The sequence below is a fragment of the Gossypium hirsutum genome, chromosome D04, assembly GCF_007990345.1.
Source record: "Gossypium hirsutum isolate 1008001.06 chromosome D04, Gossypium_hirsutum_v2.1, whole genome shotgun sequence".
Classification (NCBI taxonomy): domain Eukaryota; kingdom Viridiplantae; phylum Streptophyta; class Magnoliopsida; order Malvales; family Malvaceae; genus Gossypium; species Gossypium hirsutum.
In genome coordinates, this window is record NC_053440.1 from 32,598,039 (window position 1) to 32,670,127 (window position 72,089).

Below are 72,089 nucleotides of genomic sequence, written 5' to 3' on the forward strand. Positions count from 1 at the left end.
GAGAAATGGAGGCCTCCAAAATTCAAAGTATCATTCCATTGGAGATTGTATTATGAAAATGATAGGTAATATAATGTGATTATGAGATAGAATATTTATATCTACATGATTTGCTGCTGGGTTTTGTACGTATATCTTTTAGTCATTTTCTAATACTAGTTAGAGTTGATCATTCCAATTATATACTCGGTCAACAAACAGTTTTGAAGATATTATATATTCAAGCAGAAAACAGAATGATTTTGAATCGATTTAATTAATGTTTAATCTTTGAAATTAGAGATACTACTCTAATTTCCCTTTATTTATTAAGGCATAATCTTGTTAGTCCAACAACTTGATGGACTATTGCTGCAATTTTTGTCTTATGCTTGGTTACTTTATTTACCCATTATCCTTTCTTTCCTTCTTTTTCTAAGGTTGTCTTTGAGAGGAGGTTCGCTTATCCATTATTTTGTAAAAGAAATCACAGTTATAGATGATAGAATTTGGATGCCACCTGTTAAGGATAATTTGTAGAGTTAATTTTAATCATTTGAAGTGTTGATCTTAGTTGAATTCTGCTTTTGATGAGCTGACATCAAAGCTTTGAGCACCTTCATCAAGAATGTTGATGGTAACACTTTTGCTCCAAATAATTCAGTATAATTTTCGTCGTCCATTTCATGAAATACTTGATTCACACCCAAATTGACTAAAATTTTAATGTCATTATTCCCAAAGAAACTAATTTGATGATATCGATCCATCTAAACCAATCCCCAAAACTTAGAAAATTAATATACAATCCTCTCAAATATATATGGTGAGATCCTGAAATGTTTGAAGGACTCAAATTGCGCTATGCAAAGTATAAAGCCTATACTAGGAGAAATTTCTTCTTTACACTATACCATGCATTTCCCTTGTTCCCTAATGGATAGAAATGAAAATAGTGAAAGATATATATGTTTGTCTGGTTCGAATCACGTTCTTCAGGCGACGAAGTCCGGTAATAATTGGGCTACAAACCTTTTTCTGTTATGAAGGTTGATGCTCTCATACGCAGCCGAAGAGTGAGGTGTGGGAAGGTTTATGGCACCAAACTCATTTGGTTCATCAATGTCTAGCCTTCTCCCCATTTGCATTGTTTGGTTTGGGATCAAATTCTGATGGGATCCAGATAAGGAAAGGTTTTCACAGTGCGGAAGACCGAGTGTGAGGGAAACACCATTACCAGGAAACCTTGGAGCGAACTGTTCTGCATCGAACCGTCCGATTTCTCCGATAGGATACTGCCCGAAACCTCCCATGAAATCGGTGTTGGTCCCCATGAATGAGTACCCATCTTTGCTGAACTTCATGGAAACCTCATTGCTTGCCTCACTTTGATTCATGTCCATGTTCATGGATGGGACACTAGTTGGGGACTGCAACAGTTCATTGCTCCTTGGTTTCTTTGGACTTCCTTGGGTGATCCCTTCTAATTCGGATGATCCAATGAGGGAGAAACGCGACTGCTGGTGTGCATTTCCTGCAAGGGGAGACGTTGAAGCAGTCGAAATGGACATTGATGAAACTTTCTGGTTCTCCCCAGGATTTTGGCAGCTTGGAGCTGTGGATTTGGATGCTGAATCTTCATGGTTTTCGGTCTTGCTTGTTTTGTCATCTGAAGTACCATTCTGTTCTTGCTCCTTGGTTTCCTCTAAATACATCTCTTCCACCATTGGCTTCCATAGCCGAACTCGGGCATTTATGAACCAGTTAGACACCTGAATTATCACCAAAACAAACAAAATCCCTGAATTACATGTGCCACAATCGGGACAAGAGTCGCCAGACAAGGCCCATACCTGACTCCTAGTGAGCCCTGTTTGTTTTGCAAGCATGTGTTTGTCTGAATCTTTAGGATACCTGAAATGGGGATTAAGAAATTCGGATTGAAACTTTAAGGATGTTTCAAATGCAGTATTGAGAAAATTTCAGAGATTACATACGGGTGAAGGAAGTGTTCGAAGAGCCAAGCTCGAAGAACAGAAACTGATCTTTCAGGCAATCCTCTCTGGGGTCTCCAAGCATTGTGCTGGATCATTCCCAACTGCTGAAGTGCTCTTTGCTGTCGAAGATGATGATCCACGAACTTAAGTCTGGATCCCTCGATTTTGGCTGCTTCGCCTACACCATCTTCTTCTTCCCCTAAACTCTTGTTGGCTGCTCGGATTTGGTCAGTTATTGCATCTTTCAAACACCGAAATTGCTTTGAAATGGTCTTTAATGCAAGAGCTGTGTATGTTTTTGCTGACCCAATTCCAGCTGCTTGCTCAAATGAGGATGTTACAATCTGCATCTGGTGATGGTATTGCCTATACCTTTGTTCCACCTGCCAAATAAAAAATAAAAAAGACAACCATTTGATATCAATATGTTGTGCCTAAACAATAAGCTTACGTTGGATGTCTAGAAGAAGTTTGGAATTCAAGAACCTGACTGACGTACTCCAATTGGTAAATTTCATGGATTTGAGGTCTAATAACAAACTAGAGCTTTCAATTAATTAAACAAAGAATCTTCAAGGATTGAAATCTAAAGAAAGACCTTAAAATAGTAGAGTTACAACTTATGAACTTGCTTCTATCCCAGTTTTTTCCATATATATATATGATCTAATTTCCATACCTCATCAAGCATGTTAATTAGCTTAGCTTTCTTCATCTGAATTTCCTGTTTCTCAGCCGTGGTCAGCTCTGCGACGTGTTTCTCACCTGCCTCCCCACCACCAGAGCCATCCCCGGCCACCACCGACGACTCTCCCATAGCCTTACTACTGCTATTGCTATGATTATTTCCACCACCACCCTTCTTAGCCAATAATTCACTCTTTGTAATCCCAGTAGTGTTAACATTAACAACCTCATCAAGAAGCTCTTGAGCAGCCTTCAAGTATTTAGAGCTCAAAAACACACTTTGCACACCCGACACCCTATCGTGCACGCCTGAACCCGAAGAAGCCGACCCGCCTGAAACTGCTTGAGCCTGGGATCCATAACCCGGCTGCTGCTGGGAAGAAAGGGTCAAAGAGAGTCCTTGTTGAGCGCGAGGAGTTTCACGCGCCGATCCGGAAGGGTCAATAGGGTTGTACATGTTGTAATGGACGCGCTGGACGAGGCCATGCAAGGGGGAGATATCGTGTGAGGTAGGGCCTTGATTGGCAGCTGAGGTAGCGGGGAGGGGGATGCCGACGAGTTGCTGAGTTTGGGGCGGAGAGAGGGAGTTAGGGTTGAAGAAAAGGAGGTTGCTGGCCGGGGGTGGTGGAGGGGTATCGGAATACTGAACATAGGCAGGGTTCATAAGTACAAGGGTTTGAAGGCCGTCAGTACTTGCTTGGATTTCAGGGTTCCCATGAAAGTACGTCGCCATCGTATGTTGTTTTCTTTGCTTAATTCTAATATTGTTTTCTACTTTTTCTCTTCACTGAAAAGATCAAAGAAACACCAAATTTATTATTATTATTATTATTATTATTATACTACTTTCATAATCACAAGCACTAGAAAAAGAAAAAAAATTCATCCATAACATCAATAAAGTCTAAACATGTTTTACCTTATTCTCCAGAATAAATCCCCAGACTTTAAATCAACCCATTCCAGAACTTTCTGGGAAAAATGGGGTATTGATGATCTTGGGATGATCAAGTGGATCCTGAGAATTCAGTGGAAAGGAAAGGAGTGATAATCCTCCACAATTAATATATGTATATAAGTAAATATGATTGGCTGGCTCGTCAAGGTTTGGGAACAAGTCTAGAGCTTGAAGACATGGGAATAATAGGAGGAGAAGATGAAGAAAAGGATGAGGGTGAGGGAAGGAAAAAAAGGGAGTATAGGGGAGAAAGTTTTAGTGTTTATATAAAGATAAGAGAGAGAAGGCTGAAATACAGAGATTGAAACAGAGAGAGAGAGAGGGAGAGAATTGATTATAGTAACAGTTAATAAGATTTGTACCTGGTGTGATGGTAATTTGAGTATACACGTGCTTCATCATCATCTTCACTGCAAAATAGAACTTTAAAAAATAATTAAAATTTTGACAAGTAAAAGCTAATATAGTTATAGCTAAAATACCATATAATTTAAATAAACAGAAAGAGATATGATGTATCTATCTGTGGAATTTATGATTTTTTTTTAATGATCTATCAGTAAGTTAGTCCTTTATTGTCAGACTCAATATCTCTGCAACTCCCCCCCCCAATTGAAACCGGAAAAAGTAAAAGTATCAGAGAGATTAATGGGTGACCTTCAATTACTCTTTAATGGGTTTTTAATTAGGTGAAGTACCTGCAAATACAACAAAACAAAGGGAACTTGTGTGATTTGACCCTCCCTTTTCATAAACTATACAAACCAACCACTCTTTTCTTTTTTCTTCTTCTGTGAAAGAAAAAAAAGGAGTGGAGATATGATATGTGTATATATCAAGCTGTTTTCATAAATAATAATTGACACAAGATTTGAAAAAATGTCTCCTTTCACACTGTAAGCTTAATTAAAATAAAAATAAAAAAGAAAATTATGGTAATCATAATAATAATACAAGAAAAAAGAAGAGAAGATGATGAGAGAGGGTAGAAGAGGGTCCTACTCCTCAATTCATACATTAAATATCTCTTTGTCTTTTTTCGTTTTTCACTTTATTTTTTTTTCTCTCTTTTTACATAATTTTGGGGCTAATATTTTTGTGGTTGGATGCCAGTGTTTGAAGATAAAGCAATTAAATTGCCAAGGAACACAGAACCAACCGCCATAACACCTACTTTAATGCTTCAAAAAATGAAATAAATACTAGTAGAGTACATGTATACACTTCATAATTTAATTTCTATTTTTTTCACAAATTTAATTTAATTTCTATCTTTTTTACAAATTTAAAGAATACCCATTGTTTATCTGCATGAGAATTTTGAATTTAATACATATATATATATGAAACCTACCAAAAAGTAAACTGTTTTGATCTGTGAAACAAAACAAAAAACAGTGGGGTCCTAATCAAATGCATGAATGTGTGAATTTGAATCAAGTGCTCCCTAACTGTGTAGGGCCAAATTGAGTTTCTCTCATACCATCCCTAACCCTTCACCAAAACTGTACTACAAAATTACATAAAACAAGAAATCTACTACTAAATTTACACTTTCTGACTTCAAACTTCTTTATTTCTCTCCCAAAATTTGAAATTTTTTAATATATTCCTAAAAACCAAATAAACTTAAAAAAAAATCAAGGTGACTGACAGACAGTAATTGGTATATATAATTAAAAGGAAAAGAATAGTTTGACCAGAGAAAAATGGTGAAGTGCAACAAGACATTGGATACTCATACATAAATTTAGCTTTTTAACATTTATTTTTTATGGGTTATTTTGATCTTTTATTTTTGAAATTTAGTTAAATTATTCGTTTTTTATTAAAAAAATTACTGAATTATTAAAATATTAATGGTATTGATGTGACAATTTATTTAAAATTTTATCTATAAAATGGATAAAATTTTAAAAAATTTACAAACTTTTTTAAATTTTGTTAATTTTTAAATATTTTTATTTTTTAAAATTTTTATGATTTATAAGATGGATTGACATATTAGTGGTCATATTAATACCATTAAAATTTTAACAGTTCAGTAATTTTTTTTTGTCCAAAAATAAATAAGTTAACTAAATTTTAAAAATTGAAGGTTAAAATGATAAAAGAAAAAAAAAGAATAATAGTTCGTATTTAAACTTTTATATTAATTATATAATATTGAATTAATTAACTCTTTGAACAAGAGAAGAGACATTGCAATCACCATCACGGTAACACATTCTCTGATCAAATTAAAGTCATCTTAATTATTAATAATAAGCTAGAGTTCCTAGGATTCTCGCCCCCAATGAAAAGCTTTTCACTTTTAATTGTCAGCTCAGGTAGTGAAAGATCATTAACTTTAACATTCACTGCCATAAAAAGTAAGCTCATCAATTGAAAACTCACCTGAAAGAGAACCCATATCTCTCATGTCGTCAGTCAACTATAAAACTACTTACCCTCAATTTTCTCATTGGCTTAAAAGAGTTGCAACTTTCTATACTTTGTTTTTTCAAAAAAAGAAAATACAGTATAAAATTCATGTTTTTTTTTTACTGCCCGCTGTACTTAAACGAGAAATTCATGCAGTACAATTTTGAGAAGTCTCCTTTCATCCAATTCTGGGCGTAAGTGTACAATCACGTTCTTGCCTTTAGAACAACGTCAAATTTAGTGCATGTGAAATTAAATACTGGTTCAGAGTTGGAATTCAGGAGTTGTATTATCAATTCTTTCACCATTCCATTGTGGTTCATTTTGACCTAATTAAATTACTTTTATCATTGAAAGTTTATGCATTCTGCCGCTTTTTTTTTTCTTCTATTGTTTTTAAGTAAGATCTACTTATCACCTCAAAACTAAACTTATTTTGAGTGAAATTTTTTATGGTACCTTCCAAAAAGTGAAATTTGCTGTTTTTCGCGGTTCAAAAATAGTTAAAAGATCACTAACTGTCTCATTTATTTAATTTTCTTTAATTATCAATTAAGGATATATGATAATTTTTTTAACTTTGTTTCTAAAATTTTTAAAAAAAATCTCGGCAATATATCAAATAATTATTGTTAAGGAATTGTTAAATCACTTTTTTTTTATAATTGAGGGAGGGGAATATAGTTGCTTAGAATCGAAACCAAACTCTCATGCCTACAACATATTACTCTTGCCACTAAACCAAAAGATTATTGTCTTAAATCACTTTTTAAAAAGTCATGTTCCAACATATTTAAAATTCAAATAACTACATTTGCAACTCATTCTCTATTAAAAATCTCATTATTCTCAAAAGTCTCAAAACTTAACTAGAACTTTAATCATTTAACTTATTTTCAAGCACCGCTACCTGCTCAAGCTCAAAGTTTTAATTAAATTTTGAGAGGATTTAAATAAAATATTAGACTCGTTTAAAATATAATTTAATTTGTGCTCCAATATTTGGGCCCAACTCATTTTGAAATATGATATTATAGTATATTATTTTTATATATTATGCATTTATGTCATATAAAAATTATATTTTTAATAATATAATATATAATACTATAATGTAAATATTAAAAAAATATTAAATTATTTATATTTAAAATTTAATGAAAGAGAAAATATTAAAATATTAAATATTAAATTAAAAATACGACGCGGGTGAATTAATCATCTATAAATGAGTGGTGAATTATACTAATATCATAAATTATATAATATATATAAATATATAAGCCAGTCTGCCCTGGCCTATGTTGACCCAATTTTCTTTTAATTTCCTGACAGATTTTTTTGGTTGTTATTTTCCATCTTCTTCAACTTATTCTTTTAAAAAAAAGTTTGCTAGCACTTCAAAGTTAAGTCGCTATTAGCTCCATTTATATAAATATACTTAATTAAATAAATTATTTAATTGAGTTGGGTTTGACTATCAGAGTACATCGTCGTACGGATGAGCTTCCTTGATGGAATCTATGGGACTGCAAACACATGACAGTGGTGTACATCACATCACATCAAACTAACCTCCATTCTTTTTTGGTTAAAAACGTTTTATCAATATATTTTTCTATGATGATGCAAAGCTTACATGAGAGGCATGAAATTCAAATGGTTGTCTTTTTATTATAGTTTACATATATAATTTTATTCTGTTAAAGTTATACGATTCAAATTCTTATTAAATAATATAAGAGATTGTTTGTAAGTTAAATTAAATAAAATATATTTTCTTTCTAGAATATTTAGTATTTATTAGTATAATATATTTATCATTTATTAGCACAATTTATTTAACTTACGAATTTAACCTATAAACAGATACTTTTACAACATTAAAAAACACATCAATCAAAAGATTAAAACTCATAACACTTTTAAAGAATTTTGTTTACGTTTTGAGGATTCTTTGTTTTTGGGTTTCGGGTTTTAATTTTTATCTCCATCTTTTGTACTCTTCGTTCTTTTGTCATTATAGTAAAATTATCATTGCACATGATTTTTTTATCATCTTTGGAGAGATTTTTTCATGTTAAATTTGTTTGTTCAATTTCTTAATTTTTTCTGCTATTTTTTACTTATTTGTTGCTTAATCGAGTCGATCCCCAACAAATGGTATCGGAGCTAGTTTAATTTTTTGTAGATCAGCCCGTTTAGAGATGGCAGCAACAAAGTTTGACATTAAGAAGTTTGATGGTGTCACAAATTTCAATTTGTGACAAGTTTTGATGATGACAATTCTAGTTCAAACCAACTTGAGAAAGGTCGCTACCGAGAAAAAGCCTGAAATTCTAGATCAGATAGAATGAGAAGAGCTTGATGAAAATGCACTGTCTGCAATCCAGTTGTGCCTCGCGAATAGGGTATTGTAGGAGGTATTGATGGAGAAAACCTCATCCGCCTTGTGGAAAAGGTTAGAAACTCTTTATGCGACTAAGTCTCTGGCTAACTGTTAAGTGTTGAAACAACGTCTATATTTACATTTCGTATAAACAAAGGTGAGCTTCTTACATAAAAGTCAATTTATTACTTTTTTGAATGATTTAAAGAATGTTGAGGTTAAGATTGACGATGAAGATCAAGCTATGCTATTATTGTGCTCTTTACCCTCTTCATACAAGTCTTTTAGTGAGACTCTAATTAATGGTAGAAACAAACTCTTGTTCAAGGATGTGAAATGTCATTTTTTGAGTAAAGACAAACTCGACAATGAGTTTGGTTCGGATAGCAAGGCAGATAGCCAAGCTTTTGTGGTAGCATCAAAGAAGTGAAATAAAATGTGTCGCTATTGTAAGAAGTTCGGTCACGTCAAAGCAGATTGTTATAAACTAAGAAATAAAAGGGTTGCTGAGAGTAATAAGGAAGATGTAGCTGGTGCTAATTTGGCCAATGAAAGTGGGGAAGATTTCTTGTTAGTGTCAATGAGTGATAGCTTTGAGCTTACGTCTGACTGAATCCTAGATTCGGGATGTTCTTTCCACATGTGTCCAAACAAAAAGTGCTTCTCCACATACAGTTCGGTTGAATGTGGAGTTGTGTGCATGGGAAACGATTCATCCAATAAGGTAATCGGTACTGGTACTATTAAAATTAGGATGCATGATGAGACGATTAGGACCCTCTCAGATGTCATGTATGTACCTAATTTACGTAAGAATCTCATCTCCTTGAGTATGTTAGAGTTAAAAGGTTGCAGAATCAACATTGAGTCAAGCTGCATTAAGTTGTCTCGTGGGATCTAGTTTTGTTAAAAGGTAAAAAGACAGACAATCTTTATATTCTGAAAGGTTCTACAGTGACCAATGAAACCGAACGTCCCTTGTCCATTACGGAGTCGAAGTCAACTCGTTTGGAGTATAGGCAACTTGGTCATATAAGGGGAAAGGGTATGACCGTTTCGTTGAAGAGAGGTTCTCTTTTGGATGTAGGTTCTGAAAAGTTAAGGCACTGTGTTCGTGAAAATCAGACCCGATTAGTTTTGATTTTACAATGCACAAGTCGAAGGGTAAAAGTCTTCCAGCTTCTAAGCACATATTTGACTCAGTTAATTCCCTACATAGTTCAAGATAGGCCCGTGACGGGTTTTGGCAAAGATGGCGTTGTGAGAATTCATGTCAAGGTGGAGATTATTAGAGTTTTGTGTCCCAAATTCCTTTTAAATAAAATAAGAGATTACTTGCAAGTCAAGTTAAACAAAATATATTTTCTTTGTAGAAGATTTAGTATTTATTAGTATAATATATTTAGCATTTATTAGCATAATTTATTTGACCTACGAATTTAGCCTATAAATAGACTCTTTTACAACCTTAGAAAACACACCCATTAAAAGATTAGAACTCATAACACTTTTGGAGAATTTTATGTTTACGTTTTGAGGGTTCTTTATTTTTGGGTTTCAGAGTTTAGTTTTTATCTTCATCTTTTGTACTCTTTATTCTTTTACCATTATAGTAAAATTATCTTTACCCGTGATTTTTTTATCATCTTCGAAGATAATTTTTTCATGTTAAATTTGTATGTTTAATTTCTCAATTTCTTCTGCTATTTTTTACTTGTTCATTGCTTAATATGGTCAATCCTAACATACTTCAATTTTAATGAGTTGCAACTCCTTGATTGGTTGGTTGGTTGTTGCATGCCAAAATTAGATGGTAAATAAATTGAGTTTAGATAAATAAAAATTTGTCTATACTGAGGTTTTTGGTAGGTTTGTATTCGATTCATGTTTGTTAAAATATTTTAATATAGTATATAAGCTTGGTTTACTTAAAATTGAGTAGACTGAAAGTATGATTTAAATTAAATGAATTTGTTCATATGTATTAAATTAATATGCTCATATATATGCATAATTGAATATTTTTCATGAACCATTAAAACTCTGTTCATGACTCTAAAACAAAAATCTATTCATAAATAAGAATAAATTAAACATGTTATAGAATAAATAAAAGATAATATTTGGGAGAATTTATTTATTTAATTTTTACTTGCAATGCCTCTATTTTTAGGTTTTCTTGCATTCAGTTAATTGCTTTTTGAAACATATATTATATATGGTAAGAGTATTATTCTTTACACATGGTTTAGTATACGAGTTAGCAATAAACTGATTCAATTGGTAATATTTGGCCACTCTCATTACTTATATTTAGCAAAGAGAAGGAATATTTTTTTGCTTATTTTGAAGAGGTCTTATATTTTACAAGAATTTTTACTCATCTTTCTAATTTCTAGTTTAAATGTGTACTAACTATGCTTTATTTTTTTATGAATTACAATAATAAGGCAAAGCTCGAACAACAAATGCGACTCGAACCTAGGCCACACCTAGGGTGGTGAACACCCTTGGCCATGAGGCCATCACATGGGGTTCAGCTATTATAATACATATGTAATAAATAACCATTTTCTTTATGTTATTACATATTTTATTGTCAAAATTTAATAGGGGATTTTTTCTCATAAATTAAAGAGGGGAGTTTAAGGTAATTATGGACATCCATATTTAATTGGTTTATAACACTCCTCTAAGATGTTTATTAAAAAAAATGTCCCTCATTAAAAATTTTATTAGGAAAAATCTTGTAGGATAAAAACGTAATGAAGGAAAATAGTACACAATCGTCCACTATAAGTTGCCTTGTTAGAAACATTTATCAAGAAAACCCAAAAGGATAAAACCTTGATTAAAGGAAAATGATACATGTTTCTAGACTCCCTCTAATTACAATGCCACTTAATATCTTTGAATTGGTGCATTGCAATTTTGTATACCAGCCTTTCAAATGTTGTAGTCGGTAATGTCTCAGTAAACAAAACTACTGAATTATCACTAGAACGAATTTTTTGAACTTCAATGTCACTTTTCTTCTCAAGATCATGAGTGAAGAATAATTTTGGTGAAATATATCTCGTTATATCTCCTTTGATGTGTCATCTTTTTAATTTAGATATACGCACTGCATTATGTTCACATACGATAGTTGATGCATTTTCTTGTAAAGGTAAATTACATACCTTTTAAGTATGTTGGGTCATTAGCCTTAGCCAAACACAGTCTCGACTAGAATAATGCTTTGCAATTATTTATACATTTTTGAAGATGTGACAACTAGAATAATGTTTGTTTCATTAAACACAATGATATGGTTTTACCTTCTTATGTAAATAAATATCCCTTTTAGGATTGTCCTTAGACAAGTCTAAAAAAAATCTAGCTTCAATATATCCAGATTGTGAATCATTTAAGAAAAATAAGCCCATACAAGTTGTTCTTCTAATATATCTAAACATATGGTTAATTCCATTCCAATGTCTACGTGTTGGAAAAGAGCTAAATTTTGAAACACTATATCAAGTCTTGTGTTGTTTGCAAGATACATTAGTGCATATATGACACTAAGATATTATGCTTCAGGAGCAATGAGCTATTCATCATATTAGAGTTGTGTGACCCAAATTCCTATTAACTAAAATAAGATATTGCTTGCAAGTCAAGTTAAGCAAAAATATTTTCTTTTTAAAAGATTCAGTATTTATTAGTAAAATATAGTTAGCATTTATTAGCATAATTTATTTGACCTACAAAATTTAGCCTATAAATAGACTCTTTTACCACCTTAGAAAGACATTCATTAAAGATTAGAACTAATAACACTTTTGGAGAATTTTGGGTTTACGTTTTAAGGGTACTTTATTTTCGAGTTTTGGGGTTTAATTTTTATCTCCATCTTTTGTACTCTTCGGTCTTTTACCATTATAGTAAAATTATCTTTTCTCATTGTTTTTTTTATCCTCTTTGAAGATGTTTTTCCATGTTATATTTGTGTGTTAAATTTCTAAATTTATCCCGCTATTTTTTACTTGTTCGTTATTTAATCAGGTCGATCCCCAACAGGTGGTATTAGAGTTAGTTCAATTTTTCATAGATCAACCATTTAGAGATGACAACAATAAGGTTTGACATTGAGAAGTTCGATGGTGTTACAAATTTCAATCTGTGACAAGTTCGGATGATGAAAATTTTAGTTCAAACCGGCCTGAAAAAGGTCGCTATCGATAAAAAGCCTGAGAATCTAAATCAGACAAAATGGGAAGAGCTTGATGAAAATGCCCTATCTGCAATTCAGTTGTGCCTTGCGAATAGGGTATTGTAGGAGGTATTGATGGAGAAAACCTCATCTGCCTTATGGAAAATGTTATAAACTCTTTATACGACTAAGTCTCTAGCAAACTATTTAGTGTTGAAACGTTTATTTATGTTTCGCATTAACGAATATGAGCTTCTTAGAGATCACATTAGCCAATTTATTACTCTTTTGAATGATTTAAAGAATGTTTAGGTTTAGATTGACAATGAATATCAAAATATGCTATTATTGTTCTATTTACCCTCATCATACAAGTCTTTTAGGGAGACCTTGATTTCTGGCAGAGACAAACTCTCATTCGAGGATGTGAAGGGTCATTTGTTGAGTAAAGAAAAACTCGACAATGAGTTTGGTTTGAATAACAAGGCAGATAGGCAAGCTTCTATTTTGGTAGCATCAAAGAAGTGAGACAAAAGGTGTCGCTATTGTAAGAAGTTAGGTCACAGCAAAGCAGCATATTATTGTAAATTGAGAAATAAAAGAGCTACTGAGAGTAATGAGGAAGATTTAGCTGGTGCTAATTTGGCCGATGAAAGCGGTAATGATTTCTTATTAGTGTCTACAAGCGATAGCTCCGAGCTTATGTTCGAGCAGATCTTAGATTCGAGATGTTTTTTCTACATGTGCCCCAAGAAAGAATGCTTCTCCATATACAGTTCGGTTGAAGGTGGAGTTATGCACATAAGAAATGATTCATCCAATAAGGTAATTGGTATTGGTACTGTCAAATTTAGGATGTATGATGGGATGATTAGGATACTCTCAGATGTCAAGTATGTACCTAATTTACGAAAATATCTCATCTTCTTGAGTATTTTAGACTCAAAAGGCTGTAGAATCAACACCGAGTAAGTGAAATTAAGGTGTCTCGTGGATCTCTCGTTTTGTTAAAAGGTAAAAAGACCGACAATCTTTATATTCTAAAAGGTTCTACAATGGCCGGTGAAACTGGACGTCCCTCGTCCGTTACGGAGTCGAAGTCAACTCATTTGGAGTGGAGGCAACTTAGTCATAAGAGGAAAAAATGTATGACCGTTTCGTTAAAGAGAGATTCTATTTTGAATGTAGGTTTTGAAAAGTTAGGGCACTGTGTTCGTGAAAATCAGACTCACATTAGTTTTGATTTGGCAGTGCACAAGTCGAAAGCTAGAAGTCTTCCAACTTCTAAGCACATATTTGACTCAGTTAATTCCCTACATAGTTCAAGATAGGCCCGTGGCGAGCTTTGGCAAAGATGACATTGTAAGAATTTGTGTCAAGGTGGAGATTGTTAAAGTTAAAAAAATATATTTTCTTTTTAGAAAATTTAGTATTTATTAGTATAATATATTTAGCATAATTTATTTGACCTACGAATTTGTCCTAAAAATAGGCTCTTTTACAACCTTAGAAATAGAAAAACACCCATTAAAGATTAGACATTATAAAACTTTTTGGAGAATTTTTTATTTATATTTTGAAGGTTCTTTATTTTTTGGGTTTCAAGGTTTAGTTTTTATCTCCATATTTTGTACTATTTGTTTTTTTTCCATTATAGTAAAATTATCTTTGCTTTTGGTTTTTTATCCTCTTTGGAGGAGTTTTTCCACGTTAAATTTATGTGTCCAATTTCTCAATTTCTTCCAGTATTTTTACTTGTTTGTTGCTTAATTAGGTTGACCCCAACACATCATTTTCACAAGGATGAAAGAAGTCTTTATTCATATGTAATGATCTAGCTACCATTAAAGTATTTAATTGATGTGCTTTATTTATGTAAAATTTCTTTAAGTTCTTTTCTACGTATGATAAATGTTGGATATGAATCCCACCTTTTAAATGCTTGATTTTTAGGTTGAGACTAAACTTTGTTTTTTCGAGATCTTTCATCTGAAATTATTTCTCTAAAAAAATTATTGCAATTTGACTTTCTACAATGTTGGCTCTGATGCCCAAAGTCTAGTATATTCGTTTGTAAACTTGTAATTTTTTCAAACAAATAAGTTAATAAAATAATTCATGGATTAAATTAATATACTTTGTATAATGTCCTTATGTGGTTTTTGCATGCAAAGCAAAATAGAAATAAATATTGACTCTTTAGTTGTCTATTGTTTACACTAATACTAAGCAATATTATGTGATCGAATCGTAATATGAAAAGACTGCTTATATTACTATATGAACTTAAACATGTCCTTAGTTTAATTGAAAATGAGCAAACCAATTGAGAGACTAATATGTTGTCTATCAAGTCCAATTGGGAAGGTGCGTTGTCTTGGGCATTAGTGTAACAGCCCGTTTTTAGTGGAATCGGAACAGTAGTTTTAGGACCACAAATCTGATGTGTGAATATCTATTTATTTATTATTTTAATGTCTACAACATGTTAGTAGTATCGTATAAAAATTTCGTTAAGAAATTTTACCGTTTGCATGCTTAATTCGATAAAAAGGATTAAATTACAAAAGGTGCAAAACTTGAGTTCTATAAATTAAAGGGAGTTATTAGCTATGAATTTAAATGTTTGGAGGTTTTATGTTGTAATTATACCATTGATATGGTTAATGGAAAAAATGGACATGGTTTAGTTAAATTTTAAAGGTTAAAAACTATGGTTAAAATGGTAATTAGTAAAATAATCATAAAACAAATAATAGGAAATTTAGTGCTCATCTTCATGAGCTTTCTTCTCCACCAAAATTAGGCTTGGAAAATCTCATTTTTGAAGCTTAAAAGTTCAGTTGAGCTTTTGGGATTGTATGGTATGAATTTTAACTCCGTTTTTAATAATTAGTTGTAAGTTTATAGTAATTAAATTATATCATTTGATTTCCTTATGTATTTTTATTTTATAATCAAGTAGTTAATTATTATATAATTATACATTTGATTGCACTTACGTGCCCCTGTTGTACTTCGGTACCCCTAATCACACTTACGTGCTCCTGTTGTACTTCGGTACCCTTGATGGCACTTACATGCCCCTGTTGTACTTCGGTACTCTTGATAGCACTTTCGTGCTGTGGTTATGTTTCGATAAAATGTATTAAGTAAAATAGGGGTTCACTCATTTAATGTTAAGTTAAATAAATTGCAATGTACTTACTAAGTTTTATAAGCTTATACGAGTTTATGTGTCATTTTGTAGATTACTTTGCTGACTTGGGATGGATCGAAACTTTGGCTCACACTATCCATCATCATTAGTAGCTTTTGAAATCTTTTGGGATTGTGGCATGTATATGTGGCTATAAGGATATATGTATATGTGTCTAGTTTATTTTGGTATAAAAGTGAATCACTAAGTTGTGTGTTTGGACACTTTGTTTTCTAGGTTGTACATATGTATCTTTTGACTTGATAAATTGGTATGAATGCAATTGCTTATGAATGGTTTAATGTTGATGAATTTAAGTTGTTATGCTAGCAATTGTATTTCGTTAGGTGTATGAATAATGGAAGATGAAATGTTAGTAATGAATTTACATATTATTTATGTCATGTGTCTTGTTTGGAAATGTAGTGAATTAGTACTTTGTTGTGAATTGCATATATGAATGTTAATGCTAGTAGTTGAATGGCTTGGTTAGCACCATTTGGTATGTTTTGGTAAGTAAATTAAATGGTATGTATAGATGTAAATATGTGTAGAAGTTAGTTGATTATTTTAGCCAAATTGAGTACATGGTTGTACATGTTTTGATAGAGTCATTGAGGTGTCTTTGGAAATATTGGTTGTTTTTTATTATATCAGATGTATATAGCTAGAATATGTATGATTTTTGTGCCCTGTTATGGCTGGTAATTGTGTGCAAATGTGCTTGTAGGTACATTTCTTGTTGGGTGAGTAAAATGGCTTGGAAATGGCCTATTTTTCGTCCACACCGGTAGAGACACGAGCTTGTGTCTTAGCCGTGTGTCAGAACACAACTATGTGTCCTCTGTAGCTTTCAAAGGGTTGCAAGTCAGGCTGTTACACGACCTGACACATGGGCGTGTGAGGTTATTTCGAAGGGTACATGACCTGGCACAATGATGTGTGGCTTGGTTTGGTTTTAATATGATTATCGATATGATTTGAAATGTTTGAAATTTTTTGTTCGTTTGATTCGAAAACTCCGATAATGCTCTGTAACGCTGTTTCGGTGATAGATACGGGTTAGGGGTGTTACAATCAGAGCAGATAACTCCCAGAAGATAGAGACATAGATGTGATTGACTGGACTGACAGTACATTAGACTGGACCAAAAGAAAATATATACTGAATCTTTTTATGGATTTATTCACTTGTAACGTTCAAAGTGTGGCATACCTTAATCCTAAGTGGATGATGGACTATGTATGCATAACTCGTATACTTTGATGTAAGTATAAGTCTGAGTTCAAATAAATAAAGAACATAAAGCTGGTGCATTGGGTATACGACCTCTCTAATATGTAGCATAATTCACAATAGTGGAATTCATAGCCCAAAGCTCGGGTAAATGATATCTTCTTATTGGCATTACATGATAGAGGAAAAGTAAACATGACTACGAGTCGTTTGTCTTTGTGATGAATGACTTTATTACTATTTAATAGTAATTGACTTTTCATGAATGAAGATGCAATGGTTACCATGAGATAAAATAGGATTATATTGGGAGAGCGAATTTATCCCAAGGAGATTAAGGATATCTTATAAGATAACACAACTATGACAAGGTCATTGGATCCTATTAGGGAGAGTTCAGTGATGATACTATAGTGGAATGACTTCGAGACTAAATGAGTTTATAATTAATAGGCGAAAAACTAGAACTTAAATATAAATCATTTGAGCCCTAATTACATATGTCCAATCAGTCCCTCCACTAGTTCGTTGAAACCATAAATGAATTGCATGTTGCATCAAATGAATAGAAATGAATAGAAATGGTAAAGTTGGAGAAATGGGAAACATTCATAAATGAATATGGTTTTCTCACTAAATGGAAATGACCTGGAAAAATAAATTTATGATTTTTTTAATTATTAAATTATTAATTGAAGTTCAAAAATAAAGTTAAATTAATTGGTCATTGTGAATCTGTTGAATGTAGAAATATTAAATATATTTTCTCATAGATTCTTTTATGATAAAATTGCTATGATTTTAACAGAATTAGAATCAGATTAAGAAAATTATTTAATTGGAAAATTAATTATTTTATGATGTTTATTTTGGGAAATAGAAAAACATGTATCGGGTTGGATTGAATTATAAAGTGATGGGTTCCAAGTCTAGGAAGCAGTTATAATTGAACCCGATATGGAAGAGGCCCAAAAGCCCCTTATGTTAATACATGGGACGACAAACCCTAGTATATTTAACTATGGTTGCAGCCCCACTCTCTCCTAGTTGAATGAGGATTTTGTTTTTTCTATTGAAATAGGCTTCTACTAATTCAATAAGGGTTTCACTTCTTTTTCTTATAAATAGATGGCACCGGTAGGGCTAAACAAAGAACTTTGAGATATTTTTATTTTGCCCAAAAATAGTGAGAATTTATTTTCTACGTATAAATTCTTTCTGAAGTAAGAACTCTGCCAGTTTCTATTAGAGAAGGAATTTTTCTTTCCTACTGAAAGTAAAGTAAATAATTTTTAGTTCTATGCTTAATTCGAATTCGTTCAAAGCCACACTCAAAGCAGTTCATGGTACGAGAATACCAGAGAAGCCCGTTCGATTGAAAGCCAGGAATGACAAGGATCTGTCTAGCTAAAAACATAGGTATGATTTCAGAAAAAATTTATTTCTATAAATATTACAAACCGGTTCGGTTTTCAAAATTTTAATATTCCACCGTGTAAGAAAATCATTTTCGAATCAAATTTTTTTCCAACATACAAGTTTCAATAATATTTAAATTGTCAACATAAACATCAATTATAACGATTTTTGATCCAGTTCTTTTTATTAAAACACATGACACATTAGATCAATTTTATAACTTTCCTTTAAAAAATACTCGAATGATTGTACAACATACGTCTAGATTATTTTAATCCATATGAGGATTTCTATAATTTGATTGAACATTTTTCCCAAGAAACCTTGCATTCTTCTGAGATCTTAAATCCTTCAAGGATATTCATATGAATTTCACTATCAAAAGAACTATAAAAATAGACTATAACAACATTAATTAGATGCATCTCAAGATTTTCATGTACTGTCAGATGGATAAGATATCTAAATGTGATTACATCAACCACAGAAGAGTATGTCACTTCATAATTAATACCTGACCTTTGTGAAAACCCTTGTGCTACAAGTTGTTCTTCATATCTCACAACTTCATTTTTCTCATTTTGTTTTCATAAAAAATACTCACTTGTATCACACAGGGTTGAGAACTTTAGGTGTTTGGACTAGAGCTCCAAAAATCTCATGTTTAGAAAGTGAGTTCAATTATGTTTGAATCGTGTCTTTCCAATTTGACCAATCTTCTCTATTTATACATTCTTAAATAGATGTAGGTTTAATATCCTTATTTTTCTATTTCAGCAACAATATTATAAGCAAAAGTTTTATCGACACTATAACTTTTATTCTATATTTTTCTGTAGTGACATAACTTATCGAGATCTCTTCATTATCGCTATTTTCAGATACTTAAACTGTTTTTGGGGCTTTCTAATTAGTTATGTCTTTGGCCTTTTCTTCAGCACTCACCTCTACAATATGACCATTTAGAACATTTACTTTGTTTGTTTTATGAGGATTCTATCTTTGGAATAAATTGGTCTACCACACTTTAAGCATGGCTTACTTTAATTTGAACAAGTAGATTTTCCTACAATGACATAAATACAAGTTGGAGCATTTTCAGCTAGTACATGAGATTTAGTATCTCTTTTAAGGTTAATTGAAACATCTAATAGTAGATCTACAATATTTTACAAATAAATTATCTTCTGAACATCTAGTTCACGTTAATTTGTTCGAGGATCTAGATGAGACAATAATGATGCATCCCATGTAATACCTTTTACCAACTATTTATTTTCTCCCTTTAATGTTGGGAACATTATTTCATCAAAATGTGTAATATCCCGAAAATTACTACTGTAAGAAAGCAGGTATCCTTAATATAGTAAAATAAGGAAATAAAGTGACAAAAATGGAAATTTTAAGTTATGGCAACATTGGGAAGTATATTATGATACATTAATTCAAGAAAGGATTAAATCACAAAAGTGAGAAAAGTTTTGTTGATTAAGAGTAAATACTCAAAATTTGAGGGGGTAAAGTGTAAATGTGAAAAATTTGAAGGACCAATAGTGCAAATATTTTAAGGGTAGAATAATCTAGAAACTAAGGAAAATGAATGAATTAGGACCAAATTGAAAAGGTAAAGAATTTTGAGGGACTAAATTGCAATTTTACCAAATTAAGTAATGACTCAAGGATGGAATTTTAAAAAAATTATAAAGGGCAAAATGGTCAATTAGAAGAGAGAGAAATCTAGAAGGCAATGATATGTTGGAGATATTTTAGATTAAATAAATATTAGTTTATTAATATTTTAATTTAATTTTTAAATAATATTTTATTATATTATTATTATTTTATTTAGTATATATATAAGAAAAGGAAGATGAAGAATCACCATCACACCATTTTTTCCCATGCACCAATGTGAGAAGAAGAGAAAAAGAAAGAAAGTTTTGCTTTCTTTACAAATTGGTCCTTCCACCAAAAATTCACCATTTTCACCTAGAAATCAAAAGAATTTCCATATCCATCAAGAGAGAAAGATAAAAAGGAGACCATGGGGAGGTAGAATATTAAGTTAGATTCAAGAAGGAGAAGCTGGAGGAGAGAGAAAATCAAGTTAAAGGTTGAAACTAATAGGACAAGGTAAGAACATCAAGATTTCAATATATTTTTAAGTTTGATATTATTGAAAAAGCATAGAAATGATGTTATAGTAGAGTTTTCTTATATAAGGTCTTATGTTATTGATATATTAGTGAAGGGAAATAAGTGAAAGTGATGAGAAATATTATAGAGAAAGGGAATAAGGGAGTTATAAACTTAGCAATCAACATCTTGCACTAAAACAGTTTTGGACAGCGCAGTAGGTTAACTTTGAAAATTCACCATAAATTGTGGAGATTGAATTAGAGGATGAAAAAAATATTAAATTAAATTTTATTGAGTCTAGTTTCTCATAGAAGAAACTATGTAAGTAATGGAATTGTAAATCATGAGATATAATAAATTTTGTGAGACAATGTCAGAATGAATTCGGGTTCCCCTATTATGACTTTGGAAAATCATCAAAAATTTGAGAAAAATAATTAGTGGCATAAATTTATATTTTTAAATCCTTAATGAGTATATTTTCAATAAAAACAAAAGGTAACATCATCCAAATCCTGTATGATGAGATAATTAATTTTTAGTGAAGAAGGGTCGAAACTGTTAGACTCCAGAACAAGGACGACTTTAAAGAATAAACTGCACTTATTGGCTAAACCGTAAATTTTAAAAATTTTGTGGTAAGAAGATATGTGAGTCTAGTTTAATATAAATTCAGTGGATCTTAATTTTGAGTTCCGTGGCTCAAGATATAAATAATTTAGTGACTATTCATCAAGTGAACAGCTTTGAATGAACATATAAATAAATAGTGAAATTATAGATAATGTTACATATAAGCATGTTATATATATTAAGGATGTGGAATGGAGAGGAGGAGGAGGAAAAATATATGATTATTCAACTAGCATGAGTTTTCATTAAAAATGATTAATTTGAATGTTTTAGGTTCAGGGACTAAATTGAATAAAAGTAAAATTTTAAGGGTAAATTTGTAAAAATGTCAAAAAGTGAACAAATTGCATGAAATGAATTGTTTTATTATTTAAATTAATAATTTAATAAAATATTAATTTAGATCAAGATTGGGTGGAAATTCGAGTCAAATAGAAAATTACCAAAATGTCCCTGAATTTTGGTATTTCTGCAATTTAGCCTGGTAAGTTCATATGAACTATATTCTGTATAATTTTAATTAAAGTGAATGTTATTTGGTGATGAATATTATATAAATATGTGTTTTATTATTGGAATTGAATTATTATTGGTAATATGTATAATTATTAGATGCATTGAAATGATTATTGGAAGCTCGATTGGGTTGGAAGCTTATCGGAGATATATCACACTATCCATTGGTTCTATCGGTAATTTTGGATGATTTGATTCTGGTTATAATGGCATGTATAAGTTAAATTGGCCAACGTTAGCTCATTAATTTTTTGATTTTGATTGGTTATAAATATGATTGCTTGATGAAATGAAATGTTTGTAAATTAATTTGTAAACTCCGGTAATGCTCTATAACCCTATTCTGGCGATGGATACGGGTTAGGGGTGTTACAAAATGAATATCGACAAACCAATTCATGGATAGGTTTCCTATCGTTGGTTCATTATAGAAGGGGATTTATAACTAATATATATTTCGAACATTCTTTGAGGATCCATCTTTGTGCAGCATGGTGGAGTAATTGGAACATATGTTACGTTCTAAACTACTCCGTAATTTTTCCTTTTCCCCGGTTATTGTCTTTTTGACTCGGTTCTTGATCTATATAGTAATTTAATTCAACTTATTAAATTCACAAGCATTATCAAACTATTTCTATGCATGTGACCCTTAAGTTTTCATTACTTACACATTTTCCCTGAACTTTTACATTCCACACAATTTAGTCTCTAACCCAAAATTCCAAATTTAACAATTTTCCATGCTAGCTGAATTTCATTCTAAACTTGTACAATCCCTAATTATTCATAATTCACAAGATTTCCATTTAAATTTTAATATTGTATCAATTTAATCATTTAACTAAAAGCTAACAAAGATCACTTTACAAAATAATCTTAATCAACAACCAATACTACAAATTCACTATTTAATATCAAGAATTACTAAGAATTATTAATGTGAAAATATGAAATCCTTAACAGTTTCAAAAACGAAGCTACGAGTTAGTTAGACCTAGTTGCAACGATCTAAAAAACATAAACATTACAAGAAACATGTTTAAAACGGGCTTACATGCAAGAAATTCGGGATGATCAAACCTTAAGCAACAAAAATTGAGATTTCCCTCTTGATTATCGGTGGAAGAGCCCTTAGAGAACATGATGTATATTTTATTTTTATTATTCTTTAGTTTAATTTTATTTAATTACAATTTTACACTTTTTAACAAACATACATTTTAACAATTTAAAAGCCCTTAACCGCCAATCTATATCACTATGGTCTAATTAGTACATAAGTCCTTTCTCGTTTGATAGTTAAGCCATCAAATCATTACAATTCAATTATGATTAGACTTTCTGACTTTTACAAATTAGTCATCTTTCCTAAATTAACTAAGTAAACAATAAAATTAGTTGACCAAATCTTAGTACGATAATCACACAACCCTAAAAAATATTAAATACTTATAAAATACGAGCTTATTAGCCAAAATTATGGTCTCGAAACCACTATTTCTGACACCATTGAAAAGTGGGATATTACAACTCTCCGCCCTAAAGAAATAATCATCCACAAAAATCTAACCTGAGAAAAGGTTTCGTAACGCCCCAAAATTCAAGTCTTTAACTTTAGCATGATTTGTCACAAATTGCTTGTTTGCTTCAGTGGTTAAGTAATTTGGGTGTGTTTGGGAGTGTTTGAGGAGCTTGGGTTCAAGTCTTGGCCTTGGCAGAATTTTTAGTTTTTTCCTTAAATGAATCTGGACGTTGGTATATAGACCTTATTAATATTTTTGCTTGTTTTATGACACAAAGAACCAATTGGTCCAGTGGTAAGTGGCGTGTGAAGTACTCTTAAGGTCTGAGGTTTGAGTCCTGAGCTGTATTGTGGAGTGTTTATTTTTATCACCTTGTTGTGAGGGAGTGGAGTTTGACTGAAATGCTGTGGAATTTGAATGGAGTGGTTGGGGGAGTTGAGGAGGAAGTGGTGGAGAAAATCAAGGAGGGATAAGGGGAGTATTCTTAGGAGAAAATTAAAGAATTTGATGAGAGGGGGAAGTGTGTACCTTTTGTGGTATTCCAACATTAAGAATTCGGCTAGGGAGAAAAAGTGTGTTATTTTCGACTTTTGGGGAGCATTTGCTGAATTTGGTCTTTAGGTACTAAAGGTATTCGGTATTTGGGTCAGTTTTGTATTTCACCTATTCGCTTTCGGTGCCAAATTTTGTCTCGGGTTTGTGCACTTTTCTTTTCCACTTATTCTTTTTTTCTTTTCCCTCTCCTTTTGTTGACCGAATCCTCTTCTCTGTCTTTCTCTCTTCTCTTCTCTGTCAGTCAAATTTCTCTTCTCTTCTTTTCTTTTTCTTTGGCCGAATAACCTTTTATTTTCATCAGTTTGTCTTTATCAGGTTTCTTTCTCCTTTTTACCTCTTGGTCGAATATCACTCATTAGTTGTTTCATTCTATATGTTGCTGTTCTTGTGCTGCAGGTTTTTGACTATCGGTAAGTGGTTATACTCCTCACTTGAGTAAACCTACTCTCTTATTTTCTTATCCCCATAGCCGAGTACTCTTTTTCTTTACTATTTGATTGCCTATGGTTGATTTTTTTTTCTTATGATGTTACTCGTTGCGGTCTTAGGATCTCCTTCGAGGAGTGGTGGTTTGTAGGTGATCTGAAATAAAAATGTAACCTTTGTGCTCAACGTTCTTTGGAGGTAGGAGGGTGTTTTTTTTGGATTAAGCGTTATAAGAGGGTGTTTTTACCCTAGCTACTAATGGACTAACTTTGGGGACGTGTTTGTTTCTAGGTGGGCGTACGTGGAAATAACACTTTTCTCATAAACATATGTGTAATCACACCCTTTCAAGTGCAAATCTACAAAAGCTGAAAAGCTAAAAAAGACGGCACTGAGATCATATGGGTGTCCAAACGCTCATGTGGTAAACCGAGCCCACGAAACACGGTGTTAGATTGTAGAGGCCTCCATGAGCGCTTTCATGGGATTAGGCCGTAAGGGGCTTAAAATGATCGAAATATCCTCGAAGGGTAAAATGACTGTTATACCTCTAGGAGTTGAAATATTTGTATGACCGATTTGCTCTATGATATATATAAATGACTATTACTGAGTATGACATACTGCATACACATATGATTTATTACATGACATATTGCTTGGGGTTGGGATTCTAATATAGGGGAAGTATATTGTATTGGTGGCTTTGCCACATATACTGTTGTTGGCAGCTTTGCTGCATTACTGTTACTGGCAGCTTTGCTGCATCACTATTACTGACAACTTTCTGTGATATTAGTGTGTTGGCTGAGTGGGTCGATTTTATCCCCACATGGTGTGTTGGTGGTACGGAGTGGTATGTTGGTTGGATTGGGATGGGTTGCATATTGCGTTGCGCTGTTACTGTTTTGGGCTAAGGCCCACACACTATTACTGTATTGGGCTAAGTCCCACACTGTTGTTGTATAGGGCCCAGGCCCAGACTGCTACTGCATGTTGTATACTGATTGACTGATAAGGGATTCCACACTGAGTTTCGTAAACTCACCATCTCCTTTAACTGTGTAGGTAATCCTCAACCATAGGCGATTCAGTGCTGCGAGGGACTCGGAGACGGCCACACAAACACTGCCGCTCACATTTGTGTTTATTTTAATTTAAATTATAAGTTGGGTTTTTGTTTACGTAATAAGGCCTTTAAATTGGTTTAAATTTTTAATTGAGGTCTTACTTAAACATTTTAAACTTCTAGTTAGGAGAAGACGAGTTTTAAATAATTACTATTTTTTAAATTCACGGGTTTTTAAGCAATAGAGTTAAAAAAAAACTTCCGCGATTTATAACCAACTTATTAAAACAATATCTGATAACAAGACAAACATTTTTTTTTATTTTAATAACAAAGAAGTTAATGTTGAACTGGGAAACAAATTTTTACCAATGAGTCCAATCTTTAGAAAGACGCTTCAAGGTAACACACCAGATCCGACCCGTCTAGGTCAGGTTTTGGGTGCTACATTTAGTGGTATCAGAGTCAGGTTGCAAAACTCGGTTGTAGAATGGGTTTGGAAATATGTGGAATTTATGGAAAACTATTTTGAATTATTTTTGAAGGTTACAAGTGTGGCACCGAGTCTACAGCACTGAATCTGTAAGTTTCTATATACTGTAGACTGCTTAAACTGAAAAATATTGAAAGATTACTATAGATAGTAGGACTGTACTGAAACTCTTCAGTTAGGGAAAACTGAGACTGTAGGAAAACGAAAACTGTAGGTAGACTCTTGAGTTACGAAAACAAACTTTGATTATTGTTTCTTATAAGACATCTGTTAATAATTACTGGAACTACTAACTAATGCATAAAACTTTGTAAACAGATTATACGTTATTCTATATGAGCACTAGAGGTACTCTTGGGAGGGGTACTCAAGGCCGTGGTAGAGGCCGAGGGAGTGTTAGGGTTGGGTCTTTGGCATCGAGCCACATGCCTAATGTTAGGGCTAGATGAGCACCAACTTCACCGGTGAATGAGATAGGATCATTTGATCGAGCGGCTGGGGATGATGCACTATCCCAAGTTGTGCTCCGTATTCTGAAAATGGTCATAGGGACCAGTACAGGTGCTATGGGCCGTGGGTCAATTTCAGAACGACTCCAGTCGAATGGAGTAGAAATTTTTAGGGGTATTTCCGGAGTAGCCCCTAATGTGGCTGAATATTGGTTGGAAGCCACGGAGAGAATAATGAATGATTTCGACTGCACTTCTGAGAAAAAGCTAAAAGGTGCAGTGTCTTTGCTATGAGATGAAGCCTATCAGTGGTGGCTTACTGTGAGAGAAGGTACTAAGGCCGATCAATTAACATGAGATTTCTTTAAGTCGGCATTTCAAGGAAAGTATGTGGGCGCAAGTTATGTGGAAGCCCGAAGAAAGGAATTTTTGAATCTGATCTAGGGAAATAAAATTGTGGCTGAATATGAGGCAGAGTTTCTGCGACTGAGTATGAACGCTATGTGCGATTTGAAGACGGCCTCTGGGATAATTTGCGAGTACTGATAGCTCTACCGAGGGAGCGAGATTTTGCTGCCCTAATTGAAAAGGCCAAAATCGCCGAGGATGTGAAGCGCTCTGAGTGCCAGAACCATGAGAAAGATAAGGGCAGGTTTAAGAGGGATTCAGAACCCTCAAGTTCTTCTGGAAGGCCTAAAAAAAGGCTAGGTTTGATTGGCCAGTCTGAGCTAGAGTTTCTGTTGCAAGACTATAGCCTTGTGCTGACTGTAGACATCATCTTGGTGAGTGTTGGAAGAAGATTGGGGAATGTTTCAGATGTGGGTCTAAGGAGCATCAAGTTAAGGATTGTCTCTAGAGGCCTACTCAGATACAAGCTGTAGGTCAGGGTTTTTTTCAGCCAGTGAGAGGTGGTCAGCAGCCACTGAGAAGCCGTGGACAGGTTAGAGGTGGAAATGGTGTAGGACGAGGTCTTAAAATGTTAGGTAGATGTGTTGGTAACAGTGAGGTGAGGCAGCCATCACTGGTTTCTATTGCTCGTCGCCGAGAGGATAGTGACGCTCTAGATGTTATAACTGGTACGTTCCTAATTCATAATTTACCTTACACTGCTTTAATTGATATAGGGTCTATGCATTCATACATTGCGTGCACTGTGTCTGGCACCTTGGGTATCATGTGTGAGAGTACTGTTAATGAGATGACTGTGTTAAGTCCACTTGGACAAGCAGTAAGAGTAAACAAGTTGTTCAGAGATGTGCCCCTAGAGGTTCAAACAGTTATATTTCTAGCAGATTTGATGGAACTACCGTTTGGTGAATTCGACCTAATCTTGGGGATGGATTGGTTGGTTAAACATCGTGCAAGTTTGGATTGTGCTGCTGAGCGTATAGTATTAAAGACTATTGAGGATGAGGAGGTGGCTGTGATTGGGGAGCGAAGGGATTTTCTATCTAATGTGATTTCTGCATTAAGGGCCGAAAAATTGGTTCGCAAGGGTTGTGAAGCGTTTCTATCTTATATTGGTGTATCTGATTCTGAGGGTCCTTCTGTTGAGGATGTCAGAACTGTTAAGGATTTTTTTAATGTTTTTCCTGATGAGATCCATTGGTTGCCTCCGAGCAGCGAAGTTGAATTTAGAATTGAGCTTCTGCCAGGAACGGCTCTAGTGTCTATCGCCCCTTGTAGGATGGCACCGAATGAACTGGTAGAGTTAAAAGCTCAAATCCAAGAACTGTTTGATTGAGGATTTATTCGACCTAGTGTGTCTTCGTGGGGAGCACCAGTGTTGTTTGTAAAGAAAAAGGATGGGGCTATGCGCATGTGCATCGACTATCGGTAATTGAATAAATTGACTATCATGAATAAGTATCCCTTGTCGAGGATAGATAATTTATTTGATCAGTTGCAAGGAGCATCGATTTTCTCCAAAATAGATCTTCGTTCTGGGTACCATCAGTTGATAGTTAAGGAGGCTGATGTGTATAAGACTGCGTTTAGGACTCATTATGGTCATTACAAGTTCCTAGTAATGCTGTTTGGGCTGACGAATGCACCAGTTGCCTTCATGGACCTAATGATTCGAGTATTCTAGCCCTATTTGGATCAGTTTGTGGTGGTATTTATAGACGATATCTTGGTGTATTCGGGAACTGATGATGAACATGATGCTCATATTTGAATTGTCCTGTAGATTTTAACGGAGAAGCAATTGTACGTTAAGTTTAGTAAGTGTGAGTTCTGGTTGCGAGAAGTGACATTTTTGGGTCACGTGGTGTTTGCTGAGGGGATTAGGGTTGACCCTTGAAAAATTGAAGCTGTACTGGAATGGAAACCACCTAAGACCGTATTTAGGATTCGAAGTTTTCTGGGTTTGCCAAGGTATTACAGACATTTTGTCGAGGGGTTTTCCTTGATTGCTGTGCCTCTAACTAAGTTGCTGCGAAAAAGAGTACCGTTTAGTTAGACTAATAAGTAGCAAAAAAGTTTTGAGAAATTGAAGAAAGTTCTGACTGAGGCCATTATCTTAATACAGCCAGAGTCTAGGAAGGAATTCACTGTCTACAGTGATGCATCACACGTTGGTTTGGGTTGTGTGCTGATGCAGGAGGGTAAGGTGGTTGCTTATGCGTCTCGTCAGCTTAAGCCTCATGAGGCGAATTACCCTACTCATGTCTTGGAGTTAGCTGTGGTGGTATTCGCACTGAAAATTTGAAGGCATTATCTCTACGGTGAAAAGTGTATTATTTACACAGATCACAAGAGTCTTAGGTACCTCCTCACTCAGAAGGAGTTCAATCTTAGGCAGCGGAGATGGATAGAGCTGCTTAAGGACTATGAGTGCTCAATTGAATACCATTCTGGTAAGGCTAACGTGGTAGCGGACGCACTAAACCGTAGGGCTGTGTCTGATTTAAGAGCGATGTTTGCTCGTCTCAGCTTGTTTGATGATGGTAGCTTGTTGGTTAAGCTACAAGTTAGACTGACGTGGACTGAACATATTAAGGGTAAACAGTTGTTGGATGAGTTACTGGTTCCTCGTTTCTATCAGGTTGAGAATGGGTAAAATTTAGATTTTGGGTTGAATAGGGAATGAGAGTTGTGTTTCCGTGGGAGAGTCTATGTACCGAGGGATAATGATTTGAGGCAGTCTATTCTATGAGAGGCACACAGTAGTCATTTTGTTATGCATCCTGGTGGGAATTAAATGTACCGTGACCTTCGTGAGTTATATTGGTGGCCTAGTTTTAAGTGTGAAGTTATTGATTTTGTGGGTAAGTGTTTAACTTGTCAGGAAATGAAGGCTGAACATCAGTTACCTTCAGGATTATTATAGCCAGTTAAGATTCCACTTTGGAAGTGGGAGAGGGTAACCATGGATTTTGTAAGTGGGCTGCCCTTTACGTCTACTAAGAAGTATTCAGTATGGGTTATTGTAGATCGATTGACTAAATCTGCTCATTTCATACCAGTCCGTATTGATTACTCTCTGCAGAAGTTGGCTAAACTGTATGTGGCTAAGATTGTAAGACTGAATGGGGTACCAGTTTCTATTATATAAGATAAAGATCCTCACTTTACGTCTTAGTTTTGGAAGAAATTACACGAGGCTTTGGGTTTAAGATTGGACTTTAGCACTGCGTTTCATCCCCAGACTGATGGTCAGTCAGAGAGGGTGATTCAGATACTAGAGGATGTGTTAAGGTGTTGTGTAATGGATTTTCGAGGCAACTAGGAAGATTATTTACCGTTAGCAGAGTTTACGTATAATAATAGCTACCAGTCCAGTATTCAAATGACACCGTACGAGGCGTTATATGGTCATAGGTGTCGTACTCCTACCTGTTGGATTGAGCTAGGCGAACGTCGAGTTCTGGGGCCAGAGTTAGTTTCTAATACCGAAGAGAAGGTAAAACTGATTCGAGAAGGGTTGAAGGAAGCATCTGATAGGCAGAAGTCTTATGCAGATCTTAAATGCCAGGAGATTAAGTATTTTGTGGAGGATTACGTTTTTCTCAAGGATTCCCCATGGAAAAAAGATATTGAGGTTTGGTCGGAAAGGTAAGCTTAGCCTAGGTTCATTGGGCCTTACCGTATACTGAAGCGTGTGGGACCGGTTTCATATCAACTTGAGTTGCCTCCAGAATTAGACCGGATTCACGATGTGTTTCATATCTCCATGCTAAGGTGTTATCGCTCTGATCCCACACACATAGTACCAGTTGAGGAGATCGAGGTTAGGCAAGATCTGACCTTCGAAGAGGAGCCAGTGTAGATATTGGACCGTGAAGTTAAAGTAATGAGGAAGAAATTTATTCCTTTAGTCAATGTGCTTTGGCGTAACCACAGATCAAAAGAAGCCACATGGGAACCCGAAAATGCGATGTGACATCAATACCCTCACCTATTCTGACCAGGTAAATTTCAAGGCTGAAATTTTGTTAAGGGTGTAGAGTTGTAACGCCCCAAAATTCAAGTATTTAATTTTTGCATGATTTGTCACAAATTGCTTGTTTGCTTCAGTGGTTAAGTAATTTGGGTGTGTTTGGGAGTGTCAGAATTTTTAGTTTTTCCCTTAAATGAATCTGGACGCTGATATATAGGCATTATTAATATTTGTGCTTGTTTTATAACACAAAGAGCCAATTGGTCCAGTGGTAAGTGGTGTGTGAAGTACTCTTAAGGTTTAACGTTCGAGTCCTGAGCTGCACTGTGTAGTGTTTATTTTTATCACCTGTGCTGTGAGGTGGTTGAGTTTGACTGAAATGCTGTGGAATTTGAATGGAGTGGTTGGGGGAGTTGATGAGGAAGTGGTGGAGAAAATCAATAAGGGATAAGGGGAGTATTCTTAGGAGAAAATTAAGGAATTTGATGAGAGGGGGAAGTGTGTGTCGTTTGGGGTATTCCAACATTGAGAATTTGGCTAGGGAGAAAAAGTGTGTTATTTTCGGCTTTTGGAAGAGCTTTTTGGGGAGCATTTGCCGAATTTGGTCTTTAGGTACTAAAGTTATTCGGTATTTGGTTCAATTTCATTTTTCACCTATTCGTTTTCAGTGCCAATTTTTGTCTCGGGATTGTGCACTTTTCTTTTCTACTTATTCCTTCTATCTTTTCCCTCTCCTTTTGTTGACCGAATCCTCTTCTCTCTCTTTCCCTCTTCTCTTCTCTATCGGTCAAATTTCTCTTCTCTTCTTTTCTTCTTCTTTGGCCAAATAACCTTTTATTTTCATCGGTTTGTCTCTGTCAAGTTTCTTTCTCCTTTTTACCTCTTGGCCGGATATCACTCATTAGTTATTTCGTTCTATACGTTGCTGTTCATGTGCTGCAAGTTTCTAACTATCAGTAAGTGGTTATACTCCTCACTTGAGTAAACCTACTTTCTTATTTTCTTATTCCCATAATCGAGTACTCTTTTTCTTTACTATTTGATTGCCTATGGTTGATTTCTTTCACTTATGATGTTACTCGTTGCGGTTTTAGGATCTCCTTCGAGGAGTGGTGGTTTGTAGGTGATTTGAAATAAAAACGCAACCTTTGTGCTCAAACTTTTTTCAAGGTAGGAGGGTTTTTTTTGGATTAAGTGTTATAAGAGGGCGTTTTTACCCTAGCTACTAGTGGACTAACTTTGGGGACATGTTTGTTTCTAGGTGGGCGTACGTGGAAATAGCACTCTTCTCAGAAACAGGTGTGTAATGACACCCTCTTTCAACTGCAAATCGGCAAAAGCTGAAAAGTTGAAAAAGACGGGGCTAAGACCATATGGGCGTGAGACCGGTCTTGTGGTAAACCGAGCCCACGAAACACGGTGTTAGATTGTAGAGGCCTTCATGAGCATTTTTATGGGCTTAGGCTGTAATGGGCCTAAAATGATCGAAATACCCTAAAAGGGTAAAATGACCGAAATACTCTCGAAGGGTAAAATGACCAAAATACCCTCAAATGGTAAAATAACCGAAATACCCGCGAAGGGTAACATGACTAAAATACCCTTGAAGGGTAAAATGTCTGAAATACCCTTGAAGTGTAAAATGACCGATATACCATCGAAGGGTAAAATGATCGAAATACCCTCGAAGGGTAAAATGATTAAAATACCCCTGAAGGGTAAAATGACCAAAATATCCCCGAAGGGTAAAATGACCGAAATACCCTAGAATGGTAAAATGACTATTGTACCCCTAGCAGTTGAAATATGTGTATGATCAATTGGCTCTATGATATATATATGACTATTACTGGGTATGACTTACTGCATACACGTATGATTTATGACATGACATGCTGCTTGGGGTTGGGATTCTGATATAAGGGAAGTATACTGTATTGGTGGCTTTGCCACATATATTGTTACTGGCAGCTTTGCTACGTTACTGTTACTGGCAGCTTTGTTGCATCACTATTACTGGCAGCTTTGTTGCGATATTAGTGTGTTGGCTGGGTAGGTCGATTTTATCCCCACATGGTGTGTTGGTGGTACAGAGTGGTGTGTTGGTTGGATTGGGATGGGATGGGTTGTATATTGCATTGCATTGTTACTATTTTGGGCTAAGGCCCACACACTGTTACTATATTGGGCTAAGGCCCACACTATTGCTGTATAGGGCCCAGGCCCAAACTGCTACTGCATTTTGTATACTGATTGACTGATAGGGGATTCCACACTGAGTTTCGTAAACTCACCCTCTCCATTAACTGTGTAGGTAATCCTCAACCATAGGCGATTCGGTGCTGCGAGGGACTCGGAGATGGCTACACAAACACTGCCGCTCACATTTGCTTTTATTCTAATTTAAATTATAATTTGGGTTTTTGTTTATGTAATAAGGCCTTTAAATTGGTTTAAATTTTTAATTGGGCTTTTACTTAAGCATTTTAAACTGCTAGTTAGGAGAAGACGAGTTTTAAATAATTACTGCTTTTCAAAGTCATGGGTTTTTAAGCAATAGAATTAAAAAAAACTTCCGCGATTTAAAACAAACTTATTAAAAAAATATCTAATAACAAGACAAACATTTTTTTTATTTTAATAACAAAGAAGTTAATATTGAACTCGGAAACAAAATTTTACCAATGAGTCCAATCTTTCGAAAGACGCTTCAAGGTGACACGCTAGATCCGATCGTAACTTCTAGGCTGGGTTTGGGGTGCTACAGGTTTGGATATTAAGATTTCATGGTTTCTTCTGTTTCTCGCTTCGCTTCATCTACCTCATGACGACGCCATAAGACTTTAACTAGTGGCACAAATTTATTTCTCAACTCTTTTATTTCCCAAGCTAAAATTTCCCGAGCTAAAATCTTAACAGGCTCCTCATCATAGGTCAAATTGGGTTGTATTTAAATTTCACACGGAGTCAAAACATGTGACGGGTTAGAACGATAATGGTAAAGCATTGAGACGTGAAATACATTATGGAATCTATCAAGTTTTAGAGGTAGTTTCAAACGATAAGCCATAGGTCCGATTCTTTCTAAAACTTCGTACGGTGAGATAAATCTTAGAATGAGTTTTCCCTTTCTACCAAAATGCAACACTTTCTTCCAAGGCGAGACTTTCAAAAAAATTTCTCACCAACAGAAAATTCTATATCTTTACGTTTTAAATCAGTATAGGATTTCTGACGATCAGATGCAACTTTCAAATTGTCACGAATGATTCTAACTTTATATTCAACTTCTTGTTCCAAATCAACCCCAGCTAGCTTTCTTTAATTTAATTCAACCCAGTACAATGGACTTCAGCATTTCTGGCCATATAAAGCCTCGTACGATTCCATTTTTATGCTCGATTGATAACTGTTATTATAGGTAAATTCAGCTAACGGTAAGTACTGTTTCTAACTACCTTCGAACTCAATAATACAACACTACCACATATCTTTTAAAGTTTATATTACTCACTCAGAGTGATCATTTGTTTGCGGATGAAAAGTGTTACTAAAATCAAATTTGGAAGCCAAAGATTTGTGTAATTTACCCCCAAATCTAGAAGTAAACCTCAGATCACGATCAGATATTATTGATAGAGGAACGTCGTGCAATATCACAATTTTAGTAGCATATAACTTTGCTAACTTCTCGAGTGAATAATTAGATTTAACAAGTATAAAGTGAGCAGATTTTGTCAATCTATCAACTATAACCCAAATTGAGTATTTTTTGTTTGGAGTCAATGGTAACCTTGAAACAAAATCCATAGTGATCCGCTCCCATTTCCTCTCGGGAATCATTACAGGTTGTAATAAACCTGAAGGCACCTGATGTTTTGCTTTCACCTGCTGACAAATCAAACATCAAGTTACGAACTTCGTGATCTCTCGTTTCATACTAGTGCAGTAATAGCATTGCTTCAGGTCATTATACATTTTGCTACTCCCATGATGTATCAAATAAACACTACTGTGAGCTTCATTTAACAAATTTTGTCTTAATTTAAAATCTTTTGGTACACAAAGACGTCCACAGAAATATAAACAATCATCGGTTCCAATATCAAAATCAGTTGTCTGCTTGTTTTTCACAGCTTCACGTTTCATTAAAAATTCAGAGTCGTTCTTTTAAAGTTCTTAAATTTCTGACAAGAATACCAGCCTCACTTTCAACTCAGCCAAAATGGAACCATCGCAATCCAACGATAAGCTTGCATTCAAAGTTCTCAAGGAAAACAAAGATTTACGACTCAATGCATCTGCTAGAATATTGGCTTTCCCAGTATGGTAATCAATTACTAACTCATAATCTTTTAATAATTCAAGCCACCTTCATTGTTGCAAGCTAAAATCATTCTGATTCATAACATATTTTAGGCTTTTATGATCAGTAAAAATGTGAAATTTCTCACTCTATAAATAGTGTCGCCAAATCTTTAATTCAAACACATCTACAACAAGTTCCAAATCGTGTGTTGGACAATTCCATTCATGTGGTTTTAACTACCTCGAGGCGTAAGCAATCACTTTCCCATTCTGCATTAAAACACAACCTAAATCACAAAAAGACGTATCACTATAAACCGTAAACTCTTTTTCAATTTTAGGTTGAGTCAGCACTGGAGCTTCAGTTAACATATTTTTCAATGGATCAAAGCTATTCTCACATTTATTAGACCAAACAAATTTAACATCTTTTTGCAATATCTTTGTCATCTGAGTTGCTAAAATAGAGAAGTTTCCCGCTAGACCCAAAAGGCTGCGTTCCTCAGTTATATTCTTCGAAACTTTCCAATAAAAAATTGTCGATATTTTATTCAGATCAACCCAGATATCGTCAATAGAGATTACGTGACCTAGAAATCCAACCTCCCGTAACCAAAATTCTTATTTAGTGAATTTCACATAAAGTTGTTTTTCACTCAGAGTTTGCAACACAATTCTGAAATGCTCGACATGGTTTGACTCGTTTATCAAATATATCAGGATATCATTAATGAATACACCACAACAAATCGATCTAAATACGGCTGAAATACCCAATTCAACAAGTCCATAAATGCAGCAAGAGCATTAGTCAAACCAAATGACATTACTAAAAACTCATAATGTCCGTATTGAGTTCAATTCAGTACATCAAGATCTTTAACTCGCAACTGATAATATTCGGATCAAGAATTAATTTTTGAAAACACTGCAACTCCTTTTAACTGATCGAACAAATCATTAATTCGTGGTAACAGATATTTATTCTTAATGGTAACCTGATTTAGCTGTTGATAATCTATGCATAATCACGCCATTCCATATTTCTTTTTCACAAATAGAATTGGTGCACCCCAATGTGACACACTCGGTCAAATGAAACCACGATCTAACAATTCCTTCAACTGTGCTTTCAACTTTTTCAACTCAATAGGAGCCATTCTGTACGAAGCTATTAAAGTTAGAGCTATTCTCGACACAAATTCTATTACAAATTCAACTTCTCTACTCAGTGGTAACACTGGCAATTCTTCGGGGAAACCATCAACAACTTGCTTAACTGTACAAACTTCCCTTCATACTCGACTACTGATCGATTTCTTGTTTCAATTCAAGAAACTCATTATTTTTCTTGTCAAGATACAATCGGCTAACATATTTCTTCCTGAATTCTGTCTGAAAGAAGTCCCAGTTAATACGGTCATTAGAATTCATTGTGGTTAAAGTATCCCACCACGAGTATGTTTCACCTTTTAATAACAAAACAACACATCTTAAACAATCTTTAGGTGTACACATCAATTCTATGAAAACTCTCTTCGTATTCTCTAACCACTGTTCAGTTTTTGAAGGATCATCACCGATCTTAGCCCTAAATTCTTTACTATTCTGTACATTTCTAAATTTTATCAACTGAAGAGCAAACAAATATAGTAGGCAAGGGTTTTGAGGATATGGAGGTGCCGAAAGAGGCACTGTAAGAGGTGGAGGTTGCGGAGTCACAAGGTTGGCTCGATTAGACTCGTTGAACCACTGATTTATCATGTCATAAAATACACTTTTCATTTCGTCACCAAAAGATTGTGAAACTGACGCACTTTATCTTGCTTCATGGTTGGAATTAACGCACTTTGTCTTGATTCGGATGACATATTTTACCTATAAGAAAATACATTATTAGAACGAATGAAAAGCATCACACTACCGCAATCATATGTGGCATGTATATTCTAGACTCATTATGCGCTACATTAGTTCTAGAATTGACTAGATCATAGCTCTGATACCACTAAATGTAACACCCTTATCTTGTCTCTATTGCTAGATTAGAATTACATAGTATTACAGAGCAAAACAAAATAGTTAACTTTATAACAAAAATAACTATATAAATTAAATTCTAACATATAACAATTGAATCTAATCTTGGCAAAAGTAAGGGCCTTAAATCAAGTCTACGGAGCCTTAAAAATAGTTTGGGAACAATCTGGGATCAAATCGAAACAAAACAACAAATTCTAGAAAAAACATGAAAATTTGGAAAACAAATGGTCACATGACCGTGAGACATAGCCCATATCGCATGAACATTCAAAGTCTAGACACACGGCCTTGTCCTAGCCCGTGTGTCTACCCATGTGTATATTCAAAATAGGGCCAAATAAGAGCCTGTTGCAAAAACTTATTACAAAAAGAAGAGAAATTGATGGTGAATCTTGATGGTCTGGGTGGCGGCACACAAAGGAAGAAAGAAATAAAATTGAAGAGAAAAGAGAATAGGAAGAGGGTGAATGGCTAAGCTAAGAAAAAATTGACATGCAAGCTAAAAAATATAAGAAAAAGTTGTATTTATACTTACACCATGTTTGGTTGGGTGTATTGGCATAGCCATTACACCCCTATTACGCGGGCCCCACTTAATCCCGCTTAATCCTTTGTTTGGTTCGGTGTATTGGCTAATATAGGTCTATTACATTACGGATGTAATCCCCAAAATCCATCGATTTCTATTCCCTTCCTTTTGGTCAGTTTAGGTCCTGCTTCAGTTTTATACCCTGTTTTACCCTCCCCATTCACGCTTCTGTTTTACCCAAAATCCACCGTCTTTTGTTTCTTCCTTCTAGCTTTCTTCTCCACTCTCCTCGTCGTATTCTTCTTCTCTTTTTTACCTCTCTTTGGCATCACAACTTTGTATTGTAAACCCTTTGCCAACGCTATCGCAGTACTCTTTGAACCGATGGCGGACCAATCTTCTGCGGATGAGAACCCACCGTCATCCGGCATGCAGTCTCTCTCTGTCGATTCTTAACCTCCCTCCTCCTCTTCAACTCCACAGTGAGTCGTTTTCATTGTAATTTTTTGTTTTGCTATTTCTTTATAGATGGAAATCGAGTAAATATATTTATATATTTTGAAATCATTGTTTCAGGATGAGTTTAGAAGAAAAGTTAAAGATTATAAGAAGTGTACGAGAAGAATGTATTCAAAAGGATAAACTGCTAAATCTTCTAAATCATAAACCTGAACCCATTTGCTATGATGGCTTCGAGCCTTCTTGCAGAATGGACATTGCTCAGGTATTCTACTTTTTCTTTTTTCTTTTTTTCTTTTTTAGAATCTTTAAGTTTTTTCCCTCAAAATTTTATAGTCCTCTTATATTGATTTATCTGTAGATGTAGGGATTGAATCTTAGAATTGAATCAACTCTTTGATGGATTTGATTTATACAGAAAATCTAATTATGGGTTTGTTTATTTATTCCTAACACATCATAACAGATTGAAATTTGACAATTTAACTTTTTCTGATTATTTGACTTCAAAGTTTTAGCTTCTTCGTAGTTATTTTATTGATTTTATTATTTTTTTAACAATTGCTATATGCATATTTCCCTTTTAATAAATTTATGCTGTTTACTGCATTTGTTTTCAGATCTAAGTTCTAACATGCTTCTTTCATTAACTTTGTTTATTCATATACTATGGCTCTACATTTAGATTTATTGTGTTTCTTTTTAAATGTTGAATTCTTGTGGTCTTGAGATGAAATTAACTCCAGGGCATCAGAGTATTGGCCACTTGTGATGGATATAGCTCGCAGAAACAAGCTGCCCAGGATAATAAGGTGTGGGGTTAATAAGATCTTTTTGATTTGTTTTATTAATATTTGTAGTAATTCTTTTGTTGACTCCGAATACAAAATGTGTTTTTCTAGGTGTTGTCAAATTATGGCCGTAGTGAGCAAGATGAGTTGTCAACTGCCCAAATTCTTTACCCATGCATGCAGTGTGCTGACATATTTTTCCTTAAGGTGCTTCTGCTTTGGATTTTATCCTTTCCTGATTCCAAGGCTTTTAGAGAAATTTAGGTAGATTTATAAGTAAATCTCAATAAAAGTGCGAGTGTCACTCTGTTTCAAGTTACTTCTATGAATTACTCAATTTGTTAACCATATAAATGCTTATTAGGCGTATTTTCTAAGTGATATCCGTTGTTTCATTTTCTTTTTCTAATTGAGAATTTTCATTATGACATCATTTGGTATCCTTTTATTGGAGTAATTGGAATTGCTTTATGTGGACAGGCGGACATTTGCCAGTTAGGCATGGATCAAAGGAAGGTTAATGTGCTTGCAAGAGAGTACTGTGATGACATTAAGAGGAAAAACAAACCAATTATTTTGTCTCATCGTATTGTCCTACTTCAATACCTATTTTGGTTCTTTTGCTCATTTTCTTTTTCCATTTATCTTAGTTGCTCTTGGTTTTCATGATGTGCTGATATGCTTCCTGGTCTCCAGCAAGGACAGGACAAAATGTCCAAAAGTGATCCATCATCATCAATCTTCATGGAAGATGAGGAGGTAGTCTGTCTTTGACTGGGTTGATTAATAATATTTGGGTTGCACGCATGTCTGTGTGTGTATGTATTGTATGATTGTATAATTTTTAATAGGTACATTGTGAAGTAAGAGGGAGTCTTGAACCTTGAGATGTGGGGAAACCTTGAGATCAATTGAATGTGGGGAAAAACTTTGCAGATTTAAGAGCCTTACCAAGACCAATTATTTTGAGATGCTTGAAGAGTTGGACATAAGTGACAACCAGATCAGAGTTTTACCCAAGTCTTTCAGATTATTGTCGAAATTGAGAGTTTTCCGAGCTGATGAGACTCCTTTGGAAGTTCTACTAAGAGAAGTAATCAAATTGGGTGCTCAAGTAATGCTAATCTGGCTACAAATTTAACTTGCTGGGACCTTTCCTGTTTGATTTCTTATGAGCTACTAACTCATTCAACTTCTTTCTACATTAGGCTGTTGTTGAGTTCATGGCTGATCTCATTGCCAAGAGGGAAACCAAGGCAGCACCACCAAAGAAGGAGAAAGGTTTTTGGTTCAGGATTTGCTCGATTTGTTGGCCGTTTCGGACCGCAAATATGGACAACAACATGTAACCAATGAATTACTACTACAGTTTTTTCTTTTTAGCCCATTGTAAATATCTCAAAAATGTTTTGATTTCTTGTCAAGATGTGTGTGTGTGTGTGTTTTTTTTATGCCAGTTCCATTACTTTGTAAATTATTTGTGAGATTGGTGAGCTTTTTTGCAAAGTTCAAAATCTTGATTGCTTGCAAGTGTTTTTCAGATTCAAGTGAAGTGAAAAACCTACAATTGTAAATCTTTTGGCATCTATTCTATAGCATCCAAATTCTACTTTTAGTATAAATTTTGCTTCTAAATGTATCTGTCCTATGTATTGCTATTGTACAAAGGAACTGAGTGAGGCATGAAAAAACATGTGAACAGTTGGAATAGAATTTGGCCACCAAGAACAAATATACATAAAAAAGAGGGAATAAATTCTTTTTAAAAAATTTGTTTAGTTGTTCCATGTGGTTTCTTCTATTCAGAAAGTAGGTGAAAAATAAAAAATACAGTAAATTTTTTCAAAGTCTAAAAATTATTAAAAATCAGAAAAATATATAAAATATATATTTTTATTAAATTATATTTAATAATAATTATTTTAAATTATATTTTATAGTATTATATATTATGATTTTAGTAAATTCATATAAGAATATTTAATATTAAGAATTTTATTAAATTATATATTTTTATTAAATTATATTTAATAATAATTATGTTAAATTATATTTTATACTATTATATATTATAATTTTAGTAAATTCATATAAGAATATTTAATATTAAGAATTTTATTAAAACATATATTTTAATTAAATATATTTAATAATAATTATTTCAAATTATATTTTATAGTATCATATATTATAATTTTAGTAAATTCATATAAGAATATTGATTATTAAGAATTTTATTAAATCATATATTTTAATTAAAATATATTAAATAATATTTATGTTAAATTATATTTTATAGTATCATATATTATGATTTGAGTAAAATAATATAAGAATATTGATTATTAAGAATTTTATTAAATTATATATTTTAATTAAAATATATTTAATAATAATTATGTTAAAATATGATTAAATTATTTATTATTGATATTAATAATCTTATTAAAATTTAATAACAATAACAATAATCATTTACCTAAACAAATTTCTGCTAAGGGTATTCTAGTCATTTTAGTTTTTTCTCTTATGCTATTACACCTCCATTCCATTCAACCAAACACAAGAATACTATTACGCCTGTATTCCATTACATTCAACCAAACAATTGATTTGCTATTATGCCTCTATTCCATTACGCCTCTATTCCATTATGCCTCTATTCCAATACAACGAACCAAACGTGCTCTTAGACTTTAAGGCTTGGATGGCAAAAGAAAAAAGAAGAAAGAGAAATTTTAGCAAAAATTAAGCTATTTTGCAAGGGAAAGAAATCGAACTTGAGACCTTAATCTAACTTCCATGCTTTTTCATATTTCTTTTAACCATTAAACTATTACCTCATTCTTGAAATAATTTTTTAATATTTATTTTAAAAATAAGGCGCGTTACATACTAGGGTTTGATGCACAATTTGTAAAAAAATAAAAATGATAATAGAGGAGAGATTTGAACTTGGGTTTCAAGGAAAGTTTCAGTAACACTTAACCAATGAACCAATACCTCATTTATTTCCTAAAAATGCACAGGTAATCTAAAAAATTAGGGCATGACCACTCTCTCTCGATTCACAAACCCGATTATACTAACCCTTGATTTTTGGGATGTGACAATGTGCTTGTTATGTCATATCTTAGTTTTTGTTTAAGAAAATTTTCATTTTCATAAGAGAACATTCGCAACTCTTCTAATTCATCAAGTTGTAACATCTATTTTTCTCCTACGAGTTTTAAACCCAAATTGAGTTGCTTAACAGCCCAATAAGCTCTATGCTGAAGCTCTGAAGGTAAATGATATGCTTTCCCAAACACTAACTGATAGTGAGACATCCCTAAAGGAGGTTTGAATGTTATTCAATAAGCCTATAGAACTTCATTAAGTCTCTTAGACCAATCTCTACGATTTGGACATACTACCTTTTCAGGTATACCTTTGATTTCTTTATTTGCTAACTAAGCTTGCCCATTCGTTTACGGATGATAGGTTGTGACCACTTTGTGCTTCACATCATATTTTTCTAGTAGCCACTTTAACCATTTATTCATAGAGTGAGATCCTTCATCGCTAATTAAAGCTCTTGGAGTCCCAAACTTGGTGAATATATGCTTATGTAAGAAGCGCGTGACTACCTTGGTAACATTGGTTGGATATGCCTTTGCTACAACCTATTTGGATACATAATCAAATGCTACTAAGGTGTACCTATTACCATAAGAAGGATTGAAAGGACCTAAAAACTCAGTACCACATACATCAAAGAACTCTACCTCTAGGATATTACTTAAAGGCGTATAATTCGTTTATGAGATATTTCCTACTCTTTGGTATTGATCACATATTTAAATAAAGTTGGCCAATAAAATCTGGCCTACAAACTTCCACTACTGTGAGTAATCCTCCAAAATTTCCTCCACTTGGGGAAGAATGGAAATGATACAAAATTTTGGTTGTCTTATGATAACTCTTGAAAAGTGTTATATTTAATGTCTTTAGACTTAGCTAATTTCTAGTACTTAAGTACATTTTGTTGCATTCAAGGACATTTTAGTTAGAATTTCTAATATTGCATTAGGACTTGGACTGTGTTGGAATTAGGTGCTTTTAATCGCTTATAGTGGAGTTTTTTATGTGACAGGACCAGGTTTTGGAACGAGGAAATAAATGAGTGAAGTTTTGTCAGGGCAAAATGCAAACATTTTGTCAGCACAGATGCTGTGGCAATGCCTAGAAGGATAAGTCAACATTTTTCACGTAGTAGTCCTAGTTCAAATTCAAACTTGTACTAGATAAATCCCCCTAAAAGAGGAGAAGATAATCACGAGCTGTTAGCCGACCCTAGCCTAATCTATCTATAAAAGCTAATGAAGGGGACCTCACAAATGGTGGAAAAAAAGTGAGAGAGATCCTTAGGCATGAATAAGGGTTCGACTGCCCAAAGGAAAAGAAATCGAAGGCAGCCTTCTTAGCCATCATAGGACGCTATGCTGTCGAAGTGTGGACTGGGCAAGCGAAAGCTGCTTCCCAAAGTTCTTCCGTTATTTCCATTAGTGTTCCTTCGAAAGATTAAATTGAAGTAGTTGAACACAATGTCGGATAATATTTTGGTTTGGAATTTTATTTCCCAACCCATGAGCTAAATCTCATAGGGTTGGGATTACTTTCGATGAAAACTTAAACTATTTTTATGGATACAGCATATATCTAATTTACTTTACTATTTTATTTGATTGTTCTTATTTCTTAATTAAAGTGCAAACAATCTCTAGACATAGAAAACTATTCACATACTTAAACTGATTCTAATTCCGAAAGGGTTGGATTGGTTGGCTTAAAATTAAATGAAATGAGAAAGTATTTGATAGACACTTGTAGTTGACTCTAGACATAGAGTCACGATCATATGGAAGGAACCCATGCAAGATATCTAAAAAGCCTACAGACACGGGCAAGGTAACTTGAGGTTTTACTTTCACGAGAGGCAAGCCATTTTAGAACTCTTCTGTATAGTAAAGTAGATATGATATTTCCAAGGCATTATTGATAATAGGGGTCGATTCTAGGTAATCACGACCATCCAAGTCTGGATTGTATATCCTTTATTCTTTACCATAGTATCTTTGGCAAATCATTAGTAGTTATTTATTTGTTCATTTACATAATATTCCCATAGTAATTCTCAAAATTACCATTACATTTCTACTCTTGTTTTTCCATAGCATTTCCAAGTATTCATTAATTCCACATATTGCATACATCATTATTCCTTTAATTGCCACTGCATACTTGCCATAGCTTTGTCATATCATTAATTGCATTTTATTATAATGACTTGACCACTTTTGTGCTTCAATCCGATCCTCATGGGAATAATACTCACTCATCGCTTTATTACATGAATCGATATGTATACTTGTACAAAATCACATATCATTTTGCATGCGACACCTTACTTTTGGTGACACATTTTCTTATCATCTGATCTACACACTGTTTGAACAAAAAATATTTCTCCCAAAAGTAGTGTCTTACATCACGTAGGATTTTTTTCCTTTGTTGATAAGACATACTTAGAGGTTTTATTTCACTAACTAAGAAATTAGCATAATCAACAAACTATGAGGGTCCATGAACTTTACTTACCTCAAAGATAGATGTGCTCATCTGAAAAGGTTTCATTAATTAGAACAAAAAAAGTAATTTACCTCATGTTGTTCTAGCCTTGACAGATGATCTGCCACTTAATTCTCAAATCCTTTCTTATCTTGGATCTCAAGATCAAATTCTTGGAGTTAGAGTACCCATCAAATTAATCTTGGCTTGTTATCTTTTTTCGTAAGCAAGTACTTTAATGCTGAATGATCCGTAAAAATTGTAACCTTCGTACCTATAAGATAAGAACAAAATTTGTCAAAAGCAATAACAATAGCAAGTAGTTTTATTTCAGTTATTGTATAATTCAACTGGAATCCTGTCAAAGTTTGACTCACGTAAAAGATCCAATGAAAAACTTTGTTTCTCCGTTGACCCATTAAAGCTTCTACTGCAAAGTCGCTCGCATCACATATCAGCTTGAAGGGAGAACTCTAATTAGGTGTAACGACAATGGATGCTAAAATCAACTGTTGTTTCAATTCATCAAAGGCTTTCAAACATTCTTCATTGAATTTGAACGTTGTATCCTACTCTAACAAGGTACATAATGGTTGGAAATCTTTGAAATATATTTAATGTATCAAACACCTTTTACAGTCATTGGTGGTTGTAGCTTCTCTATTACATTGACTTTTACTTTATCCACTTCTATCCTTCTTTTTGATATTCTATGTCCTAACACGATACCTTCCCTAACCATGAAATGACATTTTTCCCAATTAAGGACAAGGTTCGTCTCCTCACACCTTTTCAACACTTTGGTTAAGTTACTCAGACAATTCTCATATGAATCACTAAAAACTGAAAAATCATCCATGAATACTTCCAAAAATTGTTCAACCATGTCAGTAAATATTGCCATCATGCATCTTTGAAAAGTTGCAAGTGCATTGCATAAACCAAAAGGAATTCACCAAAAAGTAAATGTACCATAAGGATAAGTAAATGTGATTTTATGTTTGTAACAGCCCGAATTTGGGGCTAGCCGGAATAGTGGTTTCGGGTCCACAAATTCGACGAGAAAAAAAATTATTTTCATTATATTTTATGGTCTACTATTTCACAAAATAATTTTGTGAAAATTTCGTTCCAAAATTTTGACATTTGGGCACTTAATTTAGTCAAAAGGACTAAATTGTAAAACGTGCAAAAGTAGAGTTCTATATGTTAGAGGTGTCTAATTGTTATGAAATTTTAAATTTAAGGTCTTTATATGGAAATTAGACCATTGGTTAAGTTGGTGGACAAAAATGGGTATGGTTAGACATGTTTCCAAAGTTTTTTATTAAGGGCATTTTGGTCATTTAGTTACTAAAACGAATTAAAAACAAAATTAAAAGCCAATTTTTGTCCATCTTCAACCCCTAGGCCGAAAATTGCATGGAGAAACCATGGCTAGGGTTTTTCAAGCTTCCAAGCTCTATTGTAAGTCCATTCTATCCCCCTTTTTAATAATTTTTACGTTTTTGAAATCCTCATAACAAAATTTACCTATTTTTACCATTGTTTTGAACTAGGTTTTGTGTTTAAAAAATTACCCATGAATGATATGCATGTATTTTGATGTTTTATGAAAGAATATGAATGTTTGGAGTGTGATAAACGATTTGTACTAAGTAATTTTCGATGAAAATGGTTAAAAGGATTAATTTGTAAAAGTTATAAAATATGTCACAAGTGTGTGAATAAGTGAATTATAGTTATGAAAATGGTTCAGCTAGGCCTAAAATGTAAGGAAATTTAATAAAATTTTTTTTGCAAAAGTATGATTTTTTGACTGGAATAAATAGTGTGAAGGTGATATAAGTTAAATGTATTGTTATAAATCAAGAAAGACGAGAAATTGAAATTGATCGATAAAAAGAAAAGTGAGAAAAAGTGAAAAATTTTCGAATGAACCTTTGGAATAAAAAGGGATACGAATGAAGTGACAAAAATGATCACATGTATGGCACGGATTGTGTGTAGGGCACTATGTAAAAGTGAAAATGATGGTCACGTGTGTAGTACTATGTGCAAGCTACTACGTGTACCGGAATGATAGGTCGCATGTGTAGTACTATGCGTAGGCTACTATGCGTACCGGATAGTTTCTATCACGTGTGTAGTACTATGGGTAGGCTACTACGTGTATCGGATGGTAATGGTCACATGTGTAGTACTATGTGTAGGGTACTATGTGAACCGAACATCATTGATTAGTAAGGTGGTTGCTATGTGCTAATTCCACCGGATATCATTGATTAATAAGGTGGTTTGCTATGTGCTGAATCCACCGAGTATATGTTATTATTCCGAAGTGTTCATCAGGAAATTGACTAAGTGTAATTGAATAATGAATATAGGTGTGGAATTGAATTGAATATCGACTTAGAAATGGAAAAGTGAATTTTGAATTGAATTGTGATTAAAAGTGAAAAGTGAAATTATGAAAGAGTACATTTAACAATAAAATATTTTAGACAACAACAGTTGTGTGACTTTGAAAAATCACCAAAAGTGGTGGAGATTGAATTAGAGGCTAAATAATAAATGAAATTGAAGCTAAATGAGTCTATTCTCACATAAAAGAAATAGAGCAAGCAAAAGAGTTATATATTTTGAGATATTTGAAGTTTAGTTAGACAGAGTCAGAATGAGTTCGGAATCCCCTATTTTGATTTTGGAAAATTTTCAAAAATTGTGCAAAAATAATTATGGGATAAAGTTTATATGTTTAGAATTTGCAGTGAATCTATTTTTAAGAGAAACAAACAAAAACAATATCTGAATTCTGTAAAATGAGATAATTAATTTTTAGTGAAGAGAGGTCAGAACTGTCAAACAGTGAAACAGGGGAACTTTAAAGAATAAACTGTACTATTTGGCTAAACCAAAATTCTGAAAATTTTATGGTAAGAGGATATGTGAATCTAGCTTCGGGAAAAATTTATGGATCTTAATTTGGAGTTTTGTAGCTCTAGGTAAAAATAATTTAGTGACTCTGACTCGAATAGACAACTTTGAATATACATGTGAGTGAATAGTGAAATTGTATTTAATGTTGCTTAAGTGTGTTATACACATTAAGGATGTGGAATGGAGAGGAGGAGGAGGAAAATTGGAAGAACATATGAATGATTGGTGTATAATTGGTCATATGCTCGATTATAATTGATAAACGATTAAAAAGAAATGATGTTTATAATTGTGCATTATTAGTTATAGTTAAAGTTCATGTGAGAAAATAAAGTTTCATAGTATGTGTATGTGGTATACTTGGTATATGATTTGGTATGTAGCAATGTCAGAAATTGTTTATGAATTAACTCATGTTGATAAGTTTGATACATAAATAAATGTGGTGCTTATCCATGCTTATAATGCTTATACTATATGTTTATTTGGCTAGCATGTTTGGTGTGTATGCTTAGGCTTTGGCCAAGTTGTGGCTGGATTACGCAACATTAAATTTATAAAATTATGCATTGAGATGGTAAATGTCTAGATGAAAATATGCTTGTGATCATAAAAGGGTGGTAAGGTTTAAAGTTTGTAATCTTTATTAAAATGGTTTTTCATGTGGTTAGTCTTCAAAAAGGTTAGCTTGCGACTACGGTTTAGTATAATGTTTATATCTTGTGTGATATGCATAGGAAACGAGAGTGGAAAGGAAATGAAATACATGGTTCATGCTTGAAGTGTAAAATGATGCAAAAAGGGGACGTTAAGTTAAACGATAAATATGTATTGGTATTGAACTTAATGAAATTGAATTGTACGTGAATTAAATGGAAATTGCAAATGATATGATTTGAATTAATTGAATTATTGTGGTATTGAAATGTATATTAGATTGAGAAATTGAATTGAATCATGAAAATGAGAATCGTGAATTAAATGAAATAGAAATGAAGTATTGAATTGCATGAGTATGTATTGGGTCTCAGAAGCCCTATTTGATACAAATATAGTATTTTTAAAGTTATAACGTGAAGATTTATAAAAGCATGTTAAAAATTTGAAGAGTTTAAATTTGAATGAAATTTTATAACTCGGTTTAACATATTTATAAGTGTATGTGTTCTGGTAATGCCTCGTACCCTATTCCGGCATCGAATACGGGTAAGGGGTGTTACAATGTGACATCACCAGATTCAGTCATAACGTTTAGACTGCATTTGGGGTGTTACATTTAGTGGTATCAGAGCTACGATTTAGTCGGTTCTCGGACTGAACGTAGCAGATGTGAGTTTAGCTATACATGCCATGTTATGACTCGTGATGGTGTGATATCTCCGGGCTCTAATGAAATTGTTTTGCTAAGACAGAGATGATTTTTAACCGAGCTATTTTCGATAATGCTGAAAATGATATTGACATAAATGAAATATGCTCACGTTATGTTGGAATTTGGAAAGGTAAGAAGAAAAATTCGTGATATGTATGTGTTCATGTATGAAAAGAGATGATCATAAGTTGATAAAAAAGAAGAAGAAAAAAACGAAATGAAAGTTTATGTTGTGATAAGCTCATCCAAGTATGTTGGTAGTTATATGATGCTATGTGCTCAACATATTTGATTTAGTGAATATGGTAAGCGAGTTTATTTAAATTGATGGAATGTGTGTTTATGTACGTCTGCTTGAATAAGTGAAATCAGTACGTTCATATGATAGAATCTTATATGTAATTGTTAAATTAGAGGAAATATTATGTTTTGTTTTATGTCTTTATTGTTGAACCATGAATATTATAATAGTATGAAAATTGAATTAGAAGATTAAATTGAGTAGAACGCATGAATGAGTACTTTCGTTCAGTGATATGTGATAAATTGATGAAAAATACCATGGTTAGACCCTGGCAACATGTGATATGTGATTTCTGTATAAGACCATATTTTTGGATATGGCATCAGTGTGATATGTGCTATTGTGTAAGACCATAGCTGGGATATGACATCATTATGTAAATATGTGTAAGATCATAGTTGGACTATGGCATAGAGAAAATGAAGTACTCAATTCTGTAAGACGTTCTCTAATTAAATAAATGTCAGTAAGTAAAATGGAAGCTAAGTATTGGAATTTAATTAGTTATTAATCTTGAGCTCGAGTAAGTAAATTCATTGTGTGAAATTGTGGGTGACAAAAAATATTCATAATAAATAGATTTGTTAATTTGCTTGGAATGAACTACGTGGTTATGATGGTATTACATTGATGATGAATGCAAAGTCATTTATATATGTATCTATGAGAGCAAGTTAGAAGCTTTATGACCTCACCATCACCCCCTTATCAGTATTGTTTTATGACGAAAATTATCTTGATGAGACAAATATGTTTTTCAACTGAGGTAATTTTGATAGAATAGAAGTAAACACTTAAATGTTTGAGTGAAAATGTATTGATTATGAGTTGAAACTCATAAAGGTATGGATCAAAGAGTATAACATTTTGTTATTGATAAATGTTATAATTATATGAGCACATGAGTTATGATATTTGGATTATGATGCTATATAGAAATTTTGATTGTGAATTAGTGATTTGAGTTGGCATATGAATTATGTGTTGAGAACAAAAGTGATTAAAAGAAAATGTTTATTAAATGCTCTGAGAATGTGAAATTAGTAATGAATTGGCTATTTGTGATAGTATGTGTTTTGCGCATTTATGTGTAAGATAAATTTGAGGCTTTACTACATTCACCCTCCATATCAGTAAAATGTTACAATGAAATTTGTAAGATTTTGGATGAATAAGCTTACGAGTGTAGTGTTACAAAAGTTTGTGTACGGAAGATTAATAATGAGGTCGGAAAAGTGAATGAATTAGCAAATGAAGACAATATAAAAAGAGAGATATTGGATAGTTCTGAAAACAACTCAGATTATGCAAAGTTACTGTCACAAAAGAAGTTAAATCCGATTAAATGATTTATTCAAGTATGTTATTTAAAGAATGGATTAATCGGAAGTTTTTCTGCATTGATTTCTGTTAGTAAAGAAATAATGTGAAAATTCTGATGACAAAATTAGACAATTGAGTAATGTTTGTATTGTATTAATAGCTGATTACAGTAGCTATAATAGGGTAATTACTATGATTCCTTTTAGACATTCTGTGTGTACAATTATCCTCAGAGGTATATGTGACTGTTTAGTTTCAAAAAGAATTCTTATCGTATGAGAACATTAGCTAAACATATTAATAGATGAAAGAATTATTGGTTTGTTTGGGTTATGTTCGACCTTGCCATGTCTTTTTTCTGGAATTTATTCCCTTGTGTGAATATGAAAATCGACGGTAAAGTCTGAGTGAGGCTAATATTTTGTTTCTACTGGTTATTGTTCTATTGAGTATACCTGAAGATTATATTGCTTCTGTTACTTTGGATTCCATTAATTATGAGTAAAATTGATCTTTCTAGACATTTTTTTTATCATCGGAATGTATATCATTCTATATGGATTGTAATTTTTCGATATTTTGTGTAGCTTCAGATGCTGAAATATCGCTATCCTGATTTTCTTATGAATATATGTGATTATCTATAAAAGATATGAAAGTCCAAAATCATGTGTGAATTTGAAATTTACTGTGTGGAAGCAAATCATTAATCTACTATCTGGTAAGATTTTCGAGGACGAAAATTCCTAAAGGGGGTAGAGTTGTAGCAACCCCAATTTGGGGCTAGCCAGAATAGTGGTTTTGGGACCACAAATTTGATGAGAAAAAAAATTATTTTCATTATATTTTTATGGTCTACAATTTCACAAAAATGATTTCGTGAAAATTTCGTTTGAAAATTTTGACATTTGGGCACTCAATTTAGTCAAAAGGACTAAATTGTAAAAGTGAAAAAGTAGAGTTCTATATGTTAGAGGTGTCTAATTGTTATGAAATTATAAATTTGAGGTCTTTATATGGTAATTAGACCATTGGTTAAGTTGGTGGACAAAAATGGGTATGGTCAAGCATGTTTCCAAAGTTTTTCATTAAGGGCATTTTGGTCATGTAGTTATTAAAATAAATTAAAAGCCAATTGTTGTCCATCTTCAGCCCCTAGGCCGAAAATTGCATGGAGAAACCATGGCTAGGTTTTTCAAGCTTCCAAGCTCGATTGTAAGTCCGTTCTATCCCCCTTTTTAATGATTTTTACGTTTTTAAAATCCTCATAACAAGATTTACCTATTTTTACCATTGTTTTGAACTAGGGTTTGTGTTTAAAAATTTACCCATGAATGATATGCATGTATTTTGATGTTTTGTGAAAGAATATGAATGTTTGGAGTGTGATAAACGATTTGTACTAAGTAATTTTCGATGAAAATGCCTTAAAGGATTAATTTGTAAAAGTTATAAAATATGTCACAAGTGTGTGAATAAATGAATATTGTGGACTGCTATAGTTATGAAAATGGTTCAGCTAGGCCTAAAATGCAATGAAATTTAATAAAAATTATTTTACGAGCCTAGGGGAAAAATTGTAATTTTGTGAAACTTTAGGGGCAAAAACTTAATTTTGCCAAAGTATGATTTTTGGATTGGAGTGAATAGTGTGAAGGTTATATAAGTTAAATGTATTGTTATAAATCAAGAAAGATGAGAAATTGAAATTGATCGATAAAAAGAAAAGTTAGAAAAAGTGAAAAATTCCCGAATGAACATTTGGAATAAAAATGGATACGAATGAAGTGACAGAAATGATCACATGTGTGGCACGGTTTGTGTGTAGGGCACTATGTAAAAGTGAAAATGATGGTCACGTGTGTAGTACTATGTGCAAGCTACTACGTGTACCCGAATGATAGGTCGCATGTGTAGTACTATGCACATTTATTAACTCGGACATCAAAGAACAATCATCAACCACATCGAAAAATATCATGGTTTTGAGTATGTTAAAATTCTCCTGATCATCTTGAACTCTATAGTGAGTTCTCCTTTTTTCACATTTAGTAACGTCTTTTCAGTTGGTAGAGAAGGACTCCTATGGATGAATAGTACCTTTTTGTTTGCTTCAAAATATAATATAATAAATTTAGCTAGAAAAATAAACTTATTACCAAAACATATTCAATTTTCCCTTTCGGGTGTGCTAAAGATATATCTTCAAGTTAAAGTGTCACTTTTGTTGGCCTAACTTGACCAATCCCTAATTGCCTAAATATTGACATAGGCATCAGGTTGAGGCTCGCTCCTAAATCATATAGAGCCATACCATAATAGGAATCTCTAATGCTACAAGTTATGGTAAAGCTTCTTGGATCTTTCTTCTTATGAGGTAAGTTGTTTTTGTAAGAACACGCTACATTCTTTTGTCAATTCATCTGTCTAAAATTCCCCAGACCTTTGATTTTTTTTAAATGCCTTTCATGAATTCAAAGTAGTTGGGCATCTATTCTAGAGCATCCGCCAACAGGATATTGATATGAAGCTTTTTTAGAACATCTAAAAGTTCTTGAACTGTACCTCTTCCTTTGCTGCTATAGTCTTTGAGGATATGGAGGTGGTGGGACCTTGGTGACTGGACAAATTTTCCACAACAATTTCTCTGTATTTGAAACAGATGTTGAATTATCAAGCATAATTGGCTATGGGTTTACCTCATTGGGGTTCATCGGGTCGACCTTTTGTGGGGTAGGGATTTCAATGTTTGATTGATCATTCTTTTTGTTCTTATCTTTAGTAGGCTTGACTTCAACCTCGACAATTTTAGGTTCCAACATCCTACCACTTCTCAAAGTGACAACTTTACAATGCTCCTGACCCAAATTCCTTAGATTTTCAGTATCACTTGGCAAAGTACCTTACGATCGGCTTCTAAGCTCGTTGGCTAGCTATCCCACTTAGTTCTCTAGATTTTTCAATGTTGTAGGCTGACCTTGGATCAGGGTGTCATTCTTTTCCAAGTAAGCTTTCATCAAATTCTCTAGGCTATCTGAAGATTCAGTTACTGGAGGTTTTTTAGAGTGTTACTAGGACCAACCCCTTGGTTGCTCTTGGAGAAATTTGGATGATTTCGCCATGAAGGGTTGTAAAAATTTGATTACGTACCTGGACCGTTCCTATTCTGGCTTTGGTTACTGATATAGTAGATGGGTTCTAGATTTGATAGGCAATTCTCAAACGTATGACCATCTCCATAGTAAACACATGAAATATTCTCGAATTGATTCAGTTGTTGTCCTGCCATGTTAGTATTGAAATCATTATTAGTAAAATTCTTCAGCGTATTGTTCATAAAAGATACATGAGTTGCTAATAAAGTGAATACATCAACTTCATGTACACCTGATACTCTTCTTCCTGTGACTGATCTATTGTTTGAGCATTGCTAATTGTTGTTAGAAATTCTATCAAGAATCTCATAAGCCTTATTATATGATTTTGATAGAAGGGCACCATTTGCAGATGTATCTACAACCATTCTAGTATTGCGTTAAGACCATTGTTGAAAGCCTCCAACTGGATACAGTATGGAATAACATGATGTGGAACTTTTGCAACAACACCTTGAAACGTTCCCATGCCTCATATTAGGATTCATGATCGCACTGTTGGAATGTGGTAATCTCATTCCTAAGCTTGGCATTCTTACTTGGTGGAAAATACTTCATCTGGAATCGTTCAACCAAATCCTGCCAAGTAATCATTGAACCAAGTGGTAAAAATTTAACCTTGCTCGTTCTTTATCCCTCAATGAGAATGGAAATAATTTCAACCGCATCGTGTTTTTTCTGACTATTGCCAATCTATATGAATCACTAACCTGCAGAAATAATCGAAGGTGATGGTGTGGATCTTCATTGGGCATCCCATTAAATTGCCCCATTGTTTGAAGCATTTGAAACATTAGTAGTTTTAAATGAAACAATTGTGCCTCAATACCAGGTCTTCCAATTCCTGGATTGAACTCTTAAAAGAGTGGCACAACGTATTGATGGATAGCACGATCTCTATCATCAACAGCAGGGATTGGAAATTGAGTATTACTTGCTTCATCTTCTCTTTGATTAGGATTCATATCTACGATTCATATTTAGGTTGCTTATCTTCTTTTTTTATCAAAAGGTATATTCTATTTCAGGGTCAATTGGCAACAGATCGATGATTCGGTCTATGTTCATAAACACCAGAAAAATAAAAGTAATAAATTAGATAAAAATTAACAGAGAAATAAAAATAAGCCAAAATGTGAAATAAACTTCATAGATAATGACTAATGTAACACCTCATACCCAAACCTATTGCCGAACCTGAGCTATAGAACACCACGTTAGCCATCTAAGTGACTCTTCATCAACACCCAACCTAACCTCCAACACACCACAAGTTAAAACACAAAATATGCTTAAGTTATGAAACAAAATATCATAAAGGTACCTACCTTAAAACACTTAACGTACTTGGTATTCTAGTTTAAGGAAACGTTATTCACATTCTCATCATTAAGGTTCCCTCCTAAAGCAACTCGAACATTCTAAGGCTTCACATAGTAAGACTCATTAAATATGTTATGTTTTGTGAACTACCCCTATATTTAGATTCTGCAAACTTAGTTCCTAGGGTTCCTCATAATCTTCATATCAAAATTCATTAAAGGTTCACAAAACTAGTTCACTAATTGCTAAAGTTTAAACCCTGTACAGTTCGCCATCCTTGTCACTTCACGACAACCTTGGTGAACTATAAATAAGTTTTCCAATTTTGAGTATTTCGTGCTGTTGCATATGGTGAACATTATGCTTAGGAAACTAATTACTTAAATTTGAATTTGTAAAATAGGTAAACATTAATCAAACTTGGACTATATACTTATACTCAAAATTCATATGTGTTTATTGAGTATTTATCGGTTCACAAATAAAAAAATAAAGGTAAACAGAAGAAAACATAAAATACTAAGTCCTAGAACAATCGAAGAAGTCATCATAAATATACATCTAAGACGAAGTAGAATATCCTACATTACCTTTAGTCCAGAGTTCGCTTGTACTACCTTTCTATTTTTTATGCTCCTCCTGGATCACTTGCCTCACTACTACTCATTATACGATCTAACTATCTACAATGTTAGGAAGAAGTGTGTGTGTGTAACGCCCTTAACCCGACCCGATTCACTGGATCAAGATCTTAGGTGTTACATTACTATTACAGACTTGTACATGGTTAAAACATACAAATTTACAAAGAAATACATTTTATTAATAATACTAACCAAAAACGTTACATTTTAGTGAGCAACGTGTACAAAACTTACAAAAATAATTACACATCACTTTGGCTTGCAATGTTTCTCCCTTATTCTACCTCTAAGTACTATTGCTGACTTCATTATTGACCAAAATGGTCTATTCACTATATAAAGTTTACAAAACAATTTTCAAGACTTACAAAAATGTTTCTATAGGACTCAACACACTCGTGCAACCTGCGCTTTGTATGCATGAGTGCCCTCTTCGCCACTCCTTTAGCGTAGCCTTGACGTCATCCCTCCTGGCGCTTCCTTTACTTGAAACATAAAACATAAATGGGTAAGTTCAATAGAACTTAGTGAGAAAACCCTCTTTTACCTCAGCCCTTATTCAAGGATCTTATCATTTGTTTCTCATTCATAACTTTGACCCGATCAATTGTACAGACTCCGCCATGACCTTCTATATTGGGATTTCTTTCCTAGCTCATTCGTGCTTGCCAAGTCTCAAAATCCCATGTCCATCATTGATTTAGAGTCTGCTCATAGGCGTTATCTTCAAATGGTCATTATGAGATCCATTCTTCAGATTACATCGTGAAGGCGTCCTTTCCAAAGATAGCCATAGAGCATTCCTTTCTAATAGAAAGAGTCATAAAGGTTTCCTTATAATAGAGATCACCACAAAAGCATTCATTCAACTGAGATAGCCATAAAAGCTTCCTTTTAATAGTGGTCCCCACAAATGCTTCATTATAACAGAGATAGCCACAAAGGTGTCCATTCAGAGATAGCCACAAAGGCTCACTTATACGGAAATTGGTGTTTTTGACAATAGGGATTTTCCTAAACTCACCATTGTGAGGTTTGTCCCTAATCGCTAGTACTCACCCAACCGTCATTTATATGTTCCATATGATGCCATGGCCTAGGCATGGTCTTACACTATATGGTTTTCAGAGTTCCATGGGTGGACTTGTCCTTATCAGAGATTCGTGTTTTTAGTCATGAAGGACCCTTTTAGTTTGAATTTCGTGTTTTAGTCCCAACGGACCCCTTTAGAAAATTTTAGAGACAAACACGTACTCATCATGCAGACTCATGCTTGACAAACTTATTCCTTTCAGACTTCTTCATAACAGATGCATTCGTGCATCTAAACATGTAAAACATTCCCTTAAAACTTAATGCAATGACTCTTCATGCAATGATTTACTCATGATAGACACTTTCTCAACAGACTTGTTTAGACAGTGACTAACTCATGATAGACATATATGAACACATACCGTTCCTTTCATTTTCAGAGTCATAGAGTCATGCTTTACTAGTTATAGTTTCATTCTTTAGTCAATTAGCACAGAAATGTCTAGACTACAACATAAATGTAAGACTCAGTCTACATACTCATCTATTAACCTTAATAGCAGCTTAAGCTCCAGTACTAAGTTCTTCTCAGAGATTGCAACGACAATTGCTTTGGTATGAAGAAATCACTAATTAGCACAGATTACCACATACTTTGGCACATAATAGCCTTTCTATTCATCCATTGTAACTATACAGGGTTCACCATTCATTTTATGTGCCAGCGAAGTTTTGGGCGAATCCTTCCTAACCAGTCACACTTCTTTATCATTATGTGTCAAACTAGTGCTCGCCAACATCAAGGTGTCATAGGTGTGCTCAGAGGGTTCTCATACTTAGTTTAGTTCTAACACTATACCTATTCAAAACTTATCTTATCCACCTTATTTACCTATATAGTATCCAAACACTAAGGTTTCAACAAGCGGGCTGTTACAGTGTGAGCTCTTACGAAATCAGTGAATATATAGGAAATAATAACTACACAACATGCACAAAACATAAGTTAAACAATAGCTTTGGCAAAGTCACAGAAGTACGAAAAGGGTTCACCATACTTACATGAAGCCTAGTTTGTGGATACTTATTATCAGATAGCATAAAAATAGTAAAACATAGTAATTTGGAAAAACACTAACTTATTAACATGTTCTTTTCCTATTGGATAAGCAGATCTCCTTATAACGCCTCAGAATGACTCAATGAGTCTTAACATGTCCCATAAGTGTAGCATAAAACTAAACACTCTCCAATCACACCAACAGATCCCATTGAATGGAGCTTAGCTCAACATCCCCTTACCTCTCCATCTTGTCCCAGGACCTTTCACCCAAATCACAAAACATAAGGTGAGTACTCACAATCCTATGGCATGCTATTATATCATGTCAAACAAAGAGCTAGAAAATTATGAGGAGCTCACATATCACTGGTCATTAACAACAACACATATTTAACATATTCACAAAGTAGAGTTTAGAAAGTAGTTACACTCAGAACTTATGTTTAAAACCCTAAGCTCTCGATTAGCACTATGGTTCGCACATACATGTGGTGATCTCTGAACACTCACCAAATTGTTGAAAGCTTTTAAACAAGATTTATCTTTCCTTTATATTTGCTTGTAGATGGTTTTGTTAGTTTCACAATTTCAAAAACATATAGAAGTCACTAATAGAAAAAACATATAAAAACTCATACATAAACACAAGCGTACCCAGGTTCACATATACTAGTAATTTGACGAACCTAGTCTCAAACCTTCTAAAGAAACAGAGTCTTACCATAAGTTGTAAGAGCTTAGTTCTGGGTACAAACTTGACAACAAGATATTCGAGGGAGAAATTTGAGGGAATTTTATCATTAAAAAACAAATAATTTTGATGGAAAGAACTTAATTTATAGGAATTAAGTGTTCTGATATACTTAGGATACCTAGTCATAGTAGAAGTCGAAAATAGTTACGTGCATGGATGGTGTTACGAAAAGAAAAGTAAGTTGACTTTCTTAAATTTGGTATAATTACCCTTTGACTGCTCCTACTTTTGAATCTTGGCCTAAAATAGTGATTATAGCTCGCTAAGCCCACTAGCGACCTTAGCTCACTAGGCCCACTAACGATCATAGTTCGCTAAATCCATTGGTGACCTCAATTTGCCAGACCCTCTGGCAAACTCCAATTTACTAGGCATATTGGCGTAGCCCAGTTTGCTGGGCTTATTGGCAATCATCAATTCACCAAGCCTACTGGCGAATACAAACTCGCCAGGCCTACTGGAGAACACAAAGTTGCCAGATCTACTGGCGAACACCAGGTCGCCAAACCTTCTGGTGTACCTGCTCACCAAACCTCAAACTCCTAGGCCCTATTCTAGGATGTTAGATCTAAATAGAATAACAGTCCTTGACAACGACGCCAAAAACTTCTTTCGTGGAAGTGTGCAAGTATATACAATCGTTAACAAGTAATAAAGTGATAACTATTGAGTATCGTCTCCACAAAGATTGTATATGAAGAGTAGAATATTTATGGAATTAATATTCAAAATTTGGGAAGGGAAAAATAATAAGAGGTGATTTAAATCTACTATCACTAAATTAAATCTAAAATATTATCAAGGTAAACAAAATATGATCACAAAATTAAAACAACAATCACAAGATTTACAACTATGACATGAAATAGCCAAATTAATTACTTTTCTTTAAATTAATAATATTTACAATAGTGTTGACAATGTTACAGTATATCCGTTGGCAAATCAATTATTTACCAACTTAAGCAAGATTTCTCCTAAAAGTGGCTATGCAAGGTAATATATATTGCTACGCACCATTATAAATCTGATTATTAATCATTAAACAACCAAACATGCACCATTCAAATATTGTGTCCGTTAATTACCATCTTGTTGGATGAAATAATCAATTCAAATGCTTTCTAAAACTTTATAATGTAAGAAGAACATACATGATTTTACATGATGGACAAAACATATCAGCAAAGTAGAAATAGTATTAAATAAAGAATTGTAATAATCTAGCATCGAAAAAATTTAAGCTATAATCTTTGAATGAAAAACAGAATAATAAAAAAGCAACCATGTTTATCAACTTCACAAGAGTAAAGAAAAAAAGAGAGAAGATAGAGCCAATCGTATGGATCTATTGACACGGTTGTGTTACTCTTCCTTCATCCTTTTCTTATTCCATTAATGCAAAATATCCTCCGGATTTTGGTGTGACAGTTCTCAAGTCTTTTTTTTTTACTCTCTTAAATCTATGTTTTTTCTCTTGAATGAAGAAGAAAAAATGATACAAGGTTTGTGTGTTTGGCACAAATTATGTTGGAAAAATGATGAAAAGAATGGTGGAAATTTTTTAGGGTTCATAGGATGACTTATTCTAAAGAGTTGGATGCCCCTTTGATGTGAAATGAGTGCTCCATTTATACTTGGAGTTCTCAACCATCATGGCTAAAAATAGAATTCAAAATCCCTATTTTTTCCCTCTAGTGGCCGGCCCCAGGAATAGGAAAGGACAAAGTCAAATTGCTATTTTGGGTGGAGAGGAGTTGTCGTTCCATTCAAATTCCTCCTTGAGCGGTTGCTTGACTCCTTCTTTCAAGGTGGAGTGTTAGGATAGAGTGAGACCAAGTCTCCCTAGTCGTTGGTAGCTTGAAGAATCAATTGGGCTTTCTTGTTGGGCCAATCGGTTGGGTTTTTGCTCCTTTATGATTGCATTTTTATGTTCAAGTTTTGCCAAATTAGGCCTTAATTCATTTTGAGGTCCCAATGACAATTCTCGAGACTCTTAGAAAATTAACAACTCTACTTAATATATGACTTTTCCCAGACTCTTCCCAAATGGCCCTCAAAACATATAAAAACATGGTATTTAGCATAAAATTTATTAAAATAACATAAATTCATAATACAAAAAAATTTTTGCAAAATAATAAATAATTTTTGCAAAATAATGAACAAAAACTATGAAAACATTATAAATGACTCAAAATTTGCACAAATTATATGTTAAAAAGTACTTAAGATAACTCTTTAAATTAGAATTACTAGTTGTCCTCTTTGAAGACAAAATATCTTGATATATTACATGATAATGCCTACCACAGAGGCCGTTCCAACTATCATACAATTATAAGAAAGTGCTGCTTACTTTCAGGAAATCTCCTCACTAAAATTCACATGATAACGTCTACCTTAGGGCAGATCCGTTCATGCCATCACACGAGACCATTGATAGAGGCCATAGGTCTTGTTTAGGGACCTTTTCCCACTCAATATTTTAAAAACATGTAAGGTTTTTAATTTTCGGTTTCAATTATGAATGATCAATATATGCATGACAAGTACATGTGGTTAACAACCAGTTTTTTAGTGCTACCGAGAATGGTGGTTCCAGAACCCAATTTTCTGATGATCGGGTCTACAAATATTATTATTTAATATTTATGAGCCTATTATTGTATTATATTGAATTCTGGTCGAGTAATTTTATTGAACGGATAGTTAACTAAGATACAAATGTAATGACCCTAAAGTTATTGGTGTCAAAAAATGAGGTATTGCGATCTCGCTTTCGTAAACCAAGCTCGTAAATATTTTTATTAAATATTTACAGAGTTATTATACAGGTGAATTGAATTTTTAGTAAGTAATTTTGTTGAATTAGGGACTAATTAAGGTACAAAGTGTAAATTGTAAAAGTGGTAAAAGTTAATCGCTATTTATTTTTATCTATTAAATGGGGTTAATAATATTATACCCAGGGCCAAAGTCAAAATTAGACCATTTTAAATAGTAGTGGACAATTAGATGCTTATTTTGAGTGAATTACATGTTATAAAATTTAATTTAATTATATTCTATATGTTAATAATATTAGAAACAAAGTCATCATCTTTCATATTTACTTCTCTCCACCGTTTAGAAACCAAAAACCTTAAAGAAGCCATTGTTGTTAAGATTCAAGGTTCGACCATTTGCATGACCAAGAATTGAGTCAATTGAAAGATAATCGAGAAAAGGAGAAATTACAAATTAGTCCCACATACCTTATCAGTTTTTGTTTTTACTAGGTAAGTTTATATGGTGTAATTATGCTTTGATCCTTATGTATATTAAATTGTGAAAGTTTATTTATAAGTTCTAGTGAACTTTGAATTGTTACAATTGAGCACTAAAGGGTGAGATAAGGATTAAATTGAAAAGGGATAAATATGAACTTACATGATGGAAATTACCCTAATAAAACTTCGTAAATGTATCATACACATGGTTAAAAGTTGATTTCTGATGATTCCGAGATCCAGCATTTGTTACAGACTTGATGATACATGTGACATAGGTTTAGTTCGGACGAGTAACTTGATGTCAATTTATATGTTTTGCCCGGATGGGTAACCTTACATGTATTTTTATAGCCTTGGGCCAAGCTATTTGATGTTTCGATAAATGTTTAGCCTAGACTAGTAGCCTGACACTAAGATATCCTCAGCTTGAACGAGCAACCTAAGGTTGTTTTAAACGTTCAGCCCAGACAGGTAACCTGACCTGTACATTATAGCTTTAGCCAAGCTATTTGATGTGTCTATAAAATTTTTAGCCCAGACGGGTAACCTGACACAAGCAAATATGTTTAGCTTAGATGAGCATTAGATGTGATTAGTACTTATGTATTTGAGTTCTTTTACGGTGTTTGAGCAACTTACAAGATAAAAAAGGTGGAAATTGATCATGTAATGTGCTTAATGATCAAAGGTAGCAAAGTGAAGGGTTTAATGACAAATTAAGTATATAAATATGGTTGAGTTGAGATTAAATTGAATTTGGAAGATATGAAATGTTATGCTTTTACTTGATATCTTACATGAATGAATGTGAATCAAGCTCATGTTGTTGTGATTATGTTTTGATGTGTTAGGTAAACTTGATTATACACATTATTTTAACATATGTATTTGCCATATTAGGTAAATTAAATGTTTCTATACATATTTGCTTACTAAGCATTACTTACTATGTTGCTTTTCTTTTCGTATAGATTTTGACTTGTGGAATGTGTTGATCACATCCTCGAGGAGCACACACTATCCATCACCTGATTCGACAAATTTTTTATCATTTAAACTCGACTATATGTGGCATGTACTTAGGGTTTTCATGTCACCTTATAATGCTAATTTTGATTTGGAACTTGTTATTGAAGTTATAATGTAATTGGAAAATGGTATATGTGCACAAGTATAGTATGAATGTCGATATCTATTGTTGCATAATTGATCATGAATTGAATTGAAGAAATGAATAGTTAAGTGCATGAAATGGTATAACTAGGTATGACGTGAATTGGTTCCAATTGTGGCATATTGGTTAGATGTTTAGAAGGATGATTACATGTTATGTTTTGGATTGTTTGAATGGTTGATAACTTGGAAGTTTAGTTGCATTTAGATAAATTATTTGGTAGATTATGGTGTTAAACTATGGCATAATAGTTTAGTTGATGTTGGAATTGTATAAATGAATGCTTGTGTATGTTTTGGGATTATTTTGTGTAGGTTTTAAGTGTACCTAAGGCACCATTTAAGGTAAGGTTTGGTTTAGGCATAGAAAGGGACCCAAATGAGAGAGTTTTGGAATTTTGGCAACAAGGTATCAATATCCTAGGTAAAGGTATTGGTACTTTGTATTTTTTAGTTGATTTTCAAAACATCGAATGTCAATTTGGTACCGATGCTGGTCTAAAATATTGATACTTTACAAGGGTATCGATACTATTGAACATATGTTTCTATGTTTTGTAAAACAGAATGTCAAAATGATATCGATACTAAATTAAGGTATCGATACATAATGATAAGTATTGGTACTTCAAGACTAGTATCGATACCTTTAAATTGAACTTGATTTTTAATGAAACATGGAGCCTAAAAATTGTATCGGTACCTGGCCTTAGTATCGTACCTATACTCAGATTTTGAAAAGTTTGTAGCTGGTCCTCCTTCATGCTTGGGATAACTCAAGAGCTTTCATAAGCTCAATTCAAGCCTGATTTTGATTGGATATTATGTTATGCGTGGAATTATGTCATGAATCGGTGATGGAATGAATTAATTACTATGAATTGTATATGGCTTGTTCCAGTATTGGTGGTAACATTCCATAGTTTGGGTCCAACAATTTGATCCGCTGATGGGTGTTACATGTAGCATTATTCCCTAATCTATATGGCATGCTTATCTTATATATGCATGAACATATATTCGCAATTATATAAATATCATCATGCTTATCTCATAAGTATAAAAGAATAAAATTTAAATGACTCTAACTTGCCAAAATTTCCAAGATTACATCTTAGAAAAATAAAAATTACGAAATTCACCCCAAATCATACTTTGAGTATTTAATTTTGTCACCACGGGTTACTATTGTTGTATCGATTCACATTTCTGTCACTACCATCTTTCCACTATCATTTTCGTGTCATCGTCGACCACTACTGGGCCACCGTCGGCCCTTGCCATCGACCACCACCGAAAGCCTTCTATTGCTGGACCACCCTCAATTTCATGCCAATTTGGCTAGGTTTGGTTTGCGTTGTCTCATTTGGTCTAGATGCATCTCGATTCTCCAGATTTCGTTGGGAAAATATTACAAAATTCCTATCTCTATTTTCGATTCACATATTTTATTCTAAATAAATAACAAAATAAAACCTTATATGGAGATGATAGTCCACAATTTAAAATATACATGCCCGAGATAATAATAAATTACATTTAAATTTCTAGGAATCATAACTTTGACAAAATTACTTTATAATCGATAATAATAAAATAATATCACACATTCTTTCGCATACATTTCACTAAACATACATACAATTATAAGAATGTCACATCTTATTAAATATAATCATACATGAAGAAGAGAGAGAATTTGTCTCAATTTACACTACAAACGTAGCACAACCTAGCACTTTGATACCAATTGTTGGAAAAAATTCGGCTCAAAAATAGTTTTCTCACACAGCGGAAAATAAAAATTTGAAAACAGACTCGTTTTGCAATATTTATACCAATAAAACCTAGACCAAATTCGCACCTATGTTTTCGGATAGACGGATCCTTGGTGTTCCCGAATTTCAACCAAATGATCTTCTCTTCTTTTCTCGTGCCACAAACTACTTCAAGTGTGGGCTCGAATGATTCTAATCAAAGAAAAAACTAGAAATAGTTTTCTTTTTTTGATGTAAAAACGAAAATCTCTTTTCAAATAGAAACCAACAAAATCGTTATATTAGAAAATATATTTTATTCTTAGAGAATAAAAGTATCTTTATTTTTGGATTGAATAATGATATCTGAAAATTGTGTTAATAGTCCTACCGATGTCATCTATTTATATGGAGAGAAGGTAGAACCCTTGTTGAATGGTAGAAGTTTATTTCAACTAGAAAAATGAACTTCTAGTCTAACTAGGAGTATAGGGGGCAACAACCGTAGTTAATAATACTAGGGTTTGTCATCCCACCTTATTACATAAAATGCTTTTGGGCCTCTTCCATATCAGATCCAATTCTAGGTACTTCCTGGGCTTTTAACCCAATACATTATAATTTGATCCAACCCAATATTTTTTTTATTTTAAAAAATAAACTTCAATATAATTCAAATTAAATAATTTTATCAACCCAATTATAATTTCGTTAAAATTATGACATCTTTACTGTAAAAGAATCTATGAGAAAATATATTTAATAGTTCTTCAATCAACGGTTCACTATGACCAAATGATTTATTTCTATTTTCGAACTTCATTTAATTTGGAAACAGATATTCGTTTTTCAGGTCATTTTCATTTTCATTTCGGAGAAAACCACGTTCGTTTCCAAATGATTCCATTTCTCTATTTTTAGCATTTCAATTCATTTCTGTTCATTTGATTCAACATGCAATTCATTTCCATTTTCAACAAGCAGGAGGAGTAACTAATTGAACATATGCAATTGAAGCTCAAATGATTTATAATTAAATTCTAGCTTCTCACCTATTAATTATAAACGCATTTAGTCACAAAATCATTCCACAATAGTACCATGGTTGAGCTCTCCACTATAGTAAGGCTAAATGGAGAGTTCGCACAAAGCAAACCAAACAAAGAGCTCGTACAAATCAGAGCCAAATAGAGAGCTCGCATAAAGCAAAGCCAAACCGAGAGCTAAAACATTAGCTTATAAAAATCTCACACGTTAAGTGCCGTTCAAAAACACAATTTAAAATCGTTCTTTCATAACATTCTTATTATCAAAAGCTCGCATAGAAGCTCACCTAAAATTGTCCTTTAAAATCATCTTTCCAAAATTGTAATTTTGAAAGCAGAGTTCATAGCTTAAAATAGAGCTTTTAGAAATCTTACTTTTGGGTTTTGAAAACAATGTTTCCTTTAGAAACCCATAGCTATTAGTGATCATAATCAGAATACCATTGAAAACCCAGAAACTGACAGTTACCAATCACTCACACTTTTTAAAACTTAGTACAAAACATACTCATAATGAAACCTGATCACTCAGCAGAAACAGAGAACTTAAATGATTTTGGCTTTGCCTTTACCCTTGCTAGAAGACGGTTCAGTTGGTCGTAAAAAATAAACATATTACTAACAGAACATTTCAAATTCACACATGCATGCGAACCTAGCTCTAAGGACAATCAATCTTGACGAGACAAGGACTTACTCGAACTGCTACAGATAGGATCTTCAAAACAGACACTTTTATGTCAGAATATTCAATGAAGAATTTCAAGGAATCAAGGGTATTATTTATAGACCTACGAGTATTAGATATCTTTGGATACCCTATATGACTTAAGAAAGTTGTTACTTGCATGTAAAGTAATCCTAGGTACACTAAATCACTTTTTTTTCCTAATTTGAGTCTGACTGTATCTTTGACCTACAAACCTAGTTTGCAACTTATCTGGCGAACTGTGTTCGCCACATAGACTGACGAACCCTAGCTTGCCAAACAGACTGGTGAAATCCTAGCTCGCCAACACATTAATGAACTTGTCTTGTAGTGGAACTAACAAACCCTTTACCATTTATTTGGAGTACACTACTGCTAGTAGACACCCTTACTAAAATTTATTGGCGAACACCTAGCTCGCCTAAATTTTTGCGAACCCCCAATTCACACCAACTTTGCCGATCATAGTTCGCAGGAACATTGGCGAACCTTCCTCCGCACGACTAAAACTTTTGGCCCCAATTTCGTGTTGTGACAATTGTCCCCCACTTAAGACATTTCATCTCTGAAATGTTAACCTTCAAATAGTTGAGGGTATTTTTCCCTCATGGCTTTCTCGGTTTGCCATGTAGCTTCATTGGTCTTGTGGTTATGCCACAACACTTTGACTAAAGGAATTTGTTTGCTTTGTAAGACTTTCATCTTGTGAGCCACAAATTTTACTGATTCCTCTTCATAAGTCAAATCATGTTACACGTCAATTTTTTCTGCTGCTACAACATGAGATGGGTCAGCTTGATACTTCCTTAACATTGACACATGGAACACATCATGAATCTTCTCAAGTTCACAATGTAATTTGAGAAGATAAGTTGCAAGACCCACTCGTTCTATGATCTCATACGGTCCAATAGACCCTGGAGTTAGCTTCTTTTTTCACTGAAACAGAGCTTCAAATGTGTCATTTGAATGCTAGCTTGATGATCGCCTTCAGACATTCTAACGTCTAATGTATGAATACTGCAACTAAAATATAGATTCGAGGCGGTGTCCGCAAGTATATAGGTCAGGTTGTAATATAGTTTTTTTACAATGAAACACTTGGTAAGTAGTTTGAGGACCATACCCAAGGGACTGTAGTTTAGGGAAAATTGTTATCAAGCCAATTACGGGAAATAATTACTAATATGCTTGAGTCACGAGTTAGTAGTGTTAATCAAGAAGAAAGATGATAATAATACACTAAATAAGTTTAACTAAACCTAAATCTAATCCTAGGTTCCTGTATCGACTTTTCCTATTCCTTTTTTGACTACGCGAGTTTCTTTTAGCCTAGATCCAATTGTTTTACCTAATTAATTATTAAAATAGAGTTCTAATCAATCAACTAGTTGCTACCCTAGCAGGATCTTATGATCTTCCACTAGAATAATGAGTCAACAATAACTATTTATCTTCTGACCTCACAGTCCAGACCGAATTGGGGTTAAGGTTCTTACGGATAGGCCATGCCAATTTTGGGTTAATTCCCACCTAAATGACTTCCTAGGGTTGTCAAGCCTAGGGTTTGTTTCACGTTCTTCCTTTCCCAAACAACTAATCCGCTAAGAGAATCTATCATTAAAGCAATTAATTAAGTTAAAGCAATTGAAACATTCAAAATATGTAGAAAGCACAAATTGATTCTAATCTTTACACAAGCATTCATCTAACAATGTTACAAAAAGAAATATAAAAAAGAGATGCTCATAGATTTATCGATGAAAATGTGGTTTCAGAACAATCTCCTATCGTAAAAGTCTCACTTTGGAATAGGATCTTCCAATTACAAGAACATAAAATAACCTAAATAAAAACTAAGAATGAAAGAAATAACTAAGAATCAAAACCTAAAAATTGTGTGTTTAACCTAATTACAATGGCCTTTATATAGGCTCAACTTGTAGGAATTTTGGCTGTGTAGGGGGTATGTCACAACATAGGAGGGCTATGTTGCAAAGTCGAAGGCAATTTTGCTCCAAAACTTGTTTTTAGCTTCTGTCTTCGACATTGAGACATCGTCATCTTGGTGTCCCTTCATAAGAATCAATTTTGGCCCAAATAAGCATATTTAGCTCCCGGCTAGACCTACAAGACCATGTAACCTTATTTAGATATATAAAATGTAATAAAAATTACTAGAAAGCATAAATTACTACATTAACTATAACAACCTAAATATATACTAAAATGCTTTGATTTACTATTAAACAAGCTATAATCATGTGTAAAAAGGGATGTACATAATAGTATGCTTTATGGCAGATCAAACTCCCCCACATTTAACTTGTTGCTTGTCCTCAAGCAACCAAAACACATATATTAACAAAATTTATACGAAAATGACTCAATTTCTTTCTTTAAACAAGCGAAAGTTAGTGAAGATGGATGTACATAAGAACATCACACCTAAACTCACCCACACTTAACTTTTTGCTTGTCCTCAAGCAAACCAAGTCTAGACACATAGCATGCAATAATATTACGTCCGTTGGATTTTATTTCTACGAAGAACATGATTGTCAAATATTAAAGCTATAACAATTCTTATCGCGCATATAACTAAATCTTGATAGTTCAATACCTTGAGAATTTTTAAAGTAAATCAGTATTAGTTTAAAAAGTTACATTACTAACAAATTAGAAATAATTTCCATGACCAAATGTTTAAAAATATCACCATTAACATAAATCAAAAAGATATGTAGCAGACACAATCATGTGAATAAAAAACATTCATTAAATAAAATTGTAAGAAATTTTGGAAGATTATGCATAGAGAACGCTTAAGTCACATTGGTATTCTAGGCTTGTAACATTTTGAGGTTTAGGATTGTATGAGTTCAAAGAAAAATATGGCTCAAAATAGTTCAAACACTAGAAATAGTTAGGCACATGACCTTGTTCCCTTTCTTCCCCCTTAATGTCCCATCCAAGCTCGCTCCCTTTAATCTCCCTCTTCGCCAACTCTTCATCACAAGCTTGTTTCACCATGATTTCATGTGAAAACTTTGGTCTTGCGTGCAATTCTATGAGCAATTCTCTATCGTTGGTCACACTTCGCTGCGCTAGCATAGCTTGCAGCTCACTCATGAACTTCATGCTGAACACATTAGCTACCACGTTGGCCTTTCTTGGGTGATACTTTATCATGCAGTAATAATCTTTCATCAGATTGATCCACCTCCTTTGTTGTAGGTTCAATTCTTTCTAGGTAAGAAAACACATGAGGCTTTTATGGTCTGTGTAAGAAAATCTTTAAAAAAATACACGAGGTTCAATTCTTTCTGGGTAAGAAAATACATGGGTAAGAAAATACATGACACACTTTTTGACATAAATATAGTGTCGCCAAATCTTTAAGGTGAACAACACAACTGCTAGCTCCAAATCATGAGCTGTGTAATTTTGCTCATGAACCTTCAATTTCATCGAAGCATCAGCTGCCACCCCTTCTTGCATTAGCGCACACCCAAGTCTTGTGTAAGAGGCATCACTATAGACCATGAATTATTTTCCTAGTTCGTGTTGAGCCAATATCGGTGCTTTGGTAAGTATCTCTCTAAGCTTGTCGAAGCTTCATTTCCGCTCTTCAATCTACGCAAAATCTTTATTCTTTTGAAGTAGCTTCATTATGGGTGTTACGGCATTGGTGAACTCTTCATCAAAGCATTGATAGTACCCTTTAAGTCCTAAAAAGCTTCACACTTTGGTCACACTACTTGGTGGTCTCCATTCCACAATTGCTTCAATATTCTTTAGGACCACAACAACCCTATCAGGCGAAATTATGTGCACCAAAACCGTCACTTCCTTGAGCCAAAATTCAAACTTACTGAACTTCACAAATAGTTACTTCTCTCGGAAGATCTCCAACACCGTTCACAAATGTATGTCGTGAAATTCTTCAATTCGCGAGTATACCAGGATGTCATCGATGAACACCGCCACGCATCGATCCAAATACTCACGGAACACTCAGTTCAATAAATCCATAAATGTATGTCTTGAAATTCTTCAATTCGCGAGTATACCAGATTGCAAGTCGATCTTTGAGAATACAGTAGCACCTTGCAATTGGTCAAGCAAGTCATTGATCCGTGGAAAAGGGTACTTTTTTTATCGTCAACTTATTCAATTGCTTATAGTCAATGCACATCCTCATGCTTCCATCCTTTTTCTTCACAAACAGCACTGTCGAACCCTAAGGTGATATGCTAGGTCGAATGAAACCTTTTTCTAGCAGCTCCTGGAGTTGCACTTTCAGCTACTTCATCCCATTGGCTGCCATGCGATATGGTGTGATAGACATTGGAGAACTGCTAGGGTACAACTCAATGGCAAACTCCACCTCGCGGTCTTATAGTAATCCTGGTGGCTCGTCAAGAAACACATATGGGAAATCTTGAACAGTTTACATTTCGCGAACCCCTTGTGCCAAAACATGCGACCTCATCACATATATGAGATAGGCCTTGAAGCTCTTTCCCAACATCTTTTATAGTAATCCTGGTGGCTCGTCAAGAAACACATATGGTAAATCTTGAACAGTTTACATTTCGCGAACCCCTTGTGCCAAAACATGCGACCTCATCACATATATGAGATAGGCCTTGAAGCTCTTTCCCAACATCTTTTTTACCCTTAGTGTTGAAATCAAGTTACAATGACCTCGCTTACCTACCATAAACCACTTAACTGCCGTTCATGGCTTTGCAAAGTCACTTTCTTCAACCCAAAGTCGATCCTGGCCTTGTGCTATGTTAGCCAATCCATTCTGACGAGTGGAAACCTATGGTGCACTCTATTAACTAAAAAATTGTCCCCAAATGAACGAGTGACAGTCACCCCCTTTTCTATTGTCTCTACTACTATTCCCAACTTACCAGCTAAACCACTTAGAACATATGAGTGTTTTGAAAAAGAATCAATTAAGGAAAATAAGGGAATAATTCGTAAAGTGAAGGTACCTGTGATAACATCAGTCGTACCTTGCTCATATGGCTCTCCACTACATAGATAGACTCTTGTGAGACCTCCAAATTTTTCCTCTTGGGTCACAAAAGTGTGGGCTAAGGTTCACTGCCCAACTGGCCCAGTATCGTCACTTCTGCCTCGTCTTCAACCACGAGCACCAGCTCGCATTTGAGTAGAGGTCGCAGTTTGGACTTGCAAGCCCTCTAGACATTTTGGATAGTCTTTGATAAAATGGTCCTTGGAACAAAACTTGAAACAACTTCCAGTTTTCTTGTGACACATCCCAGGATGCTCCCTCTCACATATGTCACTGTACACCAAGTTCGTAGACTAGTGTGAACCCTTCTTTTTATCTTGGGGATCCTTCTGTTGTGACTGGTTGAATTTGAAACTTCGATTAACCTTCTTGTCAGTGCTTCATGAGTCACAATCCCATTTTGATCCCCATCCAAATGCTTGCTTGTTAGTTTACGGTGCCCTGATGTCTTCAATAGCTTTGGCCTTATCCACCAGCTCATCGAAGTTTACGGTTTCATGGGTCACCGAATAGAGTTGGATCTCACAGTGCAAACCGAATCGATAGCGGTTCCTATCCTCCTTGACCATCTCTTCAGCATATTGGCTCAATCATATGAACTCAGCTTTGTACTCAACCACTAATAATTCACCTTGTTTCAAACTAATGAACTTTCGCTTCCGAGCTTCTAGATACTGCTCACCTAAAAACTTTTTCTTAAAGGTTTCCAAGAAGAACTTCCAAGTCAGATGATCTGTGGCAGTTCCTTA

General features: G+C 33.8%; 2 protein-coding genes, 1 non-coding gene and 1 pseudogene across 5 annotated transcripts; 3 read left to right on the top strand and 1 right to left on the bottom strand.

The window, feature by feature from the left end:
• Positions 1-690: 690 nt before the first annotated feature.
• On the bottom strand, positions 691-4,482 carry LOC107899402 (BEL1-like homeodomain protein 1). 3 transcript variants are annotated; one of them, XM_041091301.1, is made up of 7 exons: positions 4,320-4,482; positions 3,984-4,031; positions 3,583-3,681; positions 2,656-3,450; positions 1,977-2,359; positions 1,833-1,893; positions 691-1,751 (listed from the first exon to the last, which is right to left on the bottom strand). In XM_041091301.1, the coding sequence occupies exons 4-7, from the start codon at positions 3,394-3,396 to the stop codon at positions 975-977; spliced, it is 1,962 nt and encodes a 653-aa protein (XP_040947235.1). In that variant the 5' UTR covers positions 3,397-3,450; positions 3,583-3,681; positions 3,984-4,031; positions 4,320-4,482; the 3' UTR covers positions 691-974. The 3 variants fall into 3 exon arrangements, with proteins under 3 accessions (XP_040947235.1, XP_040947234.1, XP_016680593.1); XM_041091300.1 differs by having other exon boundaries at positions 3,984-4,044; positions 4,320-4,440; XM_016825104.2 differs by lacking the exon at positions 4,320-4,482 and having other exon boundaries at positions 3,984-4,296.
• Positions 4,483-26,380: 21,898 nt separating this feature from the next.
• LOC107898206 (uncharacterized) lies at positions 26,381-28,034 on the top strand. The gene is made up of 3 exons (XM_016823738.1): positions 26,381-26,571; positions 26,766-27,072; positions 27,189-28,034. The coding sequence occupies exons 1-3, from the start codon at positions 26,381-26,383 to the stop codon at positions 28,032-28,034; spliced, it is 1,344 nt and encodes a 447-aa protein (XP_016679227.1).
• A 10,648-nt stretch (positions 28,035-38,682) lies between these two features.
• Positions 38,683-39,691, top strand: LOC107898205 (tyrosine--tRNA ligase 1, cytoplasmic-like; annotated as a pseudogene).
• Positions 39,692-53,930: 14,239 nt separating this feature from the next.
• Positions 53,931-54,036, top strand: LOC121216681 (small nucleolar RNA R71). Its single transcript, XR_005912861.1, has one exon. It is a non-coding gene; the product is annotated as a small nucleolar RNA R71 (small nucleolar RNA).
• Positions 54,037-72,089: the final 18,053 nt, after the last annotated feature.

Bases quoted from the DNA above. Each gene is read 5' to 3' on its own strand.
- LOC107899402 (XM_041091301.1), bottom strand. From the start codon at position 3,396: ATGGCGACGTACTTTCATGGGAACCCTGAAATCCAAGCAAGTACTGAC. The intron at 2,360-2,655 runs GTATGGAAATTA...TTTATTTGGCAG, and splicing joins TAATTAACATGCTTGATGAG to GTGGAACAAAGGTATAGGCA. The intron at 1,752-1,832 runs GTATGGGCCTTG...GTGATAATTCAG, and splicing joins CAGGGCTCACTAGGAGTCAG to GTGTCTAACTGGTTCATAAA.
- LOC107898206 (XM_016823738.1), top strand. From the start codon at position 26,381: ATGGTCATAGGGACCAGTACAGGTGCTATGGGCCGTGGGTCAATTTCA. The intron at 26,572-26,765 runs GTCTTTGCTATG...AATATGAGGCAG, and splicing joins AAAAAGCTAAAAGGTGCAGT to AGTTTCTGCGACTGAGTATG. The intron at 27,073-27,188 runs GTGAGTGTTGGA...GGTTTTTTTCAG, and splicing joins TGACTGTAGACATCATCTTG to CCAGTGAGAGGTGGTCAGCA.